This window comes from Petromyzon marinus, unplaced genomic scaffold (genome assembly GCF_048934315.1).
Source record: "Petromyzon marinus isolate PM22_M1 ecotype Great Lakes invasive population unplaced genomic scaffold, UKy_Petmar_22M1.pri1.0 PM_G_Scaffold_79, whole genome shotgun sequence".
Lineage (NCBI taxonomy): Eukaryota > Metazoa > Chordata > Hyperoartia > Petromyzontiformes > Petromyzontidae > Petromyzon > Petromyzon marinus.
Window position 1 is genome coordinate 104,137 of NW_027423034.1, and position 72,089 is coordinate 176,225.

A 72,089-nucleotide genomic window follows, 5' to 3' on the forward strand; every position below is an offset into this window, starting at 1 on the left:
GCATCAAGAGGCTGCAAGCATCCGGCAGACGCATTTTGCCATATCTGCGGCCAATTTATCAAGACAAGAGCGAAAAAGTACTCTGTGGAAGCATTACATATACATACACAGATACTCAGCTATTGTGAAAGCCTGGTGGGCCGTTTGCCCATTTCTCCACTAACAAAATTATAAGAGGCTTGCAGAAGTCTAAAGAGTTAAGAAATTGGGGAGTAAATATTTGATATAAAAGGTTCCCGAAAATTGTCGACCCCCCCCCTCAAAAGCAAAGTATGTGCTTTGGTAACAAAGTTTGTGTGGAATAATATCCATTTTCTCTACTTTATAGGCATAAGCAATTACGAAATAACACTATCCATTTCCAAAATAACATCACATTGTGATAATCTATACTGATTATGGTTTTTAAAATGTTATTTCCTGATTAATTTGTGAGATAAACTTTGTCATAAAAGTTGTCAATTTGTAGCCGTTACCCACAACATTGGTGCTTTGCAAAATGTCATGCAGAGTAATTGAACAGTGCTGGTTTTCATGATAATGTTAATAGTTCATTTATTTAATAGTTTTTGTTTTCATTTTACCGAAAGCATATACATGGTGAATGTTATATGTTGAAAAGTTTTAATGTTTGCAAGACTCATAGGCTAATGCTGGATGAACTGCAGTGGAAAGAGTTTACCGGTCTTTATTGGCACTGGAAGCCATCAAGGGTATAAAGACTGTCAAGGCAGCAGGCATTCGGACATCTGCACTGAACAGTTAAAGAATGTTGCACTAAAAACAAGGGATTGGCTCTTGAGAATGTTAAATTTCTGTGCTCATACCCAAGACACGGAAGACTTGTCACGTTTCCAAAGCCAGGAAAAGACCCATCTGACCCTAAGAGCGTCTGACCAATGGCCTTGTTCTGCTACCTCTTCAAACTTTTTGAGAGACTTATCTTGAAGCAGCAATCACCTATACTGGAGGAACAACTCTTTCCAGAACAATCTGATTTCCAGCCGCGCAAGTCCTGCACTGGCCAAGTGCTAAACCTCACCCAGTACATAAGAGACGGTTTCAAGAACAACCAAATTACTGGTGTCGCCTTGGTCAACCTATCAGCAGCATATGCCACTTGTTAACCAGATAATTCTCCTTTCAAAGATCTACAGCCTGACAAAGTACCACCACCGAGTCGGAATAATTCTGTCACTGATTGAATTATTGGAGCAAAATGCAGTGGAATGGACTACCACAAGGAAGTGTTCTGATACCCCTCAAGATCTACACAAAGATCAAACTTTCTACCCACATACAGCTTCATCTATGCCGATAACCTGATAATTGCAACGCAAGCAGGAGACTTCGCCAAAATTGAGCACACCCTGACACCAACCAGCTCCGGCAAAACCCAAGCAAGACAGGTCGGTCATAACGGTGATGTAAAAAAAACGTAAAAGGTCACCGAGAATGACATTCCCCTGACTCGCAGCACCAACTTCATCTACCTTGGAGTGACCCTGGACCGCACACACTCCTTCAAGACCCACGTGTTGTACATGATAGTATACCGTGTGAGGCTATGCAAGGGATAGGTGCCAAATTTGTGGAAGGTGAATAAATGTTTTGACACTGAATCATCTAGAATCCCCCTACAAATCAAACGCATTGTTGAGGAAATGCTGTTAGCAAGCACCTATTACGGGGTTCGCGGCGAAACCAGGGGGTGGTGGAGCCAGCACCATGCTCGGCCACCTTTGTCTCCCCAGTGCTGATGTGTTCGCATCGTGCGGGGTGCTCATTAACTTTTGCAGTGAATGAGTATTTTACTGAATACTTTCAAGTAAGCTCTTATACAGTACGAATTGGAAACGGCAATAACGAATCTCGACGTTTCAGCTACTTTGCCTGCAAGAAATTACGAGAGAACATAAAACATGCAAAATCAACGTATGTTAAATCCACAGACCATGCTCAATCCCTGGTGTGTGTTAAATCCACAGACCATGCCCAACCCATAGCGTGTGTTAAATCCACAGACCATGCCCAACCCATAGCGTGTGTTAAATCCACAGACCATACTCAATCCCTGGTGTGTGTTAAATCCACAGACCTGTGTTAAATCCACAGACCATGCCCAACCCATAGCATGTGTTAAACTCACAGACCATGCCCAACCCATAGCGTGTGTTAAATCCACAGACCATGCCCAACCCATAGCGTGTGTTAAATCCACAGACCATACTCAATCCCTGGTGTGTGTTAAATTTTAGTATTTGGGTGCTACAAATTTCCACATACACTGCTTCGTTGAGCTATCAGTTATGTCCAGATGGCTTTTGAAAAAGAGCTATATAACTCAGCAGGCCTTACCTGGTAGAATAAAACATAGTTTTAAATCGTGTTTTTACAGTCGCTGCTAAACCCAAACATATTACATCTACAGACCATACCCACCCTACAGCCTGTGTTCAAACCACAGACCATGCTCAACCGATGAAGTGTGTTCAATCCACAGACCATGGTTAACCCATGCAGTGTGATCAATCCACAGACCATGCACAACCCTTAGCGTGTGTTAAATCCACAGACCATGCCCAACCCATAGCGTGTGTTAAATCCACAGACCATGTCCAATCCATTGCGTGTGTTAAATCCACAGACCTGTGTTCAATCCACCGACCATGATCAACCCATAGCGTGTGTTAAATCCACAGACCATGCCCAACCCATAGCGTGTGTTAAATCCATAGACCATGTCCAATCCATAGCGTGTGTTAAATCTACAGACCTGTGTTCAATCCACAGACCATGCCCAACCCATAGCGTGTGTTAAATCCACAGACCATGTCCAATCCATTGCGTGTGTTAAATCCACAGACCTGTGTTCAATCCACCGACCATGATCAACCCATATCGTGTGTTAAATCCATAGACCATGTCCAATCCATAGCGTGTGTTAAATCTACAGACCTGTGTTCAATCCACAGACCATGCCCAACCCATAGCGTGTGTTAAATCCACAGACCATGTCCAATCCATAGCGTGTGTTAAATCTACAGACCTGTGTTAAATCCACAGACCATACCCAAACCATAGCGTGTGTTAAATTTATAGACCATGTCCAATCCATAGCGTGTTAAATCTACAGACCTGTGTTCAATCCACAGACCATGCCCAACCCATAGCATGTGTTAAATCCACAGACCATACCCAAACCATAGCGTTTGTTAAATCCACAGACAATGCCCAACCCATAGCGTGTGTTAAATCAACAGACCATACCCAAACCATAGCGTTTGTTAAATCCACAGACCATGCCCAACCCATAGCGTTTGTTAAATCCACAGACCATGCCCAACCCACAGCGTGTGTTAAATCCACAGACCATACCCAAACCATAGCGTGTGTTAAATCCACAGACCATGTCCAATCCATAGCGTGTGTTAAATCCACCGACCTGTGTTCAATCCGCCGACCATGCCCAACCCATAGCGTGTGTTAAATCCACAGACCATACCCAACCCATAGCGTGTGTTAAATCCACAGACCATACCCAACCCACAGCGTGTGTTAAATCCACAGACCATACCCAACCCATAGTGTGTGTAAAAATCCACAGACCATACCCAACCCATAGCGTGTGTTAAATCCACAGACCATGCCCAACCCATAACGTGTGTTAAATTCACAGACCATGCCCAACCCATACCGTGTGTTAAATCCACCGACCATGCCCAACCCATAGCGTGTGTTAAATCTACAGACCATACTCAATCCCTGGTGTGTGTTAAATTTTAGTATTTGGGTGCTATAAATTTCCACATACACCGCTTCGTTGAGCTATCAGTTATGTCCAGATGGCTTTTGAAAAAGCTATATAACTCAGCAGGCCTTACCTGGTAGAATAAAACATAGTTTTAAATCGTGTTTTTACAGTCGCTGCTAAACCCAAAGCATATTACATCTACAGACCATACCCACCCTACAGCCTGTGTTCAAACCACAGACCATGCTCAACCCATGAAGTGTGTTCAATCCACAGACCATGGTTAACCCATGCAGTGTGTTCAATCCACAGACCATGCACAACCCTTAGCGTGTGTTAAATCCACAGACCATGCCTAACCCATAGCGTGTGTTAAATCCACAGACCATGTCCAATCCATTGCGTGTGTTAAATCCACAGACCTGTGTTCAATCCACCGACCATGATCAACCCATAGCGTGCTTTAAATCCACAGACCATGTCCAATCCATAGCGTGTGTTAAATCTACAGAACTGTGTTCAATCCACAGACCATGCCCAACCCATAGCGTGTGTTAAAACCACAGACCATGTCCAATCCATAGCGTGTGTTAAATCTACAGACCTGTGTTAAATCCACAGACCATACCCAAACCATAGCGTGTGTTAAATTTATAGACCATGTCCAATCCATAGCGTGTTAAATCTACAGACCTGTGTTCAATCCACAGACCATGCCCAACCCATAGCATGTGTTAAATCCACAGACCATACCCAAACCATAGCGTTTGTTAAATCCACAGACCATGCCCAACCCATAGCGTGTGTTAAATCCACAGACCATACCCAAACCATAGCGTTTGTTAAATCCACAGACCATGCCCAACCCATAGCGTGTGTTAAATCAACAGACCATACCCAAACCATAGCGTTTGTTAAATCCACAGACCATGCCCAACCCATAGCGTTTGTTAAATCCACAGACCATGCCCAACCCACAGCGTGTGTTAAATCCACAGACCATACCCAAACCATAGCGTGTGTTAAATCCACAGACCATGTCCAATCCATAGCGTGTGTTAAATCCACCGACCTGTGTTCAATCCGCCGACCATGCCCAACCCATAGCGTGTGTTAAATCCACAGACCATACCCAACCCATAGCGTGTGTTAAATCCACAGACCATACCCAACCCACAGCGTGTGTTAAATCCACAGACCATACCCAACCCATAGCGTGTGTAAAAATCCACAGACCATACCCAACCCATAGCGTGTGTTAAATCCACAGACCATGCCCAACCCATAACGTGTGTTAAATTCACAGACCATGCCCAACCCATAGCCTGTGTTAAATCCACAGACCATGCCCAACCCATAGCATGTGTTAAATCCACAGACCATACTCAATCCCTGGTGTGAGTTAAATTTTAGTATTTGGGTGCAATAAATTTCCACATACACCGCTTCGTTGAGCTATCAGTTATGTCCAGATGGCTTTTGAAAAAGCGCTATATAACTCAGCAGGCCTTACCTGGTAGAATAAAACATAGTTTTAAATCGTGTTTTTACAGTCGCTGCTAAACCCAAAGCATATTACATCTACAGACCATACCCACTCTACAGCCTGTGTTCAAACCACAGACCATGCTCAACCCATGAAGTGTGTTCAATCCACAGACCATGGTTAACCCATGCAGTGTGTTCAATCCACAGACCATGCACAACCCTTAGCGTGTGTTAAATCCACAGACCATGCCCAACCCATAGCGTGTGTTAAATCCACAGACCATGTCCAATCCATTGCGTGTGTTAAATCCACAGACCTGTGTTCAATCCACCGACCATGATCAACCCATAGCGTGTGTTAAATCCACAGACCATGTCCAATCCATAGCGTGTGTTAAATCTACAGACCTGTGTTCAATCCACAGACCATGCCCAACCCATAGCGTGTGTTAAATCCACAGACCATGTCCAATCCATAGCGTGTGTTAAATCTACAGACCTGTGTTAAATCCACAGACCATACCCAAACCATAGCGTGTGTTAAATTTATAGACCATGTCCAATCCATAGCGTGTCAAATCTACAGACCTGTGTTCAATCCACAGACCATGCCCAACCCATAGCATGTGTTAAATCCACAGACCATACCCAAACCATAGCGTTTGTTAAATCCACAGACCATGCCCAACCCATAGCGTGTGTTAAATCCACAGACCATACCCAAACCATAGCGTTTGTTAAATCCACAGACCATGCCCAACCCATAGCGTGTGTTAAATCAACAGACCATACCCAAACCATAGCGTTTGTTAAATCCACAGACCATGTCCAATCCATAGCGTGTGTTAAATCCACCGACCTGTGTTCAATCCGCCGACCATGCCCAACCCATAGCGTGTGTTAAATCCACAGACCATATCCAACCCATAGCGTGTGTTTAATCCACAGACCATACCCAACCCACAGCGTGTGTTAAATCCACAGACCATACCCAACCCATAGCGTGTCTAAAAATCCACAGACCATACCCAACCCATAGCGTGTGTTAAATCCACAGACCATGCCCAACCCATAACGTGTGTTAAATTCACAGACCATGCCCAACCCATAGCGTGTGTTAAATCCACAGACCATGCCCAACCCATAGCGTGTGTTAAATCCACAGACCATACTCAATCCCTGGTGTGTGTTAAATTTTAGTATTTGGGTGCTATAAATTTCCACATACACCGCTTCGTTGAGCTATCAGTTATGTCCAGATGGCTTTTGAAAAAGAGCTATATAACTCAGCAGGCCTTACCTGGTAGAATAAAACAGTTTTAAATCGTGTTTTTACAGTCGCTGCTAAACCCAAAGCATATTACATCTACAGACCATACCCACCCTACAGCCTGTGTTCAAACCACAGACCATGCTCAACCCATGAAGTGTGTTCAATCGACAGACCATGGTTAACCCATGCAGTGTGTTCAATCCACAGACCATGCACAACCCTTAGCGTGTGTTAAATCCACAGACCATGCCCAACCCATAGCGTGTGTTAAATCCACAGACCATGTCCAATCCATTGCGTGTGTTAAATCCACAGACCTGTGTTCAATCCACCGACCATGATCAACCCATAGCGTGTGTTAAATCCACAGACCATGTCCAATCCATAGCGTGTGTTAAATCTACAGACCTGTGTTCAATCCACAGACCATGCCCAACCCATAGCGTGTGTTAAATCCACAGACCATGTCCAATCCATAGCGTGTGTTAAATCTACAGACCTGTGTTAAATCCACAGACCATACCCAAACCATAGCGTGTGTTAAATTTATAGACCATGTCCAATCCATAACGTGTTAAATCTACAGACCTGTGTTCAATCCACAGACCATGCCCAACCCATAGCATGTGTTAAATCCACAGACCATACCCAAACCATAGCGTTTGTTAAATCCACAGACCATGCCCAACCCATAACGTGTGTTAAATCCACAGACCATACCCAAACCATAGCGTTTGTTAAATCCACAGACCATGCCCAACCCATAGCGTGTGTTAAATCAACAGATCATACCCAAACCATAGCGTTTGTTAAATCCACAGACCATGCCCAACCCATAGCGTTTGTTAAATCCACAGACCATGCCCAACCCACAGCGTGTGTTAAATCCACAGACCATACCCAAACCATAGCGTGTGTTAAATCCACAGACCATGCCCAACCCATAGCGTGTGTTAAATCCACAGACCATACCCAACCCATAGCGTGTGTTAAATCCACAGACCATACCCAACCCACAGCGTGTGTTAAATCCACAGGCCATACCCAACCCATAGCGTGTGTAAAAATCCACAGACCATACCCAACCCATAGCGTGTGTTAAATCCACAGACCATGCCCAACCCATAGCGTGTGTTAAATCTACAGACCATACTCAATCCCTGGTGTGTGTTAAATTTTAGTATTTGGGTGCTATAAATTTCCACATACACCGCTTCGTTGAGCTATCAGTTATGTCCAGATGGCTTTTGAAAAAGAGCTATATAACTCAGCAGGCCTTACCTGGTAGAATAAAACATAGTTTTAAATCGTGTTTTTACAGTCGCTGCTAAACCCATAGCATATTACATCTACAGACCATACCCACCCTACAGCCTGTGTTCAAACCACAGACCATGCTCAACCCATAAAGTGTGTTCAATCCACAGACCATGGTTAACCCATGCAGTGTGTTCAATCCACAGACCATGCACAACCCTTAGCGTGTGTTAAATCCACAGACCATGCCCAACCCATAGCGTGTGTTAAATCCACAGACCATGTCCAATCCATAGCGTGTGTTAAATCTACAGACCTGTGTTCAATCCACAGACCATGCCCAACCCATAGCGTGTGTTAAATCCACAGACCATGTCCAATCCATAGCGTGTGTTAAATCTACAGACCTGTGTTAAATCCACAGACCATACCCAAACCATAGCGTGTGTTAAATTTATAGACCATGTCCAATCCATAGCGTGTTAAATCTACAGACCTGTGTTCAATCCACAGACCATGCCCAACCCATAGCATGTGTTAAATCCACAGACCATACCCAAACCATAGCGTTTGTTAAATCCACAGACCATGCCCAACCCATAGCGTGTGTTAAATCCACAGACCATACCCAAACCATAGCGTTTGTTAAATCCACAGACCATGCCCAACCCATAGCGTGTGTTAAATCAACAGACCATACCCAAACCATAGCGTTTGTTAAATCCACAGACCATGTCCAATCCATAGCGTGTGTTAAATCCACCGACCTGTGTTCAATCCGCCGACCATGCCCAACCCATAGCGTGTGTTAAATCCACAGACCATATCCAACCCATAGCGTGTGTTTAATCCACAGACCATACCCAACCCACAGCGTGTGTTAAATCCACAGACCATACCCAACCCATAGCGTGTGTAAAAATCCACAGACCATACCCAACCCATAGCGTGTGTTAAATCCACAGACCATGCCCAACCCATAACGTGTGTTAAATTCACAGACCATGCCCAACCCATAGCGTGTGTTAAATCCACAGACCATGCCCAACCCACAGCGTGTGTTAAATCCACAGACCATACCCAAACCATAGCGTGTGTTAAATCCACAGACCATGCCCAACCCATAGCGTGTGTTAAATCCACAGACCATACCCAACCCATAGCGTGTGTTAAATCCACAGACCATAACCAACCCACAGCGTGTGTTAAATCCACAGGCCATACCCAACCCATAGCGTGTGTAAAAATCCACAGACCATACCCAACCCATAGCGTGTGTTAAACCCACAGACCATGCCCAACCCATAGCGTGTGTTAAATCCACAGACCATGTCCAATCCATTGCGTGTGTTAAATCCACAGACCTGTGTTCAATCCACCGACCATGATCAACCCATAGCGTGTGTTAAATCCACAGACCATGTCCAATCCATAGCGTGTGTTAAATCTACAGACCTGTGTTCAATCCACAGACCATGCCCAACCCATAGCGTGTGTTAAATCCACAGACCATGTCCAATCCATAGCGTGTGTTAAATCTACAGACCTGTGTTAAATCCACAGACCATACCCAAACCATAGTGTGTGTTAAATTTATAGACCATGTCCAATCCATAGCGTGTCAAATCTACAGACCTGTGTTCAATCCACAGACCATGCCCAACCCATAGCATGTGTTAAATCCACAGACCATACCCAAACCATAGCGTTTGTTAAATCCACAGACCATGCCCAACCCATAGCGTGTGTTAAATCCACAGACCATACCCAAACCATAGCGTTTGTTAAATCCACAGACCATGCCCAACCCATAGCGTGTGTTAAATCAACAGACCATACCCAAACCATAGCGTTTGTTAAATCCACAGACCATGTCCAATCCATAGCGTGTGTTAAATCCACCGACCTGTGTTCAATCCGCCGACCATGCCCAACCCATAGCGTGTGTTAAATCCACAGACCATATCCAACCCATAGCGTGTGTTTAATCCACAGACCATACCCAACCCACAGCGTGTGTTGAATCCACAGACCATACCCAACCCATAGCGTGTGTAAAAATCCACAGACCATACCCAACCCATAGCGTGTGTTAAATCCACAGACCATGCCCAACCCATAACGTGTGTTAAATTCACAGACCATGCCCAACCCATAGCGTGTGTTAAATCCACAGACCATGCCCAACCCATAGCGTGTGTTAAATCCACAGACCATACTCAATCCCTGGTGTGTGTTAAATTTTAGTATTTGGGTGCTATAAATTTCCACATACACCGCTTCGTTGAGCTATCAGTTATGTCCAGATGGCTTTTGAAAAAGAGCTATATAACTCAGCAGGCCTTACCTGGTAGAATAAAACAGTTTTAAATCGTGTTTTTACAGTCGCTGCTAAACCCAAAGCATATTACATCTACAGACCATACCCACCCTACAGCCTGTGTTCAAACCACAGACCATGCTCAACCCATGAAGTGTGTTCAATCCACAGACCATGGTTAACCCATGCAGTGTGTTCAATCCACAGACCATGCACAACCCTTAGCGTGTGTTAAATCCACAGACCATGCCCAACCCATAGCGTGTGTTAAATCCACAGACCATGTCCAATCCATTGCGTGTGTTAAATCCACAGACCTGTGTTCAATCCACCGACCATGATCAACCCATAGCGTGTGGTAAATCCACAGACCATACCCAAACCATAGCGTTTGTTAAATCCACAGACCATGCCCAACCCATAGCGTGTGTTAAATCAACAGACCATACCCAAACCATAGCGTTTGTTAAATCCACAGACCATGCCCAACCCATAGCGTTTGTTAAATCCACAGACCATGCCCAACCCACAGCGTGTGTTAAATCCACAGACCATACCCAAACCATAGCGTGTGTTAAATCCACAGACCATGCCCAACCCATAGCGTGTGTTAAATCCACAGACCATGCCCAACCCATAGCGTGTGTTAAATCCACAGACCATACCCAACCCATAGCGTGTGTTAAATCCACAGACCATACCCAACCCACAGCGTGTGTTAAATCCACAGGCCATACCCAACCCATAGCGTGTGTAAAAATCCACAGACCATACCCAACCCATAGCGTGTGTTAAATCCACAGACCATGCCCAACCCATAACGTGTGTTAAATTCACAGACCATGCCCAACCCATAGCGTGTGTTAAATCCACCGACCATGCCCAACCCATAGCGTGTGTTAAATCAACAGACCATACTCAATCCCTGGTGTGTGTTAAATTTTAGTATTTGGGTGCTATAAATTTCCACATACACCGCTTCGTTGAGCTATCAGTTATGTCCAGATGGCTTTTGAAAAAGAGCTATATAACTCAGCAGGCCTTACCTGGTAGAATAAAACATAGTTTTAAATCGTGTTTTTACAGTCGCTGCTAAACCCATAGCATATTACATCTACAGACCATACCCACCCTACAGCCTGTGTTCAAACCACAGTCCATGCTCAACCCATAAAGTGTGTTCAATCCACAGACCATGGTTAACCCATGCAGTGTGTTCAATCCACAGACCATGCACAACCCTTAGCGTGTGTTAAATCCACAGACCATGCCCAACCCATAGCGTGTGTTAAATCAACAGACCATACCCAAACCATAGCGTTTGTTAAATCCACAGACCATGTCCAATCCATAGCGTGTGTTAAATCCACCGACCTGTGTTCAATCCGCCGACCATGCCCAACCCATAGCGTGTGTTAAATCCACAGACCATATCCAACCCATAGCGTGTGTTTAATCCACAGACCATACCCAACCCATAGCGTGTGTAAAAATCCACAGACCATACCCAACCCATAGCGTGTGTTAAATCCACAGACCATGCCCAACCCATAACGTGTGTTAAATTCACAGACCATGCCCAACCCATAGCGTGTGTTAAATCCACAGACCATGCCCAACCCATAGCGTGTGTTAAATCCACAGACCATACTCAATCCCTGGTGTGTGTTAAATTTTAGTATTTGGGTGCTATAAATTTCCACATACACCGCTTCGTTGAGCTATCAGTTATGTCCAGATGGCTTTTGAAAAAGAGCTATATAACTCAGCAGGCCTTACCTGGTAGAATAAAACATAGTTTTAAATCGTGTTTTTACAGTCGCTGCTAAACCCAAAGCATATTACATCTACAGACCATACCCACCCTACAGCCTGTGTTCAAACCACAGACCATGCTCAACCCATGAAGTGTGTTCAATCCACAGACCATGGTTAACCCATGCAGTGTGTTCAATCCACAGACCATGCACAACCCTTAGCGTGTGTTAAATCCACAGACCATGCCCAACCCATAGCGTGTGTTAAATCCACAGACCATGTCCAATCCATTGCGTGTGTTAAATCCACAGACCTGTGTTCAATCCACCGACCATGATCAACCCATAGCGTGTGTTAAATCCACAGACCATGTCCAATCCATAGCGTGTGTTAAATCTACAGACCTGTGTTCAATCCACAGACCATGCCCAACCCATAGCGTGTGTTAAATCCACAGACCATGTCCAATCCATAGCGTGTGTTAAATCTACAGACCTGTGTTAAATCCACAGACCATACCCAAACCATAGCGTGTGTTAAATTTATAGACCATGTCCAATCCATAACGTGTTAAATCTACAGACCTGTGTTCAATCCACAGACCATGCCCAACCCATAGCATGTGTTAAATCCACAGACCATACCCAAACCATAGCGTTTGTTAAATCCACAGACCATGCCCAACCCATAGCGTGTGTTAAATCCACAGACCATACCCAAACCATAGCGTTTGTTAAATCCACAGACCATGCCCAACCCATAGCGTTTGTTAAATCCACAGACCATGCCCAACCCACAGCGTGTGTTAAATCCACAGACCATACCCAAACCATAGCGTGTGTTAAATCCACAGACCATGCCCAACCCATAGCGTGTGTTAAATCCACAGACCATACCCAACCCATAGCGTGTGTTAAATCCACAGACCATAACCAACCCACAGCGTGTGTTAAATCCACAGGCCATACCCAACCCATAGCGTGTGTAAAAATCCACAGACCATACCCCACCCATAGCGTGTGTTAAATCCACAGACCATACCCAAACCATAGCGTGTGTTAAATTTATAGACCATGTCCAATCCATAACGTGTTAAATCTACAGACCTGTGTTCAATCCACAGACCAGGCCCAACCCATAGCATGTGTTAAATCCACAGACCATACCCAAACCATAGCGTTTGTTAAATCCACAGACCATGCCCAACCCATAGCGTGTGTTAAATCCACAGACCATTCCCAAACCATAGCGTTTGTTAAATCCACAGACCATGCCCAACCCATAGCGTGTGTTAAACCAACAGACCATACCCAAACCATAGCGTTTGTTAAATCCACAGACCATGCCCAACCCATAGCGTTTGTTAAATCCACAGACCATGCCCAACCCACAGCGTGTGTTAAATCCACAGACCATACCCAAACCATAGCGTGTGTTAAATCCACAGACCATGCCCAACCCATAGCGTGTGTTAAATCCACAGACCATACCCAACCCATAGCGTGTGTTAAATCCACAGACCATAACCAACCCACAGCGTGTGTTAAATCCACAGGCCATACCCAACCCATAGCGTGTGTAAAAATCCACAGACCATACCCAACCCATAGCGTGTGTTAAATCCACAGACCATGCCCAACCCATAACGTGTGTTAAATTCACAGACCATGCCCAACCCATAGCGTGTGTTAAATCCACCGACCATGCCCAACCCATAGCGTGTGTTAAATCTACAGACCATACTCAATCCCTGGTGTGTGTTAAATTTTAGTATTTGGGTGCTATAAATTTCCACATACACCACTTCGTTGAGCTATCAGTTATGTCCAGATGGCTTTTGAAAAAGAGCTATATAACTCAGCAGGCCTTACCTGGTAGAATAAAACATAGTTTTAAATCGTGTTTTTACAGTCGCTGCTAAACCCATAGCATATTACATCTACAGACCATACCCACCCTACAGCCTGTGTTCAAACCACAGACCATGCTCAACCCATAAAGTGTGTTCAATCCACAGACCATGGTTAACCCATGCAGTGTGTTCAATCCACAGACCATGCACAACCCTTAGCGTGTGTTAAATCCACAGACCATGCCCAACCCAAAGCGTGTGTTAAATCTACAGACCATGTCCAATCCATTGCTTGTGTTAAATCCACAGACCTGTGTTCAATCCACTGACCATGATCAACCCATAGCGTGTGTTAAATCCACAGACCATGTCCAATCCATAGCGTGTGTTAAATCTACAGACCTGTGTTCAATCCACAGACCATGCCCAACCCATAGCGTGTGTTAAATCCACAGACCATGTCCAATCCATAGCGTGTGTTAAATCTACAGACCTGTGTTAAATCCACAGACCACACCCAAACCATAGCGTGTGTTAAATTTATAGACCATGTCCAATCCATAGCGTGTTAAATCTACAGACCTGTGTTCAATCCACAGACCATGCCCAACCCATAGCATGTGTTAAATCCACAGACCATACTCAATCCCTGGTGTGTGTTAAATTTTAGTATTTGGGTGCTATAAATTTCCACATACACCGCTTCGTTGAGCTATCAGTTATGTCCAGATAGCTTTTGAAAAAGAGCTATATAACTCAGCAGGCCTTACCTGGTAGAATAAAACATAGTTTTAAATCGTGTTTTTACAGTCGCTGCTAAACCCAAACATATTACATCTACAGACCATACCCACCCTACAGCCTGTGTTCAAACCACAGACCATGGTTAACCCATGCAGTGTGTTCAATCCACAGACCATGCACAACCCTTAGCGTGTGTTAAATCCACCGACCATGATCAACCCATATCGTGTGTTAAATCCATAGACCATGTCCAATCCATAGCGTGTGTTAAATCTACAGACCTGTGTTCAATCCACAGACCATGCCCAACCCATAGCGTGTGTTAAATCCACAGACCATGTCCAATCCATTGCGTGTGTTAAATCCACAGACCTGTGTTCAATCCACCGACCATGATCAACCCATATCGTGTGTTAAATCCATAGACCATGTCCAATCCATAGCGTGTGTTAAATCTACAGACCTGTGTTCAATCCACAGACCATGCCCAACCCATAGCGTGTGTTAAATCCACAGACCATGTCCAATCCATAGCGTGTGTTAAATCTACAGACCTGTGTTAAATCCACAGACCATACCCAAACCATAGCGTGTGTTAAATTTATAGACCATGTCCAATCCATAGCGTGTTAAATCTACAGACCTGTGTTCAATCCACAGACCATGCCCAACCCATAGCATGTGTTAAATCCACAGACCATACCCAAACCATAGCGTTTGTTAAATCCACAGACCATGCCCAACCCATAGCGTGTGTTAAATCAACAGACCATACCCAAACCATAGCGTTTGTTAAATCCACAGACCATGCCCAATCCATAGCGTTTGTTAAATCCACAGACCATGCCCAACCCACAGCGTGAGTTAAATCCACAGACCATACCCAAACCATAGCGTGTGTTAAATCCACAGACCATGTCCAATCCATAGCGTGTGTTAAATCCACCGACCTGTGTTCAATCCGCCGACCATGCCCAACCCATAGCGTGTGTTAAATCCACAGACCATACCCAACCCATAGCGTGTGTTAAATCCACAGACCATACCCAACCCACAGCGTGTGTTAAATCCACAGACCATACCCAACCCATAGCGTGTGTAAAAATCCACAGACCATGGTTAACCCATGCAGTGTGTTCAATCCACAGACCATGGTTAACCCATGCAGTGTGTTCAATCCACAGACCATGCACAACCCTTAGCGTGTGTTAAATCCACAGACCATGCCCAACCCATAGCGTGTGTTAAATCCACAGTCCATGTCCAATCCATTGCGTGTGTTAAATCCACAGACCTGTGTTCAATCCACCGACCATGATCAACCCATAGCGTGTGTTAAATCCACAGACCATGTCCAATCCATAGCGTGTTAAATCTACAGACCTGTGTTCAATCCACAGACCATGCCCAACCCATAGCATGTGTTAAATCCACAGACCATACCCAAACCATAGCGTTTGTTAAATCCACAGACCATGCCCAACCCATAGCGTGTGTTAAATCAACAGACCATACCCAAACCATAGCGTTTGTTAAATCCACAGACCATGCCCAATCCATAGCGTTTGTTAAATCCACAGACCATGCCCAACCCACAGCGTGAGTTAAATCCACAGACCATACCCAAACCATAGCGTGTGTTAAATCCACAGACCATGTCCAATCCATAGCGTGTGTTAAATCCACCGACCTGTGTTCAATCCGCCGACCATGCCCAACCCATAGCGTGTGTTAAATCCACAGACCATACCCAACCCATAGCGTGTGTTAAATCCACAGACCATACCCAACCCACAGCGTGTGTTAAATCCACAGACCATACCCAACCCATAGCGTGTGTAAAAATCCACAGACCATGGTTAACCCATGCAGTGTGTTCAATCCACAGACCATGGTTAACCCATGCAGTGTGTTCAATCCACAGACCATGCACAACCCTTAGCGTGTGTTAAATCCACAGACCATGCCCAACCCATAGCGTGTGTTAAATCCACAGTCCATGTCCAATCCATTGCGTGTGTTAAATCCACAGACCTGTGTTCAATCCACCGACCATGATCAACCCATAGCGTGTGTTAAATCCACAGACCATGTCCAATCCATAGCGTGTGTTAAATCTACAGACCTGTGTTCAATCCACAGACAATGCCCAACCCATAGCGTGTGTTAAATCCACAGACCATGTCCAATCCATAGCGTGTGTTAAATCTACAGACCTGTGTTAAATCCACAGACCATACCCAAACCATAGCGTGTGTTAAATTTATAGACCATGTCCAATCCATAGCGTGTTAAATCTACAGACCTGTGTTCAATCCACAGACCATGCCCAACCCATAGCATGTGTTAAATCCACAGACCATGCCCAAACCATAGCGTTTGTTAAATCCACAGACCATGCCCAACCCATAGCGTTTGTTAAATCTACAGACCATGCCCAACCCACAGCGTGTGTTAAATCCACAGACCATACCCAAACCATAGCGTGTGTTAAATCCACAGACCATGTCCAATCCATAGCGTGTGTTAAATCCACCGACCTGTGTTCAATCCGCCGACCATGCCCAACCCATAGCGTGTGTGAAATCCACAGACCATACCCAACCCATAGCGTGTGTTAAATCCACAGACCATACCCAACCCACAGCGTGTGTTAAATCCACAGACCATACCCAACCCATAGCGTGTGTAAAAATCCACAGACCATACCCAACCCATAGCGTGTGTTAAATCCACAGACAATACCCAACCCATAGCGTGTGTTAAATCCAGTAAGCGGGGATGCATGCAGGCTTGAGAGCAACTCGTAAACAATGTCATTTTTTTCCTCCCTTAAAGCACTTCTATTCAATGGTTTCTCTAGAGTTTTTACAGTGATAAATACTAAAGCCGTGAATGTTCACCGTTTGCAGACTTCATGAAGGGAGTGGTGGACTCCGAGGACCTTCCCCTCAACATCTCGCGTGAGATGCTGCAGCAGGGCAAAATCCTCAAGGTGATCCGCAAGAACATCGTCAAGAAGTCCATGGAGCTGTTCGCGGAGCTCGCCGAGGACAAAGATAACTACAAGAAGTTCTATGAGCAGTTCTCCAAAAACATCAAGGTGGATGCTCTCACCATTTGCCGAATTTCTGCAGCGGTGTGGATTTGAATATTTTGCGATTCGTGCTTTTCCCGTCGTTCAGTTCGTCAGGGGGAAATCTGACCCTGTCGCTCTGCCTTTTATCGTTATTCCCCACAGCTGGGAATCCACGAGGACTCTCAGAACCGGAAGAAGCTGGCGGAGCTGCTCCGCTACCATACGTCCATGTCGGGCGAGGACATGTGCTCGCTGAAGGACTACGTGTCTCGAATGAAAGAAAACCAGAAGCACATCTACTACATCACCGGTGCGGGCAGACACGCACGTGCCAACAGCACCACACGCGCCACGACACCACACTCCATGGCACCACACACGCACTGCTGCACGACACACGCTGCTCTTCACACAGCCTGCTAGCACTTCCTGGCTAAGAACGTTGCCCAAGTATTGAATTTAAGTGTAGACTGTACAAGTAATCTAATTGTGAAGCTTTGCAGACTGTTAATCGTCCCTCGGTCTATAAATAGCATTCCACTTTGTGGTTGTTAACAGTGGTTCTCCTTTAGATTAGTCTTCGCCAAAGGAATTTGGAATGGGACTGTAAACGGGAGATGAGCATCGTCGCGATGCTCATTTGAGCGGGAATTTGCCAAACCGTTAGACGAGGCCGTGGTGCCGGAAGGCTAATTTGTGAACCGCGATTTAGCTCGCAGGCGAGTCAAAAGCGCAAGTGGCCAACTCTGCGTTTGTGGAGCGCGTGCGCAAGCGTGGCCTGGAGGTGGTGTACATGGTGGAGCCCATCGATGAGTACTGCGTGCAGCAGCTGAAGGAGTTTGACGGGAAGACCCTCGTCTCCGTCACCAAGGAGGGCATGGAGCTTCCGGAAGATGAGGAAGAGAAAAAGAGACAGGAGGAGGCCAAGGCCAAGTTTGAGAATCTCTGCAAGGTGGTCAAGGAGATCCTGGAGAAGAAGGTGGAGAAGGTGAGCACTCGGCAGGACTTGTGATGTGAACCTGTCTGGGGTGGGGAGCCACCCCCAAACTGAAACTAAATTATTTTTAGCTTACCAGGCAAGGCCCACTGAGCTATACAGCTCTTAGAAGCGATCTGGCCACAAATGATAGCCCAATGAAGTGGCTTATCATGTGGAAATTTCTAGGAGCTATATACTCTCGATGCATGTTTCTAAATGTGGAGAGAACAACCGGAGGTACTGGAGAAAAATCCATGTGACCACGGGGAGAACATGCAAACTCCAAATATCCAGGTGTCAGGACTGGGATCGAACCCACGACCTGTATACCAGGCGAGGTAGTTAACATCTCAACACTGCGGCACCCAGTTCCTACCTCGCTGTGCTTGTTATAATTCAATGTAGAGTAGGTTTATGGTTGATGCAGCACTCCATCCAGTCACTTATTCAACGATGGTCAGTCCCCTCATCAATCTTCATGTTTACATTGACGACCCCCCTCAACCCCCCCCAACCAACCCCTCCCCTCAACTCCCGCTAACCTATTCTCAGCTCTTTCAGACAGCAAACATTAATTTTTCGTCTTCCCCCTCCTCTTTTCAGAACATAGATGGACTTGTCCTTCTAAATAAACTGCCAAATCACTGCCCGTGATGCTAACGGTTTTTTGGTTTTTTTTAAAAGAAATAAAACACCCGTTTAGAAATAAATAAATACCGACACTTCTTTCAAATGTTTCTTGCCATTGCTTTTCACACCTGATGATGACCGTTTGTGTTATGGTCGAAACGTCGTGAGAATTTTTATTGTTTTGTATATATTTTATTATTTTATTGTTTCCCTTCAACGTGACTTTACCGAAAGAGCTAAGAATATGAATTACTGCAGTCACGAAAGCTTTAAATAAAAATTCCCCCTTACCTCTCCACGCAACGCCTCTCACCACCCCCCTCAAACCCCCCCAACCAACCCCTCCCCTCACCACCCCCCTAAAACCCCCCAACCAACCCCTCCCCTCACCAAACCCCTCACCAAACCCCTCCCCTCACCAAACCCCTCAAACCCCCCTAACCAACCCCTCCCCTCACCAAACCCCTCCCCTCACCAAACCCCTCCCCTCACCAAACCCCTCCCCTCACCAAACCCCTCCCTCACCAAACCCCTCCCCTCACCAAACCCCTCAAACCCCCATAACCAACCCCTCCCCTCACCAAACCCCTCCCCTCACCAAACCCCTCCCTCACCAAACCCCTCCCCTCACCAAACCCCCCTAACCAACCCCTCCCCTCACCAAACCCCTCCCTCACCAAAACCCTCCCCTCACCAAACCCCTCACCAAACCCCTCACCAAACCCCTCACCAAACCCCTCCCCTCACCTAAGCCGCGCCCCTTCTTCCCGTCGTGCCCTTTTCCGGTGGGTAGGCCACGTGACGCCGTTTTGAACTGTTCAGTTTATTAACTGGGAGACGACTAACGGGCCAGCGGAGCCGGGCGAGCGAGGGGAGTGAGAAGAAGAGGAAGAAGAGGAGAGAGGAGGAGGAAGGAGAGGAGGAGGAAGGAGAGAAGAGTGGCGGCGATGTCGGCGCGGCGCTGCGAGGTGACGGTGCGCGGCGCCGTGAGCCAGCGGAGCCTTGGCGCCCTGGTCTGGGAGATCTTCGCTCACGCCCTGTACCAGCGCGGCCAGCTGCCGCTTCCCTACCCGCAGCTGCTGCACTTCCACAGCCACCTGGTGAGGGGAGTGGTGAGGTGGGGGTGGAGTGTTCAGGGGTGGAGTGTTCAGGGGTGGAGTGTGCAGGGTGGAGTGTTCAGGGGTGGAGTGTTCAGGGGTGGAGTGTTCAGGGTGGAGTGTTCAGGGGTGGAGTGTGCAGGGTGGAGTGTTCAGGGGTGGAGTCTGCAGGGGTGGAGTGTTCAGGGGTGGAGTGTTCAGGGGTGGAGTGTTCAGGGGTGGAGTCTGCAGGGGTGGAGTCTGCAGAGGTGGAGTGTGCAGGGTGGAGTGTTCAGGGGTGGAGTGTGCAGGGGTGGGGTGTTCAGGGGTGGAGTGTTCAGGGGTGGAGTGTGCAGGATGGAGTGTTCAGGGGTGGAGTTTTCAGGAGTGGAGTGTTCAGGGGTGGAGTGTTCAGGGGTGGAATGTGCAGGGTGGAGTGTTCAGGGGTGGAGTGTTCAGGGGTGGAGTGTGCAGGGGTGGAGTGTTCAGGGGTGGAGTGTGCAGGGGTGGAGTGTTCAGGGGTGGAGTGTGCAGGGGTGGAGTGTTCAGGGGTGGAGCGTGCAGGGGTGGAGTATGCAGGGTGGAGTGTTCAGGGGTGGAGTGTGCAGGGTGGAGTGTTCAGGGGTGGAGTCTGCAGGGTGGAGTGTTCAGGGGTGGAGTCTGCAGGGGTGGCGTGTTCAGGGGTGGAGTGTTCAGGGGTGGAGTGTGCAGGGTGGAGTGTTCAGGGGTGGAGTCTGCAGGGTGGAGTGTTCAGGGGTGGAGTCTGCAGGGGTGGCGTGTTCAGAGGTGGAGTATTCAGGGGTGGAGTGTGCAGGGGTGGAGTGTTCAGGGGTGGAGTCTGCAGGGGTGGAGTGTGCTGGGTGGAGTGTTCAGGGGTGGAGAGTGCAGGGGTGGAGTGTTCAGGGGTGGAGTGTGCAGGGGTGGCGTGTTCAGGGGTGGAGTGTGCAGGGGTGGAGTGTTCAGGGGTGGAGTGTGCAGGGGTGGAGTGTTCAGGGGTGGAGTGTGCAGGGGTGGCGTGTTCAGGGGTGGAGTGTGCAGGGGTGGAGTGTTCAGGGGTGGAGTGTGCAGGGGTGGCGTGTTCAGGGGTGGAGTGTGCAGGGGTGGAGTGTGCAGGGGTGGAGTGTGCAGGGGTGTAGGCTTTGAGGGTTCAGCAATTTGGGTTTCGGTGTGTGGGCGCAAGGTCACCGATTGGTTTAGACCTGACCCCGGGTCGTGTGTGGAGGCGGAGCGGCTGTGGACGCGAAGGGTGGACACGAGCGGGCTACATTCGACATGAAATTAAGGTTTTAATAATTTCGGTGATGTTTATACAGTAATAGAAATCTCCATATATATAAAAGGCAAAGTTGTGATTGTGTGTCTGTTCGAAATGTTTAGCGTACTTCCCGACATGCAACAAACTGGAAATTTGCCATGTGGGTACTTTCCAGACTGTACACCATGCAAAAATTATAAAAATACACTTTCTTATTTTTCGGAGGGGGGTTGGGGAGCTCAATAATGCATTTATTTTTTGCACGGCAAGTGAGCTGTGATTTCAGTTCTGTCACGTGACCCACGCATGTGGAAGCGTAACGCATTGTAGTGTAGTGGTTAGCGTTGTCTGTGTTTGTGTGTCTGTGTGTGTCTGTGTGTGTGTGGAAGAGTAACGCATTGTAGTGTAGCAGTTAGCGCGCCGCACTACAAACCCGGCGACCCGAGTTCGATTCCCGCTCACGGCCACCACGATTATTTGAACCGGTCCTGGGCCTCCCCTAGGTCGACTCAAACGAGTAACTGGTGTGGTGTGTGAACATCGCCACTGGGGAGACAAAGACGGCCGGGCGTCCCGGGCGCAGCCAGGTAGTCAAGCTAGTGAGATTATAAAAAGTAAAGATACATTTTATCATTATGGCTGGTGTCCTTCACGTGTTAGATGATGCTGTACCCATGGAGTACAGTCGCTGAACTACAGCATCTCTTAAGGACTCGTACATGTGGCGATGGTGGCGAGGTGGCAGTTTAATGTTGGATGGGGTGATAGTCGATGTTGCTGCTGATGTTAAATGTGATGGTGGAGGTGAATGTGATGATGGATAATATGTGCCGGATATAGTGGTGGTGATAGTATGGTGTGACAGGTGACTGTTGCGATGTTTGTGGTAGAGGCCGACCGAAAACGAAACCAGACCGAAAGTTAAAAATTTACTTTCGGCCGAAACCAAAACTATGCCGAAAGAGGCCATTTGCCAACTTTCGGCGCCCAAACCGAATTTCGGTCGGCCTCTAGTTTGTGGTGACGGTGATGGTAGAGGTGGATATATTGATGTGGGACACAACGTAATAATGCTGGACGTGATGTTTATAATATCCGCAATTGCATCTCAGGGCAGCAGTTCTGTTGGTGGCTGAAGACCGTGGCTTTCGTCCTGGTGTGAACGCCTCCCTCCCCTCTTCCCTGCAGGCAGAGGTGCCCCCCAGGTTAAGGCAAGAAGCACGCATGCTGACGGCCCTGCACGAGCTGAGCGGCCACCTGGAGACGCTCTTCTCCCTGTCGCACGTGCCCCGGGTCCTCATCCTGCTAGGGCCGAGCCCCATGTCGCCGCTTGAGCTCTACGAGCTGGACTTCCACGAGCTGGCGCTGGGAGGCAGCGGCGATTCACTGTGCCACGCTCGCTACAGCCGCCACGTGTTTCACTCACTCTTCGTGCAGAATGTGTTTGGCGAGCCGCGCGCTCTGCCTGTCACCTCGGCCACACTGCTGCTGTGGGCGCACAGGGACTGCGGCGTCGACTGGTTCAATCCCAAGCTCAACTACAAGCTGCCCAACCGCGGGAGGAGGGTCGTCGTCGCGTTTAGCAACAGCCTGGAGGAGCCGCTGGGCACGGCCCTCGGCCAGCCATGCGAGAACGACTGCGTGTGGTTCCAGGCCCCTGTGGCCATCAAGGGCGTCCTGGACAGTGGGTCAGGCCAGGGTTAGAGGGGCTGATGGATGGGACCAGCTAGGCCAAAATTCTAGGGATACTGCAAATTTTAATATTACTTATTTCAATATTATATCTGAATCTCCTTCCTTATGGTCAATCAAGGCCAACTATTAAAGATTCTGCCGTAAACGTATTCATCCATTAAATTGCCTAGTCTCACGTTTATATTTGGGGCAGTGCGAATTCACGCGCTACGTGGTTTTAATTTCGGAGCCGCAGTTGCACACAGGAGAGTCTCTGATTCGCAACTTGTGCATCGGGCGTTTGCAACTCGCGTGCTTCGTGTGGGTCCGGGTATGTGCTGCCCCGTTGTTCCCATGGCAGTTGGAAGCCAGGGAAGTCGAGCTGGAATATAGTGCTTGCAAGGGTGTCCAGGGTATGGGGACACTTTAGTACATCGTACGATTCAAGGTCTGCAATAACACAATTTTTTTTGTTCCTGGGTAGTGAGTGTTATTTCCTAATTGCTTATGCCTCAAAAGTACAGAAAATGGCTATTATTCCCCACAAACTTTGCTTTTGTGACCAGGAGAGTGATATTTAGAAATTATCCTATTTTCCAGAACATTCCAGATAGATTCAGTGCTGAGTAAACTTGTAGTAACTTCTAGAACATTCTGGAACTTTCCAGTAATATAAATAGTATAAATACAGGGGCCTTAAGCCCACCAGTTCAGTTTAGTTCCAGCTGCCTAAGTGGATACATATCTGCATTTTTCTGAGATGGCATCAAGAGGCTGCAAGCATCCGGCAGACGCATTTTGCCATGTCTGCGGCCAATTTATCAAGACAAGAGCGAAAAAGTACTCTGTGGAAGCATTACATATACATACACAGATACTCAGCTATTGTGAAAGCCTGGTGGGCCGTTTGCCCATTTCTCCACTAACAAAATTATAAGAGGCTTGCAGAAGTCTAAAGAGTTAAGAAATTGGGGAGTAAATATTTGATATAAAAGGTTCCCGAAAATTGTCGACCCCCCCCCCCTCAAAAGCAAAGTATGTGCTTTGGTAACAAAGTTTGTGGGGAATAATAGCCATTTTCTCTACTTTATAGGCATAAGCAATTACGAAATAACACTATCCATTTCCAAAATAACATCACATTGTGATAATCTATACTGATTATGGTTTTTAAAATGTTATTTCCTGATTATTTTGTGAGATAAACTTTGTCATAAAAGTTGTCAATTTGTAGCCGTTACCCACAACATTGGTGCTTTGCAAAATGTCATGCAGAGTAATTGAACAGTGCTGGTTTTCATGATAATGTTAATAGTTCATTTATTTAATAGTTTTTGTTTTCATTTTACCGAAAGCATATACATGGTGAATGTTATATGTTGAAAAGTTTTAATGTTTGCAAGACTCATAGGCTCATGCTGGATGAACTGCAGTGGAAAGAGTTTACCGGTCTTTATTGGCACTGGAAGCCATCAAGGGTATAAAGACTGTCAAGGCAGCAGGCATTCGGACATCTGCACTGAACAGTTAAAGAATGTTGCACTAAAAACAAGGGATTGGCTCTTGAGAATGTTAAATTTCTTTGCTCATACCCAAGACACGGAAGACTTGTCACGTTTCCAAAGCCAGGAAAAGACCCATCTGACCCTAAGAGCGTCTGACCAATGTCCTTGTTCTGCTACCTCTTCAAACTTTTTGAGAGACTTATCTTGAAGCAGCAATCACCTATACTGGAGGAACAACTCTTTCCAGAACAATCTGATTTCCAGCCGCGCAAGTCCTGCACTGGCCAAGTGCTAAACCTCACCCAGTACATAGGAGACGGTTTCAAGAACAACCAAATTACTGGTGTCGCCTTGGTCAACCTATCAGCAGCATATGCCACTTGTTAACCAGATGTGTGTTAAATTTTAGTATTTGGGTGCTATAAATTTCCACATACACCGCTTCGTTGAGCTATCAGTTATGTCCAGATGGCTTTTGAAAAAGAGCTATATAACTCAGCAGGCCTTACCTGGTAGAATAAAACATAGTTTTAAATCGTGTTTTTACAGTCGCTGCTAAACCCAAAGCATATTACATCTACAGACCATACCCACCCTACAGCCTGTGTTCAAACCACAGACCATGCTCAACCCATGAAGTGTGTTCAATCCACAGACCATGGTTAACCCATGCAGTGTGTTCAATCCACAGACCATGCACAACCCTTAGCGTGTGTTAAATCCACAGACCATGCCCAACCCATAGCGTGTGTTAAATCCACAGACCATGTCCAATCCATTGCGTGTGTTAAATCCACAGACCTGTGTTCAATCCACCGACCATGATCAACCCATAGCGTGTGTTAAATCCACAGACCATGTCCAATCCATAGCGTGTGTTAAATCTACAGACCTGTGTTCAATACACAGACCATGCCCAACCCATAGCGTGTGTTAAATCCACAGACCATGTCCAATCCATAGCGTGTGTTAAATCTACAGACCTGTGTTAAATCCACAGACCATACCCAAACCATAGCGTGTGTTAAATGTATAGACCATGTCCAATCCATAGCGTGTTAAATCTACAGACCTGTGTTCAATCCACAGACCATGCCCAACCCATAGCATGTGTTAAATCCACAGACCATACCCAAACCATAGCGTTTGTTAAATCCACAGACCATGCCCAACCCATAGCGTGTGTTAAATCAACAGACCATACCCAAACCATAGCGTTTGTTAAATCCACAGACCATACCCAAACCATAGCGTGTGTTAAATCCACAGACCATGTCCAATCCATAGCGTGTGTTAAATCCACCGACCTGTGTTCAATCCGCCGACCATGCCCAACCCATAGCGTGTGTTAAATCCACAGACCATACCCAACCCATAGCGTGTGTTAAATCCACAGACCATACCCAACCCACAGCGTGTGTTAAATCCACAGACCATACCCAACCCATAGCGTGTGTAAAAATCTACAGACCATACCCAACCCATAGCGTGTGTTAAATCCACAGACCATACCCAACTCATAGTGTGTGTTAATCCACAGACCATACCCAACCCATAGCGTGTGTAAAAATCCACAGACCATACCCAACCCATAGCGTGTGTTCAATCCACAGATCATACCCAACCCATAGCGTGTGTTAAATCCACAGACCATGTCCAACCCATAGCGTGTGTTAAATCCACAGACCATACCCAACCCATAGCTTGTGTTAAATCCACAGACCATACCCAACCCATAGCGTGTGTAAAAATCCACAGACCATACCCAACCCATAGCGTGTGTTAAATCCACAGACCATACCCAACCCATAGCGTGTGTTAAATCCACAGACCATACCCAACCCATAGCGTGTGTAAAAATCCACAGACCATACCCAACCCATAGCGTGTGTTCAATCCACAGATCATACCCAACCCATAGCGTGTGTTAAATCCACAGACCATGTCCAACCCATAGCGTGTGTTAAATCCACAGACCATGCCCAACCAATAAGCGTGTGTTAAATCCACCGACCATGCCCAACCCATAGCGTGTGTTAAATCCACAGACCATGCCCAACCCATAGCGTGTGTTAAATCCACCGACCATGCCCAACCCATAGCGTGTGTTAAATCCACAGACCATACTCAATCCCTGGTGTGTGTTAAATCCACAGACCATGCCCAACCCATAGCGTGTGTTAAATCCACAGACCATGCCCAACCCATCGCGTGTGTTAAATCCACAGACCATGCCCAACCCATAGCGTGTGTTAAATCCACAGACCATGCCCAACCCATAGCGTGTGTTAAATCCACAGACCATACCCAACCCATAGCGTGTGTAAAAATCCACAGACCATACCCAACCCATAGCGTGTGTTAAATCCACAGACCATGTCCAATCCATAGCGTGTGTTAAATCCACAGACCATACTCAATCCCTGGTGTGTGTCAAATCCACATACCATGTCCAATCAATAGCGTGTGTTAAATCCACAGACCATGCCCAACCCATAGCGTGTGTTAAATCCACAGACCATACCCAACCCATAGCGTGTGTAAAAATCCACAGACCATACCAAACCCACAGCGTGTGTTAAATCCACAGACCATGCCCAACCCATAGCGTGTGTTAAATCCACAGACCATGCCCAACCCATAGCGTGTGTTAAATCCACCGACCATGCCCAACCCATAGCGTGTGTTAAATCCACAGACCATACTCAATCCCTGGTGTTTGTTAAATCCACAGACCATACCCAACCCATAGCGTGTGTAAAAATCCACAGACCATACCCAACCCATAGCGTGTGTTAAATCCACAGACCATACCCAACCCATAGCGTGTGTTAAATCCACAGACCATACCCAACCCATAGCGTGTGTAAAAATCCACAGACCATACCCAACCCATAGCGTGTGTTCAATCCACAGATCATACCCAACCCATAGCGTGTGTTAAATCCACAGACCATGTCCAACCCATAGCGTGTGTTAAATCCACAGACCATGCCCAACCAATAAGCGTGTGTTAAATCCACCGACCATGCCCAACCCATAGCGTGTGTTAAATCCACAGACCATGCCCAACCCATAGCGTGTGTTAAATCCACCGACCATGCCCAACCCATAGCGTGTGTTAAATCCACAGACCATACTCAATCCCTGGTGTGTGTTAAATCCACAGACCATGCCCAACCCATAGCGTGTGTTAAATCCACAGACCATGCCCAACCCATCGCGTGTGTTAAATCCACAGACCATGCCCAACCCATAGCGTGTGTTAAATCCACAGACCATGCCCAACCCATAGCGTGTGTTAAATCCACAGACCATACCCAACCCATAGCGTGTGTAAAAATCCACAGACCATACCCAACCCATAGCGTGTGTTAAATCCACAGACCATGTCCAATCCATAGCGTGTGTTAAATCCACAGACCATACTCAATCCCTGGTGTGTGTCAAATCCACATACCATGTCCAATCAATAGCGTGTGTTAAATCCACAGACCATGCCCAACCCATAGCGTGTGTTAAATCCACAGACCATACCCAACCCATAGCGTGTGTAAAAATCCACAGACCATACCAAACCCACAGCGTGTGTTAAATCCACAGACCATGCCCAACCCATAGCGTGTGTTAAATCCACAGACCATGCCCAACCCATAGCGTGTGTTAAATCCACCGACCATGCCCAACCCATAGCGTGTGTTAAATCCACAGACCATACTCAATCCCTGGTGTGTGTTAAATCCACAGACCATGCCCAACCCATAGCGTGTGTTAAATCCACAGACCATGCCCAACCCATCGCGTGTGTTAAATCCACAGACCATGCCCAACCCATAGCGTGTGTTAAATCCACAGACCATGCCCAACCCATAGCGTGTGTTAAATCCACAGACCATACCCAACCCATAGCGTGTGTAAAAATCCACAGACCATACCCAACCCATAGCGTGTGTTAAATCCACAGACCATGTCCAATCCATAGCGTGTGTTAAATCCACAGACCATACTCAATCCCTGGTGTGTGTCAAATCCACATACCATGTCCAATCAATAGCGTGTGTTAAATCCACAGACCATGCCCAACCCATAGCGTGTGTTAAATCCACAGACCATACCCAACCCATAGCGTGTGTAAAAATCCACAGACCATACCAAACCCACAGCGTGTGTTAAATCCACAGACCATGCCCAACCCATAGCGTGTGTTAAATCCACAGACCATGTCCAACCCATAGCGTGTGTTAAATCCACAGAGCATACCAACCCATAGCGTGTGTTAAATCCACAGACCATACTCAATCCCTGGTGTGTGTTAAAATACACAGAGCATACTGGCCTTAGAGAACACCGCTCGAGCACGTGTGTGCCACTGTTGTCGAGTTCCCGCCACAACAATCCATCTCCCCAGCCCGCCGCGGGCTGCCTGCCACACGGCACAATGGAGCCGAACTGCGGCGAACAGAGCGCCCAGTGAGGCCCGGCGAGCCCGTGTCCCCGTACTGCTCGCGGCCCGGTGAACAGCACAAAGACCCCGCTAGCTGGAGCCACGGGCCACGATGACCGCCGGGCGTGTGGCTCCGCTTCACGTGAGCCCGTGTTGCGGCTACTTCTAGAAGCGTCCTCGGTCGGGGTTCTTAGGGTTCGCCGTAGTGGAGTGATTCACGCCGACACGCAAAGGGCTCCGCAATGTGGAGTGGGATGCCGACGCGTTCCGACTCAACGCGTGCCAAGACCGAACTCAGCAGTGGATTCAAACGAAGGTCACAAAGAAGAATGCCCGTAAAATAAAATAGTTATGTTTTCTGTTACACGTTTAGTAGTCTATGGGTAATGTTTTTACCATTACATTCCATCGGCATTGCTGGTACCACGATAGTCTATGGGCATTACTGACACACCACGGTAGTCTATGGGCATTACTGTGATACACCACGATAGTCTATGGGCATTACTGTGATACACCACGATAGTCTATGGGCATTACTGTGATACACCACGATAGTCTATGGGCATTACTGTGATACACCACGATAGTCTATGGGCATTACTGTGATACACCACGGTAGTCTATGGGCATTACTGTGATACACCACGGTAGTCTATGGGCATTACTGTGATACACCACGATAGTCTATGGGCATTACTGTGACACACCACGGTAGTCTATGGGCATTACTGTGATACACCACGATAGTCTATGGGCATTGCTGTGATACACCACGATAGTCTATGGGCACGTGGAAGCGAAAGCGCTTTGAGAATTCTCGAGAGCGAGGGGGCGGGGCTTTGAGAATTCTCGAGAGCGAGGGGGCGGGGCTTTTAGAATTCTCGAGAGCGAGGGGGCGGGGCTTTGAGAATTCTCGCGAGCGAGGGGGCGGGGCTTTGAGAATTATTGAGAGCGAGGGGGCGAGGCTTTGATAATTATCGAGAGCGAGGGGGCGGGGTTTCGCGAAACTTCCACCAATCACCGGAGCACGCCGGGGCGAGACCCCCGCCCGCGTCTTCTCGAAATTTCGCGTTCGCTATAAGCAGCGGCGCCGGCAGCCGCCGCGCTCACAGAAATCTGCCGCAGCCACCGCGAAAGCGCGAACCACTGCGCCTTGACGACTTCTCACTGCTACGGCAGAACGATACGAGGTAACGACGGCGTTATTGAGAGCAGTGTACGGTGTATGCGTCGTGCTCGGCGATGCTTGTAATGTTGAAGTAGCGACTGTCGGCTGGCTACTCGGAGGTGCAGTGGCTGCTCGGTGTCACGTCGAGTTGCACCACCACTCGGTCGGCCGTAAACCGGAGACCATCGGGCGGCGCCCGCCACTGACGGGGGACGCGAGAGAGCGAGCGAGGCGGTGGTGGGTGCCGTGGGGGTGCCGTGGGGGTGCCGTGGTGGGGTGCCGTGGTGGGGTGCCGTGGGTGGATGCCGTGTAGGGTGCCGTGGTGGGGTGCCGTGTGGGTGCCGTGGGGGTGCCGTGGTGGGTGTCGTGGGTGGGTGCCGTGGGGGGGTTCCGTGGGTGGATGCCGTGGGGGGGTGCCGTGGTGGGGGCCGTGGATGGATGCCGTGGTGGGGGCCGTGTGGGGGTGCCGTGGGTGGGTGCCGTGGGGGGTGCCGTGTGGGTGCCGTGGTGGGTGGGCGATGGTGCAGGCGGAGCGGTCAGCGGGTGGTGCCCGTGAGAGGGAACATTCTGGAAGGTCCATAGGGACTCTGTGCCTGCATAGGGGCTCCGTGTCTGCATAGGGGCTCCGTGTCCGCACAGGGGGCTCCGTGTCCGCACAGGGGGCTCCGTGTCCGCACAGGGGGCTCCGTGTCCGCACAGGGACTCCGTGTCCGTACAGGGGGCTCCGTGTCCGCACAGGGACTCCGTGTCCGCACAGGGGGCTCCGTGTCCGCACAGGGGGCTCCGTGTCCGCACAGGGACTCCGTGTCCGCACAGGGGGCTCCGTGTCCGCACAGGGGGCTCCGTGTCCGCGTGTCCGCACAGGGGGCTCCGTGTCCGCACAGGGACTCCGTGTTCGCGTGTCTCCACAGGGGCTCTCTAGAGGCTCAGTGGGTGCCCCCACGCGTCTCCTCTCCTGCGCTGCTATCTCCACAGATGCCCGAGGTGTCGGAGACGACGCAGCCCATGGCGGGCAGTGGCGAGGAGGCGGAGACCTTCGCCTTCCAGGCGGAGATCGCCCAGCTCATGTCCCTCATCATCAACACCTTCTACTCCAACAAGGAGATCTTCCTGCGCGAGCTCATCTCCAACAGCTCCGACGTACGGAACCACTCACACCCCGCTCCTCGCACACACGGACACACCATGCTCCACACACACGGACACACCCCGCTCCACACACACGGACACACACCGCTCCTCACACACCCTGACACACGGACACACCAGGCTCCACACACACGGACACACCCCGCTCCACACACACGGACACACACCGCTCCTCACACACGGACACACACCGCTACACACACACCCTGACACACGGACACACCAGGCTCCACACACACGGACACACCAGGCTCCACACACCCTCACACACGGACACACCCCGCTCCACACACCCTCACACACGGACACACCCCGCTCCACACACCCTGACACACGGACACACCCCGCTCCACACACCCTCACACACGGACACACCCCGCTCCACACACCCTGACACACGGACACACCCCGCTCCACACACCCTCACACACGGACACACCCCGCTCCTCACACCCTCACACACGGACACACCCCGCTCCACACACACGGACACACGGACACACCCCGCTCCACACACCCTCACACACGGACACACCCCGCTCCACACACCCTCACACACGGACACACCCCACTCCACACACCGTCACACACGGACACACCCCGCCACACCCCTGACGCCACCGGCCCCCCACGCTATTAAGGGGGAGGGGATGCTAGGACCCCCCCCACCCGCCCCTTCACACATCCAAAGTATCGTATGGGCCGCTTGCGGTCTAATTGTGATTTTAGATTAACGTTGCTGCTGTCATTGTGAGTGGCCCCATGTCCACTGCTACTGTGTAGACTGCTTGCCAATACACTTCCATGACTGACAGTGTGGAAATGAGGCCTTCATCCAACAGTAGATTGGCAGACATCTTTGCAATGTATTATTTTATTTACTCCGCTTGTTTACCTCAGAGTCCTAAGACTCGTTTTCAGGAGGGTCCTGCAAAGTTTTTGTGGTTGGGGACGATGTTACTTGGTGTGTGTGATCCAAATTGAGTAATTTGCCGGTATTCTTTCAGCCAGCATTGGGATGTTTTTGGCCAATATCTCGATATAGGAAGTTGATGCGTTCCTGGAGCTTCATTTGTATATCAAAAGTTGTTACATTGAATAGCATGTACGTTAGTACTCTGAGGGTGCGTTCCAATTTCATACAATAAACATTCAATAACTTCCCATTCGTATCAAGATCATTTATATTGAAAATATTTTATTCTGTACAGTATTAAAATACAAAAACCGTCATAATTAAAAGAAACCGTGTAATGTACTGAAAAAATATTCACACTAGCCAGTGTAGTCTTCGGTGCAGTCATGAGGGGCTACATTGCCCACCAAACACCATATCACCGTAACAGTGTATTGTTGCATGCTGATTGGCCGAGACGAATGTAGACACAATTTCTATAGCCGATCTCAATGCTCATAAAACTGTATCTTGTAATTTTATTCTTATTTATATTGAACTGTAGATGGGCTATTTTATTTATCAAATTTCAGTGAATTTATTTTTTGCCATTAATATAATAGTAATAAATCCAAAGTTTGTATATCGAAAATTTGCTTATCGAGGTATTATTTACCAAGTTACATAACCAAAGTATTGTTCGCTATGGGAGGAAACCTGAGCAAACCTGATGAAGCCCATGAAAAATAGGGGGAGAGTGTATAAACTCCAGGCACCCTCATAGTCAGTAATAAAACCCAGGCCCTTCTTGCCGTGAGGCACATGAGTTGCCACTGTGCCGCCACCCTGCCGCTTAGTCGTAGATTCCGGAATTTGGTCGAGCCGTGAATGTGATGGTCGTGGATGTGGTAGCATGCGTCGATCTGCTGTTGCCATGGCATTGTAAACATCACTGTGCGGTCCCCCGTCTGCCCAGGCGCTGGACAAGATCCGCTATGAGAGCCTCACTGACCCCAGCAAGCTGGACACTGGCAAGGAGCTCAAGATCGACATCGTCCCCAATAAGATCGACCGCACACTCACACTCGTCGACACGGGCATCGGCATGACCAAGGCCGACCTCGTCAACAACCTAGGCACCATCGCCAAGTCGGGCACCAAAGCCTTCATGGAGGCCCTGCAGGCGGGCGCCGACATCTCGATGATCGGCCAGTTCGGCGTGGGCTTCTATTCTGCCTACCTGGTGGCCGAGCGCGTCACCGTCGTCACCAAGCACAACGACGACGAGCAATATGTGTGGGAGTCTTCGACCGGCGGCTCGTTTACCGTGAGGCCCGACAACGATGGTGAGTATGAGCTCCCGGTGGAGCACGCGTGGCTCTCGCCATGCCGCACGCCCAGCACACCCCGCTGCCGGGTGATGAGTTTGCTAATCTCGAGTGGCTGCGATGATGCGGTGCAGGGGAGCCTCTCGGTCGTGGCACCAAGATCGTGCTCCACATTAAGGAGGACCAGACTGAGTACCTGGAGGAGAGGTCAATTAAGGACATTGTCAAGAAGCACTCCCAGTTCATCGGCTACCCCATCACGCTTTACGTGAGTAACGTGCTGCGTTTCGTACATTCGACCAACTCGGACCGCAGTCCGTTTGTTTCATCGCTGTTTTGGTGAGCAACCTCCATCGTATGTCGTCTGAAGTTTGGGTAATCCGTCTGTTGCAGGTGGAGAAAGAACGCAACAAGGAGGTGAGCGATGACGAGGAGGATAAGGAGGAGGCGGCTCCTGATAAATCTAAGAGAGGTCTGACGACGACACTCCCAACATCGAAGACGTAGGCTCCGATGAGGAGGAGGACAAGGCCAAGGACTCGGACAAGAAGATAAAGAAGAAGATCAAGGAGAAGTACACGGACAAGGAGGAGCTGAACAAGACAAAGCCGCTGTGGACACGCAACCCGGACGACATCACGGCGGAGGAGTATGGCGAGTTCTACATGAGCCTCACCAACGACTGGGAGGACCACCTTGCCGTGAAGGTGAGCGTGGTGGTGCCGTTGTCTCTGGACATAGTGGAGGTGACGAGCCAGGGCCTCGTGGCTGCCGTATGTGGCCTGGCGTGTGTTGCCCGTCTGTTGACTTGTGCGATGATGCGGCCCAGAGGGTAGCATGTTCGCTGCTTGTTACAGAGGTTTGTTCAATTGTTAAGAGGCCTGCCTGGTTATAACTGCGGGGTGTATGAACCGTAAAAATACGCTATATCTGCCTCGGTGTACGGTTCAGAGATTGTGTGACGTAATTTGTGTTGTGGCATCATAGTCCAAATTCACTACATTTGTAACGTTAAACCACAGCGTTGCTTAATTGGAACAACAAGTGGCAACATTGCCTCCCCCCTCCTCCACCCAACTGTGAAGCAACTGCAGACTTCAAAAGGTGCCTTCGTGATGAGGGCCATGCGCCACAGGAAATGCGCAAGTACAAAATGTACTGAATGCCTATTGCACATGGCGTGTTTGTGCTACAGCACTTCTCGGTGGAGGGGCAGCTGGAATTCCGGGCGCTGCTCTTCGTCCCCCGGCGGGCGGCTTTCGACCTCTTTGAAAACAAGAAGAAGAAAAACAACATCAAGCTGTACGTTCGACGTGTCTTCATCATGGACAACTGTGAAGACCTCATCCCGGAGTATCTCAGTAAGCGGGGATGCATGCAGGCTTGAGAGCAACTCGTAAACAATGTCATTTTTTTCCTCCCTTAAAGCACTTCTATTCAATGGTTTCTCTAGAGTTTTTACAGTGATAAATACTAAAGCCGTGAATGTTCACCGTGTGCAGACTTCATGAAGGGAGTGGTGGACTCCGAGGACCTTCCCCTTAACATCTCGCGTGAGATGCTGCAGCAGAGCAAAATCCTCAAGGTGATCCGCAAGAACATCGTCAAGAAGTCCATGGAGCTGTTCGCGGAGCTCGCCGAGGACAAAGATAACTACAAGAAGTTCTATGAGCAGTTCTCCAAAAACATCAAGGTGGATGCTCTCACCATTTGCCGAATTTCTGCAGCGGTGTGGATTTGAATATTTTGCGATTCGTGCTTTTCCCGTCGTTCAGTTCGTCAGGGGGAAATCTGACCCTGTCGCTCTGCCTTTTATCGTTATTCCCCACAGCTGGGAATCCACGAGGACTCTCAGAACCGGAAGAAGCTGGCGGAGCTGCTCCGCTACCATACGTCCATGTCGGGCGAGGACATGTGCTCGCTGAAGGACTACGTGTCTCGAATGAAAGAAAACCAGAAGCACATCTACTACATCACCGGTGCGGGCAGACACGCACGTGCCAACAGCACCACACGCGCCACGACACCACACTCCATGGCACCACACACGCACTGCTGCACGACACACGATGCTCTTCACACAGCCTGCTAGCACTTCCTGGCTAAGAACGTTGCCCAAGTATTGAACTTAAGTGTAGACTGTACAAGTAATCTAATTGTGAAGCTTTGCAGACTGTTAATCGTCCCTCGGTCTATAAATAGCATTCCACTTTGTGGTTGTTAACAGTGGTTCTCCTTTAGATTAGTCTTCGTCAAAGGAATCTGGAATGGGACTGTAAACGGGAGATGAGCATCGTCGCGATGCTCATTTGAGCGGGAATTTGCCAAACCGTTAGACGAGGCCGTGGTGCCGGAAGGCTAATTTGTGAACCGCGATTTCGCTCGCAGGCGAGTCAAAAGCGCAAGTGGCCAACTCTGCGTTTGTGGAGCGCGTGCGCAAGCGTGGCCTGGAGGTGGTGTACATGGTGGAGCCCATCGATGAGTACTGCGTGCAGCAGCTGAAGGAGTTTGACGGGAAGACCCTCGTCTCCGTCACCAAGCAGGGCATGGAGCTTCCGGAAGATGAGGAAGAGAAAAAGAGACAGGAGGAGGCCAAGGCCAAGTTTGAGAATCTCTGCAAGGTGGTCAAGGAGATCCTGGAGAAGGTGGAGAAGGTGAGCACTCGGCAGGACTTGTGATGTGAACCTGTCTGGGGTGGGGAGCCACCCCCAAACTGAAACTAAATTATTTTTAGCTTACCAGGCAAGGCCCACTGAGCTATACAGCTCTTAGAAGCGATCTGGCCACAAATGATAGCCCAATGAAGTGGCTTATCATGTGGAAATTTCTAGGAGCTATATACTCTCGATCCATGTTTCTAAATGTGGAGAGAACAACCGGAGGTATTGGAGAAAAATCCATGTGACCACGGGGAGAACATGCAAACTCCAAATATCCAGGTGTCAGGACTGGGATCGAACCCACGACCTGTATACCAGGCGAGGTAGTTAACATCTCAACACTGCGGCACCCAGTTCCTACCTCGCTGTGCTTGTTATAATTCAATGTAGAGTAGGTTTATGGTTGATGCAGCACTCCATCCAGTCACTTATTCAACGATGGTCAGTCCCCTCATCAATCTTCTATCGCTACGACCATGGTTTACTGTCCCCATCAACTTGCCCCTGATCCCTGCACCCAATGTTTGGCCTCATCGACACTTCGACCAATCCCAGTTCCTGTAAAAACACTTTCTGCGTCTTCACCTCACACTGCGCCTCTTTGAAATACCCTCCCCATTGTTTCCTTTTCCAAGCCTTGCATAACCTTCATCACTTCAAGACACATGTCACACTCTTACCTATTACAATTTTGATAGTACTGATAGTACTGTTTGTTGCTGGCCGCTTGACGTATTTGGGCCTGTGCTCGGCTGCTGTCAAGAAAAATCCACTTGACGCTTGGATGATTTCCACGAGGGCTCTGCTCACTTTTTTTCTGCGTAAATACAACGGCACTTGTCCACCGTGCTCATTGTTAATGCGCGTTCCCTTCTGTGCCGTGCAGGTGACCGTGTCAAATAGGCTGGTCTCCTCTCCGTGCTGCATCGTGACCAGCACCTACGGCTGGACGGCCAACATGGAGCGCATCATGAAGGCGCAGGCCTTGCGAGACTCCTCCACCATGGGCTACATGGCCGTCAAGAAGCACCTGGAGATCAACCACGACTACCCCATCGTGGAGACCCTGCGTCAGAAGGTGGAGGTGGACAAGAACGACAAGTCGGTGAAGGACCTGGTCATCCTGCTGTTTGAGACGGCGCTGCTGTCGTCTGGATTCACGCTCGAGGACCCACAGACGCATGCGAGCCGCATCTACCGCATGATCAAGCTGGGACTTGGTAGGCCTCGCATCGATTCCCTCTCGCAACAACTTGCAATTCCCCACCGTTAAATAGGCAACAAAATACAAAGAGAATTGGCCTCATTCCCGTTTCTCTCCATATACACACAGGCTTCTCGGAGTGTAATTTCAGCAGCATTTGGTACTACACGAGCCAATTCTGGACCAGTTTTGATGATCATTGTCCCATCAGCAGAGCCAGGTTTGCTTGAACCAATGCTGCTGAGATGTTTATGTTTTTAACATGGGTACTATCCATAATACATAGTCAAAGCTTTTTTGGGTACTAGTTTTTGTATATTGTACATAACACAATAATTACACTTAGCTATGCGAAGGAGGCATGCTGTCTGCTTATTTTATTTTTTATATCCCCCTTGCCACCACTTCTATTTTGTGTCAAAATGAGGTGGCTTGGGTGAGGGCAATTATTTTAATGGTCATCTTGTGTAGGTGATGTAATGGTGTAGACTGCCCATCCTGACCATCCTGCGAGGGTGACTACGGTCCCCAGAGCTGATAACAGCCGCTGCGTAGGCCACACTAGTTGACACATTACACCTGCTACACAAGGTGTGACCGCTCTCCCCAGTGAGGTGGGGTTGTTGGATGTGGAGCGTTAAGTGGAGCCTGTGTGTGTGGCAGGCATCGATGACGATGAGTCGACAATTGAAGACATCCCTGCCGGTCCCGCAGACGACCTTCCACCCCTGGAGGGCGACGACGAGAACGTGTCGCGCATGGAGGAAGTCGACTAGAGGAGGAAGAAGCCCCCCCCCCCGCCCTGTTCTCCCTCACACGATGTTATTCGTTGTGACCCTAGGGCTCTGCACATTCATAACAATTTTAAAGCGTTCACAAATATGAAGACTGGACCATGTAAAGGCTCCCAGTGTCTTTTCTTTTTAACCCACATGCCGAGTGAGCATGGCTCCACAAGCCCAAAACGTGAAGTGGTCACAGCAACAAACAGCACTTTCTTTCAAAGTTGTCATGGATCCGAGTGAACAGATTTTCCCGAAATTGAGCAAGATTCTTACAAGAGTGGGCAAAGCGATGAAGTATGATGGGAGGAGGGTATTTACAAGTGGAGCAGTGCGGTGAAGGAAGTGCCGCGTCCTGATTAATTATCCTACAGAGGTGTGTTGATTTCTGTATACTGTTAATGCTTCTATATAGTTCTGTGCTTATTCCATAGGCTGTTATTCCACTGTAAATGGTCGGTGTGCAGACAGCTGCTGGGAGAGTGGGTATGTCGACAAAACTCCCCTCCCTTTGCAGAACAAGCTACGATATACTGCATGCAGTGAATTTAAGTTATGTTTTTTTAAACGTTGGCTGCACCGTTGTCAATGCCATTCTGGTGCTTCTTTTAATTTCCTTGGATATTTTTTAATAAAAATTACACGCACATTACTGGGTTTATTCCTAAATGCGTCATGGCTGTTCATTGGTTTCTCGGCGGTGGAGCGAGTGGCTCGGAATCTGAAGGTTGTGAGTTCAAATCCTGATTTTGGGGTTGACTCGGCCCAACGTCCCTCTGGGATACAATAAGCAACACTGGGGAGAAAGCCAACGGTGTTTATACAATGGAGATACTTTTCTCACATGGGAATGAGGAATTTAAAATTGAGCTGCAAATGGGAGGTGACCGTTACCTCATTGCTCATTTGAGCAGAACAATGTAGCGCCACGTAGCGGCTGCGAGGGCTGTGGTTATGTGCACAGGGGTTACCCTGCGTGTCCCCTCGCGTTACAGTACTTTGTAGACCTGGCAATCTTGAGATGCTGCTGGCTGTGTTTCCAGCCCAAGGGTCTGCAGCCTGGTAGGTGACAAGGGGGTGCTGGTGGGGCGAGTTGCCTACAGATGGGGAACTAGTGCCGATGGGTGATGATGGTGGGTGACTTTATTTTTGGCACAGGTAAACCTCGGCAATGCATGGCCATTTTCGTTGGGGACATGGTTATACAGAAACCTGGTTACAGCAAAATATAAAAAACTACTGTATTGCAAGATGCCGAATGGCAAGGTCGTGTGCATTATCCTGGTAATACAACCAGCACAAAGAACGCGGTGAGTAGAATGCACCACATACAACAAATGGTGCAAAACAGCACCGGTAAGATTGTCAAAAACTTAGTCTTTAAAGCAAATCAATTGGTAAGTTGCTACCAGAACGATAGTGGGTGGCAATGACCACTGTCTGCTGTTGGAGGCGGAGCGAGGTGGGTGGACTCGGGAAGGCTGCTGTTGAGTCGTGGTTCTACTGATTGTGGTGGTGACCTTTCCAGTGTCACAGCAGCGGTATACGACACGAGAAATGCACTGCGACCAGAAATGAAGCCACGTGACGCAACGAGTGGGGGTGGAGCACAATATTTTTCAGGTGGCAGTTTTAATACAAAAACAACAATAATGCATTCGCTTTTCAACGGTGGCGAGTTGTACCCCACTCAGGTCGCCACCTGTGCACGGTTTGGCCCGGCCCAGTCCAGGAATTGACGTCTGTGTTCAGGTGGCAGCAGGAATTGATTTGTACCCAGATCTGATACCGGTACGATATTGTGTTGAACCATACCACATGAAAGTGCAGTTTCCATAGACGCCGTGTCTCTTTGGTCACGTAGGTACGTGACTTTACCGAAAGAACCAAAGTATGGATCCTTGCAGTCACGAAAACTTCAAATCTAGAACGCCGTGTCTGAATGATGACATGCGTTGTGCGGATTTGGCCTACAGTGGGGGAGGTGTGGATTTCCTGGTGACACCGAGGAGGTGAGGGACCCCCCAGTGATCCCATCGAGCTTATTGGAGGCTTACACCCTCGAAAATAGAATCTCAAATCCCTGGTGGGCGCTTGCCCCCCTAATCCACCCCGACATCCCGTCCACCAGGGCACCGTGGTGGCGAGATGTTAACTACCTTGTCTGGTATGCAGGAGGTCGTGGGTTCAATCCCGAGCCTAACGCCTGCTGCATCTTTGAAGTTTGCGTGTCTCTCTCCCCGTGGTCGCGTGGATTTTTCTCCGGGTCCTCCGGTTTTCCCCTCCACATTTAGAATCAACGTGCGTTTAGAGTATTTGGCTGCTATAATTTTACACGTGATAAGCCACTTCGCTGAGCTATCATTTTTTGATAGCCAAGTCACTTATAAAAAAGAGCGATGTAGCTCGGTGTGCCTTACCTAGTGAAAGGTACATATCTTAAATAGAGTTTGTTTGGGTTAGATCGCATAAATATTCATGCGTCGTTAAGCCCGCCACTGCCCGACACAGCCAGAAGTAAGGTTTGTCACGTAAACAAAACGTGCCAATTAGTTACTAGTTCAGCACACTGGTGTGTGGGAGAGTAAACCCACGACATTTACAATTCAAGTACGACGTTTCGCCGGTGATTACAAAACCAGCCTCAGGCGACAGCCAGGATTGTGGATAAATCCTTCTGTTTCGGCGTTAAATAGAGGAATAAAATGTTATATCGTCAATGTGAGCAAATCAAGTCCAGGGGGTAGGGGGGTAAGGAGCAGATTAGTGGATCTCTATTATTGATCTATTCACAGTCAACATACAGAATGCATATAACGTATGCACATTAACGACCTGAGGACACGAAAATCGTCTCAAAAACGCCAGAGGCCCACCTCGCTTGCGGGTTTACTCTCCAACGCACCGGTGCTGCTGAACGAGTAACTAACTATTCTTGGGTCTTTCGGTAAACTCACGTCGATAGGTTAAAAGAAAACCTATCTACGTTACTTTACCCGTAAGACCCAAGAATATGAATTCCTAGCAGTCACGAAAGCTTTCGGTCAATGAGTAACTAATTGACGCGTTTTGTTTACGTGACAAATCTCACTAATTGGCCGGGTGGTGACGGGCTTAATTACACAACCACCCCATCCTCTATTAGGAACAGGTAACAAGCTGAGATTAGGAGCACTCCCTTTAAGAGTGTGCTCCTAATCTCAGCTCATTACACCTGGGAGCCAGAAATCTTTCTGATTGAGAGGGGGTCAAATACTTATTTCCCTCATTAAAATGCGAATCAATTTATAACATTTTTGACATGCGTTTCTCTGGATTTTCTTGTTGTTATTCTGTCTCTCACTGTTCAAATAAACCTACCATTAAAATTATAGACTGATCATTTCCTTGTCAGTGGGCAAACGTACAAAATCAGCAGGGGATCAAGTACTTTTTTCCGTCACTGTAGGCACACAGAGAAACAACGCCTCTGTGTTGAGGCCTTAAACAGAGAGAGAGAGGGGGGCAGAGAGAGAGGGGAGGGGGTGTAGAGAAATCCGCGAGTCAACGCAAGGCCGTAGCCATGGAGTCAACATTGGGGGGGACCAAATCTACCAGGGGCTCTGGGGTCCTCCCCCAGGAAAAAAAAAATATCTCAATTTGAAAACTAATTTCCTGACATTTACTAAAATATTGAAAAATTTCACTAACACATGGGATGGAATTTTTGTATTATTTGATACAATAATGTATAATATTGTATTGTATTTACATTGTTCTGTTGTTTATTTTTTTTACTTTTCTTGTTTCATAGTATGTAATGGCAGAGATTAGGGGTTCATAAAGTACAAGGCAATCATACAAACACAAATCTACGTATTGTTATATGAAGACAAGTCCACATTTTGTGGCCAAGGTTTAGCGAAATTGTTGTTTTTATTAACATAGCATAGCAATTATTATTTAAAAATATATATTTTTATAGCAATATATTGGGGGGGACATTTTGAGCATGTTTGATTATTGGGGGGGGGATATGTCCCCCCCTAATATATATTATAATTATTATTACATATTATAATTATTATAACATTATAATTACGGCCTTGTGTCAAAGAGAGATTTGGAACTTTGGTGACTGCAGGAAATAATAATAACACGAGCACACGCAGAGAGAGAGAGAGAAAGCACACTTATATTCTTGGTTCTGTCGGTAAAGTCACCACGTAGAAGGGAAACAATAAAATAATAAAAATATAAAACAATAAAATTCTCACGACGTTTCGACTGCAACACAAGAAGCAATCATCATCAGGTGTGAAAACCACAGCGCGAAAACCACAGCAAGAAAATGTGAATACCTTGGTGACAAGAAAATGTTCTTGCTGATGGTTTTCACACCTGACGATGATTGCTTGTGTTGCAGTCGAAACGTCGTGAGAATTTTATTGTTTTATATTTTTATTATTTTATTGTTTCCCTTCTACGTGGTGGTGACTTTACCGAAAGAACCAAGAATATGAATCCCTGCAGTCAAGAAAGCTTTAAATCAAAAGCACACTTAATCAAACAAACTGAGTAAAACTCGGAAATGTAATGCAATGCAACACAGAGAGTCGGTCAACACACAATAAACGCATAGCCTGGTAGATTACTTTCTTACAAAGATTGTTCAACTAAGCGAGATAATTAAAGTAAACGCGATCAGGCGAGGGCAGGAGGCAAGGCCCCGCGTGGCTAGGCCCCGCGTTGTAAAGTTCCAACCTGGACATCGATTCCCATGCTCGCTGCTACTCAACTGACATCCCTACGAGAGAGAGCGAGGCTCTACCTGGGTAAACAACAACAACAACCACCACCACCACAACCGCGATGAGAATTTCTCACCTCGGATTTCAGTTCACGCGCGGAGCGGCAGATTTGTTACCTCATGACGCCACGCGGCAGCAGGAGATGACGTCACTTGCGTGGTACGAGACACTCCCCTCCCGCGACGAGCGGGTCTTAATTTAAATAAATTATGTTAATGAGCCCGGCCCATACGTGGAGGGATGGTGGCGTGGGTGCTGAAACCCGTCGCAATAAACTCGCAACGGCCTTCACGAATATATTATGTTAATGAGCCACCAGTCACCGGGCGTAGCTTTGCCCAAATAAGGATTGTACTTGAACAGATAACGCAAGTTGACCCAGGCAGAGGTGACGTCACGCTCAAGGGTGCGGTAGACGGGGTGGGGTGAATACCTTGGTGACATGACGTCACTGGCGAGGTACACCTCCCCCTGGCGTTTCACGCCGATGAGGTGATGCTGAGTAGTGACGTCACAGAGCGGGATTGGAGTTTAAGTTGATTTAGATTCATTTTCCATTGCTCCCTCCCTTGAACTCAGCAACAACAACGTGGACATTGCATCCCACTGGAATTTTTAGCACACAGCGTTGGTGTACGGTGCTTTTTTCAGGAACATTTTGCTGTTTTTTTCATGGATTTTCTGTTTGCAGAGTCACACAAAGTAGTAACTTTAAGATGTGTTTCTTGTTCTTGTTTGTGTTTGTTGCACTTGATTCAAGAGCCGAATGGCTCACAGGGGTATACCAAATATATATCAACTGAAACTATTGTGTACACACTGTGTGTGTATGTAAACTGTGTGTGTACACTGTGTGTGCGTACACTGTGTGTGTGTACGCTGTGTGTACACGTACACAGTGTGCACTGTGTGTGTGTACAGTGTGTGTACACACAGTGTGTGTGTACACACACTGTGTGTACACTGTGTGTGTGTACACTGTGTGTGTGTACACTGTGTGTCACTGTGCCTGGCACAAGCGTCGTGGTGACGTCACCGCCACTTAGTGGCGAATGGCGGTTGTTGTTGTGTCACTGTGTGTGTGTGTACACTCTGTGTGTACACTATGTGTCACTGTGTGTGTCACTGTGTGTGTATATACACTGTGTGTGTACCCTGTGTGTGTACACTGTGTATACACTGTATGTGTGTAAACTGTGTGCGTGTACAGTGTGCGTGTACACTGTGTGTGTGTACACTGTGTATACACTGTGTGTGTGTACGCTATGTGTGTATACACTGTGTGTGTGTACACTGTGTGCATGTGTACACTGTGTGTACACTGTGTGTACATTGTGTGTGTACACTGTGTGTGTGTACACTGTGTGTACACTGTTTGTGTCCGAACCCCCGGCAAGGCCATCTACTTAATGAGGAGAGAAAATTCACACGAAATGTCCTTTTCAATGAAGTCTTCCAGATGTAAATTGATACAAGCTTTTAATGAAGAAATAAAATAATCTAATTCAAAACACAACACAATTCAAAGATGTTTCATTTTAAAACTTCAAAACGGAGCATGGGGTACTTGCGTGAATGCGTCCTTCGTGTGCCGTAAATGTTGTGACTTTCCTGGCCTGAAGGCCGTCAATGTGTTGGACCATTATATTCAACCGCATTAATTGATCAATCTAAACAGTTTTCGTTGAAACCTTCTGCTGCCAGGCCACCAAGATTATACGGCTTACCAAAAATACATAAAGTAGATACACCCCTTCGTCCCATCGTCTCTACTATCAACTCCCCCACCTACAAACTGGCTCGTTTTTTGTCTGAAACCCTGCGTCCTTTCACTGGAAAAACCACCTCTGCGGTACAAAATTCTACTCACCTGGCATCGACAATCAAGGGTATTTCCCTGTCCCCAGACGACCTGCTTGTCAGTTTTGATGTAGTTTCCTTATTCACCAAGGTTCCTGTAGCTGACACCATTGCAATCATTGAAGACTTGGTTCATCAAGGACTAAACACTGAGGTACCCCCCCTGGTGAGACACTGTTTAACCAATACATACTTCACTTGGAATGGAACTTTCTACAAACAAACTGAGGGCACCCCAATGGGCTCCCCCCTCCGGTTATAGCTAACATTTTCATGGAGAAATTTGAGACTTACGCCATCCAGACTGCCACTCTGCGCCCAACCTTATGGAAGAGGTACGTGGATGACACTTTTGTCATCTGGCCACATGGCCGGCCTGCTCTACACCAATTCTTCGTCCACATCAATTCCATACACCCAGCCATCAGATTTACCATGGAAGTAGAAATAGATGGCAAGCTACCTTTTTTGGATGTCCTGATTAAAAAGAGACCTGATGGTTCAATGAGCCACTCTGTCTACAGGAATGCTACCCATACGGATGCTTATCTGAAACCGGATTCCCACCACCATCCATCACAGAAGAATTCTCTCATCAAGACTCTGTATCATAGAGCCCAATGCATATCCGACCAGGAACACATAGGCAGTGAACTCAAGCACGTACACCAAGCTCTTAAGGCTAATGGTTACTCCGACTATACAATCCGCAAAGCTATCACTCAAACCATGAAGAAGGACCCTCTTGAGGAGCCTTTCAAAACCATCACTTTACCCTACATTGCGGGGATCACAAAAAAGATCTCCAAAATCTTGAATAAACACAAGATCCAGGTCCGTTTCAACACATTACATAAAATCCGTGTTCTGGTTCCGTCTGTAAAAGATGTGATTCCGGACATACAATACCCTGGTGTCTACAAACTAAGTTGCCTCTGTGGTAGTAGTTACATTGGAGAAACCAAACGCCATGTCTCAGACCGCATTCGTGAACACAAAGCAGACCTTAAACACGGTAGGACCAACACCTCGGCCGTGGCAGATCATTGTTATAATTCAGTAGGCTCACATGACATTGACTTTTCCAAGACAGAGGTTCTTTGTAAGCCATCTGGCTACCATGAGAGATTCGTTCATGAGGCTATCCACATATACAAGCACAGAGACAATTTCAACCGAGAAGATGGATTCTGGCCTAGCAATCATTGGAAAGATTTGATAAACCATTTCAGGTCTTAATTGATTGTTCACGCTTACAGTGGCTTTCAGACAGCATACATTATAAAAAAAAAATCGTCTACCCCCTCCTCTTTTCAGAACATAGATGGACTAGTCCTAAATAAACTGCCAAATCACTGCGCGTGGCGCTAACGTGTTTTTAATAAATAAATAAACACACCGTTTAAAAATAAATAAATTTATGCAAACCGACACACCTGCAGACGACCGTTTGTGTTATGGTCGAAACGTCGTGAGAATTTGTATTGTTTTATATATTTTATTATTTTATTGTTTCCCTTCAACGTGACTTTACTGAAAGAACTAAGATTATGAATTACTGCAGTCACGAAAGCTTCAAATAAAAATTTAACCGCCTCTACGGGGCGGGTTTTCACATAACTTTAAGATCCTTCAACAAACTCCGGGATAAGAAGGCTCAGCTGATCGAGTCTCTCACCTTCCTGAAGAGATGCCGCGACTCTGGGGTAATACCAATCGCATTTACACTGACCTCTGCTGCTGTAACTTCTTCTAATGCGAAACGAATTCTTTTCAAAACTAGCTTAGCTCTTATCTCAGAAAAAATCAGACTTATACGCACCGAACTAGATCAGTTAGACAAGACACTCTACAAATCACACTTATCATTGACGGCAACAATGTCCACATCGGATTGGGAACATGTAGACAATATGACTGCCTCTTCAGCTGCTACTATGTCGAACAAATGTAAGGACAACCTAATTTCCAAATTTAACCTCCTCTTCAACAAAAGACCGGACCCACACACCAAAAAGTTAGACGTTAACAAAGTCGTAATTAATCGCAGTAACAGTTCTATTTCCGATGGTCTGAAATCCGTTTTAGCTAAAGGTCTAAACTTTGCAGTCACACCTAAACAAATACCAGTTAATGATATAATTGCCCAAGTAGACGTTGCTCTCAGGGGCCTGAGTCACATCGCTGCAGACGTAGCAAGATCTGAAATCGCTGCAACCCTCAAAAACGCTAAGTTGCCAGCTAGCAACCTCAGCAAAGATGAGCGTTTTGAATTATATAAATTAAAAAAGAGGGATGATATTGTAGTCCTCTCAGCTGACAAAGGCAATGCTACTGTCATCATGGATAAAATAGAATACAACAACAAAATTAAAGAATTACTCGACGATGGTAGTTATACAAAAATAAAAAGAGATCCCACCAACAGCCTCGTCACACAAACCAACAAAATAATTTCTGATTCAACCGCATTAATTGATCAATCTAAACAGTTTTCGTTGAAACCTTCTGCTGCCAGGCCACCAAGATTATACGGCTTACCAAAAATACATAAAGTAGATACACCCCTTCGTCCCATTGTCTCTACTATCAACTCCCCCACCTACAAACTGGCTCGTTTTTTGTTTGAAATCCTGCGTCCTTTCACTGGAAAAACCACCTCTGCGGTACAAAATTCTACTCACCTGGTATCGACAATCAAGGGTATTTCCCTGTCCCCAGACGACCTGCTTGTCAGTTTTGATGTAGTTTCCTTATTCACCAAGGTTCCTGTACCTGACACCATTGCAATCATTGAAGACTTGGTTCATCAAGGACTAAACACTGAGGTACCCCCCTGGTGAGACACTGTTTAACCAATACATACTTCACTTGGAATGGAACTTTCTACAAACAAACTGAGGGCACCCCAATGGGCTCCCCCCTATCTCCGGTTATAGCTAACATTTTCATGGAGAAATTTGAGACTGACGCCATCCAGACTGCCACTCTGCGCCCAACCTTATGGAAGAGGTACGTGGATGACACTTTTGTCATCTGGCCACATGGCCGGCCTGCTCTAGACTAATTCTTCGACCACATCAATTCCATACACCCAGCCATCAGATTTACCATGGAAGTAGAAATAGATGGCAAGCTACCTTTTTGGATGTCCTAATTAAAAAGAGACCTGATGGTTCAATGAGCCACTCTGTCTACAGGAAAGCTACCCATACGGATGCTTATCTGAAACCGGATTCCCACCACCATCCATCACAGAAGAATTCTCTCATCAAGACTCTGTATCATAGAGCCCAATGCATATCCGACCAGGAACACATAGGCAGTGAACTCAAGCACGTACACCAAGCTCTTAAGGCTAATGGTTACTCCGACTATACAATCCGCAAAGCTATCACTCAAACCATGAAGGACCCTCTTGAGGAGCCTTTCAAAACCATCACTTTACCCTACATTGTGGGGATCACAAAAAAGATCTCCAAAATCTTGAATAAACACAAGATCCAGGTCCGTTTCAACACATTACATAAAATCCGTGATCTGGCTCCGTCTGTAAAAGATGTGATTCCGGACATACAATACCCTGGTGTCTACAAACTAAGTTGCCTCTGTGGTAGTAGTTACAATGGAGAAACCAAACGCCATGTCTCGGACTGCATTCGTGAACACAAAGCAGACCTTAAACACGGTAGGACCAACACCTCGGCCGTGGCAGATCATTGTTATTATTCAGTAGGCTCACATGACATTGACTTTTCCAAGACAGAGGTTCTTTGTAAGCCATCTGGCTACCATGAGAGATTCGTTCATGAGGCTATCCACATAGAGACACAGAGACAATTTCAACCGAGAAGATGGATTCTGGCTTAGCAATCATTGGAAAGATTTGATAAACCATTTCAGGTCTTAATTGATTGTTCACGCTTACAGTGGCTTTCAGACAGCATACATTATAAAAATAAAAAAATTCGTCTCCCCCCTCCTCTTTTCAGAACATAGATGGACTAGTCCTAAATAAACTGCCAAATCGCTGCGCGTGGCGCTAACGTTTTTAATAAATAAATAAATGCGCCGTTTAAAAATAAATTTATGCGAACCAACACACCTGAAGATGACCGTTTGAGTTATGGTCGAAACGTCGTGAGAATTTTTTATTGTTTTATATATATTTTATTATTTTGTTGTTTCTCTTCAACGTGACTTTACCGAAAAAACTAAGAATATGAATTACTGCAGTCACGAAAGCTTTAAATCAAAACGTGGACATTATTGTGTATACACTGTGTGTGTGTACACTGTGTGTGTGTACACTGTGTGTATACACTGTGTGTGTGTACACTGTGTGTATACACTGTGTGTGTGTACACTATGTGTGTACACTATGTGTGTGCACACTGTGTGTGTGTGCACTGTGTGTATACTGTGTGTGTATACACTGTGTGTGTGTACACTGTTTGTGTCCGCATTGAACCGAACCCCCGGCAAAGGCCATCTACTTAATGACGAGAGAAAATTCACACGAAATGTCCTTTTCAATGAAGTCTTCCAGATGTAAATTGATACAAGCTTTTAATGAGGAAATAAAATAATCTAATTCAAAACACAACACAATTCAAAGATGTTTCATTTTAAAACATCAAAAACGGAGCATGGGGTACTTGCGTGAATGCGTCCTTCGTGTGCAAATGTTGTGACTTTCCTGGCCTGAAGGCCGTCAATGTGTTGGACCCTTATTGGTGCACAGCGTCTCAACAACAGCAGTGGGGTTTGCTTCAACCGATAGGTAACGAACATCCAGACGTGAATCAGCAAGGAGCATTTCTAGTCCTAGCTAGACAAAATCTACGTCAACACGTAAGACAAAAGTACAATTCGTGTTGTAGAGAATGTACCTCCTCCTATACGTGTAACTTCAAGTGGTATGCCTTGTAACTGATGAATAATCCGAGCGTGCTCCCTATTTCAAAGACAATGAGTTGCTCCAGAGGCAGACGCTTCGTGAAACACAAAACACCCTTTGACCTGTATCACAAGAACAACGGGTCTCACCCGAGTTCCCTGTACAGGTTACTTCCAAACACACACACACACTTTGTCCTAACATCACTTATTCAATATTTGACCCTCAGACAAAATGTTACATGTACGCGCACAATCAGACAAGTATTAATTCTAAATTATTGACGGGCATATTGACGGGCATATTAACATTGAATTACTGCAGCGAAATTGACTGCATCACGTTACATCGTATTAACAAGAAGTTATTTTACAAATACGCACCGTCTGCTTAACCGTGTATGTACACCATACTATTGTTGCGTCATTCAAAACGAGTAGGCCGTTGCATGCTGGCGTCTGGGTCAAAATGTATCAAATTCTAAACATTACGCTACAAATAATAGATGAGGGCGCTTCGATGGCAACACAAGCAATCGTCATCAGGTGGGACAAGCACAGCAGCAGGAAGAAACTGCTGGAGTAGGCGCCTACTACTTCAGCAGTTTCTTTTGCTGTGGGTGTCCCACCTGATAATGATTGCTTGTGTTGTGATCTAAACGCCGTGATCTGTTATGTTTCTACCCACGTGGTGACTTTACCGAAAGAACTCAAGAGTGTGGATTCCTGCAGTCACGAAAGCTTCGAATCAAGATTGCCTACAAACTACACAACCGAGATGACGCATCAATCATCGCCCCCTACTGACAGGCTCTTGTCCACATGCAGGCCGGTGCAGGGCCACTACCTTGTGCCACACAGGGGCAGCTGCTACTTGGGGATGCTCTTCGAGTGTTCAGACGAGGTACGACACGAAACTTTGAGTTGCTGAGGCGATAAAGCAAGCACCGTGTAAATACCATTGTTATAACATAGTGAATGCTTGGGAGCTTATTGTCTCTCGCTCCTGGTTACAGATCTACCCAACCAATGGGCCCACAAAGTGTTCAACTTCACGTTCTTGTCATTAAAGGCCTGTGACAAAGGTGCATCTATTGGAGCGACATCGTCTCTGGCTTACACATCTACCGGGTCTCCACTTGACTTTGTATTGTCTCGGAGGAAGTCCACCCACACCTCCACTTCCACAAACTGCTGGGAGTTGCTTCGCTCTGCCTCACAGTCAGAATTCTCCTCCTGCTTCACGTTGCCTCCATCGATGTGAAGGTCCCATTTTGGATGTGAATCTTCATCTTCACATTTTACCTTCACTTCTTCGCTCTTCACCATCACTTCTTCACATTTTACCTTCACTTCTTCACTCTTCACCATCACTTCTTCACATTTCACCATCACTTCTTCGCTCTTCACCATCACTTCTTCGCTCTTCACCATCACTTCTTCGCTCTTCACCATCACTTCTTCCCTCTTCACCATCACTTCTTCCCTCTTCACCTTCACCTCTTCACATTTCACCTCGATAACTTTAAAAGTGTCCAAGCTGGGATTTTCTTCCGGTTCGTGTTTCATGAGGGATGGGCTCATTGCGGCACTTTGACTTTCACAAGCTGATTTCAGACTGCACTCCTTGCGGATCTTCTGATGCTTCTGTGTTCTCTGGTGTACTTGAAGATTTGATGATTGTGAAAATGCCTTCCCACACACACTGCACTTGAAGGGTTTCTCTCCTGTGTGTGTTCTCTGGTGTTTTTTAAGAGTAGATGAATCTGAAAATGTCTTCCCACACACACTGCACCTGAAGGGTTTCTCTCCCGTGTGTGTTCTCTGGTGTGTTTTAAGAGCAAATGACTGTACAAATGCCTTCCCACATACAGTGCACTTGAAGGGTTTCTCTCCCGTGTGTGTTCTCTGGTGTGTTTTAAGAGCAGATGAATCTGAAAATGTCTTCTCACACACACTGCACTTGAAGGGTTTCTCTCCCGTGTGTGTTCTCTGGTGTTTTTTAAGAGCAGATGACTGTGCAAATGCCTTCCCACACACAGTGCACTTGAAGGGGTTCTCTCCCGTGTGTGTTCTCTGGTGTGTTTTAAGAGCAGATGAATCTGAAAATGTCTTCCCACACACAGTGCACTTGAAGGGTTTCTCTCCCGTGTGTGTTCTCTGGTGTTTTTTAAGAGTAGATGAATCTGAAAATGCCTTTCCACACAGACTGCACTTGAAGGGTTTCTCTCCCGTGTGTGTTCTCTGGTGTGTTTTAAGAGCAAATGAATCTGAAAATGTCTTCCCACACACACTGCACTTGAAGGGTTTCTCTCCCGTGTGTGTTCTCTGGTGTCTTTGAAGATGAGATGAATCTGAAAATGCCTTTCCACACACACTGCACTTGAAGGGTTTCTCTCCTGTGTGTGTTCTCTGGTGTATTTTAAGAGCAGATGAATCTGAAAATGGCTTCCCACACACACTGCACCTGAAGGGTTTCTCTCCCGTGTGTGTTCTCTGGTGTGTTTTAAGAGCAGATGACCGTGAAAATGTCTTCACACACACACTGCACTTGAAGGGTTTCTTTCCCGTGTGTGTTCTCTGGTGTATTTTAAGAGCGGATGACCGTGAAAATGCCTTCCCACACACACTGCACCTGAAGGGTTTCACTCCTGTGTGAGTTCTCTGGTGGGTCTGAAGAACTGATGGCCATGCAAATGCCTTGTCACACACACTGCACTTGAAGGGTTTCTCTCCTGTGTGTGTTCTCTGGTGTGTTTTAAGAGCAGATGAATCTGAAAATGGCTTCACACACACACTGCACCCGAAGGGTTTCTCTCCCGTGTGTGTTCTCTGGTGTGTTTTAAGAGCAGATGACCGTAAAAATGTCTTCACACACACACTGCACTTGAAGGGTTTCTCTCCCGTGTGTGTTCTCTGGTGTTTTTTAAGAGTAGATGAATCTGAAAATGCCTTCACACACACACTGCACTTGAAGGGTTTCTCTCCCGTATGTGTTCTCTGGTGTGTTTTAAGAGTAGATGAATCTGGAAATGTCTTCCCACACACAGTGCACTTGAAGGGTTTCTCTCCCGTGTGTGTTCTCTGGTGTATTTTAAGAGCAGATGACCGTGAAAATGCCTTCCCACACACACTGCACCTGAAGGGTTTCACTCCTGTGTGAGTTCTCTGGTGGGTCTGAAGAACTGATGGCCATGCAAATGCCTTGTCACACACACTGCACTTGAAGGGTTTCTCTCCTGTGTGTGTTCTCTGGTGTGTTTTAAGAGCAGATGAATCTGAAAATGGCTTCCCACACACACTGCACCTGAAGGGTTTCTCTCCCGTGTGTGTTCTCTGGTGTGTTTTAAGAGCAGATGACCGTGAAAATGTCTTCACACACACACTGCACTTGAAGGGTTTCTCTCCCGTATGTGTTCTCTGGTGTGTTTTAAGAGTAGATGAATCTGGAAATGTCTTCCCACACACAGTGCACTTGAAGGGTTTCTCTCCCGTGTGTGTTCTCTGGTGTATTTTAAGAGCAGATGACCGTGAAAATGCCTTCCCACACACACTGCACCTGAAGGGTTTCACTCCTGTGTGAGTTCTCTGGTGGGTCTGAAGAACTGATGGCCATGCAAATGCCTTGTCACACACTGTGCACTTGAAGGGTTTCTCTCCTGTGCGAGTTCTCTGGTGCTGTGTCAAATTTCCAGTCCGATCCGTGCTGTATGCACGCTGGTCGCATTGTTGACTTGTCGTACCGAGCTGCTGTGCTGACTGCCTTTGCTCCATCAGACCAGCGTCAGCTTCAGACATAAAATAAGAATATCCACACCATCTACACGTCAGTATCGAGCCATGGAGGAATTAATATAGAGTCACACGTGACTTACACGTCTATATTCATTCATGTATTCACGACTAGCTGTACTACCCGGCTTCTCCCAAGACTTGGATCCACCACGTCCGGCCGCCTTTGTCTCCCCAGTGGCAATGTTCACACCACAGCAGTTACTCGTTTGAGGCTGAGTCTACCTAGGGGAGGCCCAGAAGCGGCTCAAATAATCGTCACCGGTGGTGGCCGTGAGCGGGAATCGAACTCGGGTCACCGGGTTTCGGAGCACGGCGTAGCGCTAACCGATACACTACAATGCGTTACGTTTCCACACACAGACACACACACAGACAACAACAACAACCGCCATTCGCCACTAAGTGGCGGTGACGTCACCACGACGCTTGTGCCAGGCTATGTGCACCCTGAGGCCACGTGAAGTGTTGAACGCCCGCTGGCAGGAGGTCACGGGGCAGACTCAGGTGCCACGGGTCGACTGACTGAGATGACTGGCTGATGCACCACCTGTGCCTCCTACTGTGCCAACCTGCTGTGCTTTAGCCACCCGGCGCTCCGCTCGTTGTTCTGAGCGTCGCTCCTCCGCCCTCCGTTGTTGTTGGAGGGCGACTACCTCCAACTGCCCAGTAGCATCCTTCACGAGCCTCCTCCACAGAGGCCGATCTTGACACCGCTGGTACCAGTCATCGGCAAGTCCACTCAGCTCCACGTCCTCCTGTACCACATCACTCCATCTCTTCTCTAGCCCGTGCCGCGCCCGCTTAGCCCCCTCAATCCGGCCGAACAAAAGCTGTTTCGGCATGCGGTGTCTGGGCATGCGGGCTACATGACCCAGCCATCGCAGCCTTGCCCGCCGGAGCTCACCGATGGGACCTTGCCCAGATCTTTCAAGGATTTGTGAGCTCCTCACACAATCCAATCTGGTTAAACCCAGGATGGATCGTAGGCAGGCCAGCCTAAATGTTTCTAACCGGCGAAGATGTTCCATTAGGGGGGTCCACGTTTCTCAAGTGTAGAGAAGGGAGGGAATGACCATGGCCGAGAAGACCTGAAGCTTAGTGCGGAGCGACAGACCAGGTAGCTTCCACACAGCGTTACGCAACCGATGAAAAGATATTGCCGCTCGACTGATTGGGAGTGAGACCTCTGCTGTTAAACTGGAGCCGGTCATAAGCACACTGCCCAGGTATGGGAAACTCTCCACTCTCTCCACAACTGCCCCATCACCGATTGGGAGTTGTGGGGGTGGAGTGTCCGATGGTACAAAATACCCAGGCAGGTGCTTAGTTTTGGTGGGGCTGATGGTAAGGCCCCACCTCTTAGTGGCACGCTCCAGTCTCAGCAGCAGCGTCTCCAACTCCTCCGAATGTGCAGCTATTACCAAATCATCAGCATACATAACGTGGTTGAGCCATAGAGAGCCATCCCTTGACCGCATACACACACAGACACACACAGACAACGCTAACTGCTACACTACAATGCGTTACTCTTCCACATGCGAGGGTCACGTGACAGATTTGACGTCACAGCTCACTTGCCGTGCAAAAAATAAATGCATTGAGCTCCCCTCCCCCCCCCCAACAAAAAACACAAAAGTGTATTTGTATAATGTTTGCACGGTGTACAGTCTGGAAAGTACCCACATGGAAAATTTCCAGTTTGTTGCATGTCGGGAAGTACGCTAAACATTTTGAACAGACGCACACAATCACAACTTTGCCTTTTATATAAATTTGGAGATGCAGTGAAAAACTTTCCCAAATTCATCAAGCGGTTTCAGTTTTGGGATTTTCAGTTTGATTTATTTTGGTTATAGTCCCGTGAGCCATTCGGCTCTTGAATCGGGTGCAACCACAACAAGCAACAAAACAAAAACACTACCAAGAGAAACATCTTACAGTGACTATGTGTGACTCTGCAAACAGCACTGTCATGGCACGCAATGAGAGGGCAAATGTCATAAATATTCCTGTAAGTCCTTGCATCTTCAACATTAATGTTGCCATAGAAACGTTGTGGGGTTTTTTGCTTCATTTAAAAAAAGAAAAATTATTATCTGTTATTTTATTTTCTATCTACGTGACTTTACCGAAAGAACCAAAAATATTAATTCCTGCAGTCACCAAAGTTTTAAGTCAAAACATTCACACACGTTAACAAAGCCTCACCTTGTGTTGTTGCGGGCAGGTCGCTTCTGATAACAAGAGCGGTATAGCAGCTCAAGCGGGCTTGGCCTGCTAGCAAAAGAAAATAAAAACTGCGTGAATATTTACAATAAAACAAAGTTACAAAGTGGCGAGCCGGGTGAAGACAAATTAAACTTAAGCGAGATAATTAAAGTGAATGCAATCAGGCGAGGGCAGGAGGCAAGGCCTCGCGTGGCTAGGCCCCGCGTTGTAAAGTTCCAACCTGGATGTCGATTCCAATGCTCGCTGCTACTCAACTGACATCCCTACGAGAGAGAGGCTCTACCTTGGTAAACAACAACAACAACCACCACCACCACAACCACCACCACAACGATGAGAATTTCTCACCTCGGATTTCAGTGCGAGCGCGCCACGGCAGCTTCCTGTTGCCTCGCGACAGCAGGAAGTAGTATGACGTCACTTCCCTCCCACGAGCGGCTTTCTAACTGAATAAATTATGTTAATGAGGCCTGCCCATACGTCGAGGGATGGGGGCGTGGGCGCTGAACCTGTCGCAATAAACTCGCGACGGCTTTAACGGATACATTATGTTAATGAGCCACCAGTCACTGGGCGTAGCTTTGCCCATATAAGGATTGCCACTGGAACGATATCGGCAGTGACCCAAGCGGAGGTGACGTCACGCTCAAGAGCGCGGTGGACGGGGGAAGGGTGAATACCTTGGTGACAGAGATGTCACTGGCGAGGTACACCTACCCCTGGCGTTTCACGCCGATGCTGAGTGGTGACGTCACAGAGTTGGAGTTTAAGTTTATTTAGATTAATTTTCCATTGCTCCCTCCCTTGCGTATGTGAGCTCAGCAACAATGTGGACATACACTGTGTATACACTGTGTGCGTGTGTACACTGTGTGTGTACACTGTGTCACTGTGTGTCGCTGTGTCACTGAGTACCTGGTGCGGTGTGTAAATATCGCCACTAGGGAGACAAAGGCGGTCGGGCGTGGTGCTGGCCACCCACCCCCTCGTGTACCGTTCCGGCCTTCATAGGTGCTCGCTAACAGCACTTGCCCCTACAGTCTGTTAAGGCTACACGGGGGATCTTTGTCTTTGTGTGTCACTGTGCCTGGCACAAGCGTCGTGGTGACGTCACCGTCACTTAGTGGCGAATGGCGGTTGTTGTTGTGTCACTGTGTCACTGTGTGTGTGTCACTGTGTGTGTATATACACTGTGTGTGTACAATGTGTGTGTACACTGTGTGTGTACTCTGTGTGTGTGTGCACTGTGTGTGTGCACTGTGTGTGTACCCTGTGTGTGTGTACACTGTGCGTGTGTACACTGTGTGTCACTGTGTGTGTGTACATTGTGTATACACTGTGTGTACAGTGTGTCTACACTCTGTGCACACAGAGGGTACACTGTGTGTGCACTGTGTGTACATTGTGTACACTGTGTGTGCACACTGTGTGTACACTGTGTGTACACTGTGTGTGTGTACACTGTGTGTGTCCGAACCCCCGGCAAGGCCATCTACTTAATGACGAGAGAAAATTCACACGAAATGTCCTTTTCAATGAAGTCTTCCAGATGTAAATTGATACAAGCTTTTAATGAGGAAATAAAATCATCTCATTCAAAACACAACACAATTCAAAGATGTTTCCTTTTAAAACTTCAAAACGGAGCATGGGGTACTTGCGTGAATGCGTCCGTGTGCAAATGTTGTGACTTTCCTGGCCTGAAGGCCGTCAATGTGTTGGACCATTATTGGTGCACAGCGTCTCAACAACAGCAGTGGGGTTTGCTTCAACCGATGGTTACGAACATCCAGACGTGAATCAGCAAGGAGCATTTCTAGTCCCAGTTAGACAAAATCTACGTCAACACGTAAGACAAAACTACAATTCGTGTTGTAGAGAATGTACCTCCTCCTATACGTGTAACTTTCAAGTGGTATGCCTTGTAACTGATGAATGATCCGAGTGTGCTCCCTATTTCAAAGACAATGAGTTGCTGCAGAGGCCGACGCTTCGTGAAACACAAAAGTACCCTTTGACCTGTATCACAAGAACAACGTGTCTCACTTGAGATATCTGTACAGGTTACTTTCAAACACACACACTTTGTCCTAACATCACTTAATCTAGATTTGAACACTTAATCAATGTTTGACACTCATAGAAAAAATGTTACATGTACACGCACAATCAGACAAGTATTCATTCTTAATTATTGACAGGCATATTAACAAAATTGAATTACTGCAGTGAAATATGCATCAGGTTACATCGTATTAACAAGAAGCTATTTTTAAAAATACGCACCGTCTGCTTAACAGTGTATGTACATAATCTTGGTTCTTTCGGTAGTCATGTAGAATATAATTCTATTGTTTTATATTTTTATTATTTTATTGTTTCCCTTCTACGTGACTTTACCAAAAAAAACAAGAATATGAATCCCTGCAGTCACGAAAGCTTTAAATCAAAAGTGTATGTACAACGTACTATTGTGGCATTCAAAACGAGTAGGCCGTTGCATGCTGGCGTCTGGGTCAAAATGTAGCAAATTCTAAACATTACCTACAAATAATAGATCACCGCGTTTTGATGGCAACACAAGCAATCGTCATCAGGTGGGACAAGCACAGCAGCAAGAAGAAACTACTGGAGTAGGCGCCTACTACTTCAGCAGTTTCTCTTGCTGTGGCTGTCCCACCTGATGACGATTGCTTGTGTTGTGATCTAAACGCCGTGATCTGTTATGTTTCTACCCACGTGGTGACTTTACCGAAATAACTCAAGAGTGTGGATTCCTGCAGTCACGAAAGCTTCGAATCAAGATTGCCTACAAACTACACAACTGAGATTACGCATCAATCATCGCCCCCTACTGACAGGCTCTTGTCCACGTGCAAGCTGGTGCAGGGCCACCACCTTGTGCCACACAGGGGCAGCTGCTACTTGGGGATGCTCTTCGAGTGCTTCAGACGAGATACAAAACTCCGAGTTGCTGAGGCGGTTAAGCAAGCACCGTGTAAATGCAATTATTATAATATAGTGAATGCTTGGGGGCTTGTCTCTCGCTCCTGGTTAGAGATCTACCCAACCCACAGGTCCACAAAGACTGGCCGCTCTTACTCTGCAGGTTGAACCTAGGAAATGAGTGTTCAACTTCACATTCTTGTCATTAAAGGCCTGTGACAAAGGTGCATCTATTGTAGTGACATCGTCTCTGGCTTACACATCTACCGGGTCTCCACTTGTCTTTGTGTTGTTTAGGATCACGTCCACCCACACCTCCACTTCCACAAACTGCTGGGAGTTGCCTCGCTCTGCCTCAGTCAGAATTCTCCTCCTGCTTCACGTTGCCTCCATCGATGTGCAGGTCCCATTTTGGAGTTGAATCTTCATCTTCACATTTTACCTTCACTTCTTCGCTCTTCACCATCACTTCTTCACATTTCACCATCACCTCTTCATATTTCACCTCGATACCTTTAAAAGTGTCCAAGCTGGGATTTTCTTCCGGTTCCTGTTTCATGAGGGATGGGCTATTTGCGGCACTTTGACTTTCACAAGCTGATTTCAGACTCCACTGCTTGTGGATCTTCTGATGCTTCTGTGTTCTCTGGTGTACTTGAAGATTTGATGAATTTGCAAATGCCTTCCCACACACACTGCACTTGAAGGGTTTCTCTCCCATGTGTGTTCTCTGGTGTGTTTTAAGAGCAGATGACCGTGAAAATGCCTTCCCACACACACTGCACTTGAAGGGTTTCTCTCCCGTGTGTGTTCTCTGGTGTGTTTTAAGAGCAGATGACCGTGAAAATGCCTTCCCACACACACTGCACTTGAAGGGTTTCTCTCCCGTGTGTATTCTCTGGTGTGTTTTAAGAGCAGATGAAACTGAAAAAGTCTTCACACACACAGTGCATTTGAAGGGTTTCTCTCCCGTGTGTGTTCTCTGGTGTCTTTGAAGAGCAAATGACTGTGAAAATGCCTTTCCACACACACTGCACTTGAAGGGTTTCTCTCCCGTGTGTGTTCTCTGGTGTGTTTTAAGAGCAAATGAATCTGAAAATGTCTTCCCACACACACTGCACTTGAAGGGTTTCTCTCCCGTGTGCGTTCTCTGGTGTCTTTGAAGATGAGATGAATCTGAAAATGCCTTCCCACACACACTGCACTTGAAGGGTTTCTCTCCCGTGTGTGTTCTCTGGTGTGTTTTAAGAGCAAATGAACCTGAAAATGTCTTCCGACACACACTGCACCTGAAGGGTTTCTCTCCCGTGTGTGTTCTCTGGTGTGTTTTAAGAGCAGATGACCATGAAAATGTCTTCCCACACACACTGCACCTGAAGGGTTTCTCTCCCGTGTGTGTTCTCTGGTGTTTTTTAAGAGTAGATGAATCTGAAAATGCCTTTCCACACACACTGCACTTGAAGGGTTTCTCTCCCGTGTGTGTTCTCTGGTGTCTTTGAAGATGAGACGAATCTGAAAATGCCTTCCCACACACACTGCACTTGAAGGGTTTCTCTCCCGTGTGCGTTCTCTGGTGTCTTTGAAGATGAGATGAATCTGAAAATGCCTTCCCACACACACTGCACTTGAAGGGTTTCTCTCCCGTGTGTGTTCTCTGGTGTGTTTTAAGAGCAAATGAACCTGAAAATGTCTTCCGACACACACTGCACCTGAAGGGTTTCTCTCCCGTGTGTGTTCTCTGGTGTGTTTTAAGAGCAGATGACCATGAAAATGTCTTCCCACACACACTGCACCTGAAGGGTTTCTCTCCCGTGTGTGTTCTCTGGTGTGTTTTAAGAGCAAATGAACCTGAAAATGTCTTCTGACACACACTGCACCTGAAGGGTTTCTCTCCCGTGTGTGTTCTCTGGTGTTTTTTAAGAGTAGATGAATCTGAAAATGCCTTCCCACACACAGTGCACTTGAAGAGTTTCTCTCCCGTGTGTGTTCTCTGGTGTGTTTTAAGAGTAGATGAATCTGAAAAAGTCTTCCCACACACAGTGTATTTGAAGGGTTTCTCTCCCGTGTGTGTTCTCTGGTGTTTTTTAAGAGCAAATGACTGTGAAAATGTCTTCACACACACACTGCACTTGAAGGGTTTCTCTCTCGTGTGTGTTCTCTGGTGTCTTTGAAGATGAGATGAATCTGAAAATGCCTTCCCACACACATTGCACTTTAAGGGTTTCTCTCCGGTGTGTGTTCTCTGGTGTGTTTTAAGAGCAAATGAATCTGAAAATGCCTTCCTACACACACTGCACTTGAAGAATTTCTCTCCCGTGTGTGTTCTCTGGTGTTTTTTAAGAGTAGATGAATCTGAAAATGTCTTCCCACACACACTGCACCTGAAGGGTTTCTCTCCCGTGTGTGTTCTCTGGTGTATTTTAAAAGCAGATGACTGTGAAAATGCCTTCCCACACACAGTGCACTTGAAGGGTTTCTCTCCTGTGTGTGTTCTCTGGTGTGTCTCAAGAACTGATGGCCATGCAAATGCCTTGTCACACACAGTGCACTTGAAGGGTTTCTCTCCTGTGTGAGTTCTCTGGTGCTGTGTCAAATTTCCAGTCCGATCCGTGCTGTATGCACGCTGGTCGCATTGTTGACTTGTCGTACCGAGCTGCTGCGCTGACTGCCTTTGCTCCATCAGACCAGCGTCAGCTGCAGACAGAAAATAAGAATATCCACACCATCTACACGTCAGTATCGAGCCATGGAGGAATGAATATATACAGTCACACGTGACTTACACGTCTATATTCATTCATGCATTCACGACTAGCTGTACTACCCGGCTTCACCCGGGACTTGGATCCACCACGTCCGGCCGCCTTTGTCTCCCCAGTGGCGATGTTCACACCACAACAGTTACTCGTTTGAGGCTGAGTCGACCTAGGGGAGGCCCAGAAGCGGTTCAAATAATCGTCACCGGTGGTGGCCGTGAGCGGGAATCGAACTCGGATCGCCGGGTTCATAGCGCGGCGTAGCGCTAACCGATACACTACAATGCGTTACGCTTCCACACACACACACACAGACACACACACAGACACACACAGACACACACAGACACATACACACACAGACACACACACAGACACAGATACACACACAGACACACGCACACAGACACACACACACAGACAACGCTAACCGCTACACTACAATGCGTGACGCTTCCACATGCGCGGGTCACGTGACAGATTTGACGTCACAGCTCACTAGCCGTGCAAAAAATCTATACATTATTGAGCTCCCCCCCCCCAAAAAAAAACCACAAAAGTGTATTTGTATAATGTTTGTATGGTGTACAGTCTGGAAAGTACCCACATGGTAAATTTCCAGTTTGTTGCATGTCGGGAAGTACACTAAACATTTTGAACAGACACACACAATCACAACTTTGCCTTATATATATTTGGAGATGCAGTGAAAAACTTTCCCAAAATTCATCACGCGGTTTCAGTTTTTTGATTTTCAGTTTGATTTATTTTGGTTATAGTCCCGTGAGCCATTCGGCTCTTGAATCGGGTGCAACCACAACAAGCAACAAAACAAAAACACGACCAAGAAAATCATCTTACAGTGACTATGTGTGACTGTGCAAACAGCACTGTCATGGCACGCAATGAGAGGGCAAATGTCATAAATATTCCTGTAAGCCCTCGCATCTTCAACATTAATGTTGCCATAGAAACGTTGTGGGGTGTTTTGCTTCATTTAAAGAAAGAAAAATTATTATCTGTTATTTTAATTTTATTTTCCATCTACGTGACTTTACCGAAAGAACCAAGAATATTAATTCCTGCAGTCACCAAAGTTTTAAGTCAAAACATTCACACACGTTGACAAAGCCTCACCTTGTGTTGTTGTGGGCAGGTCGCTTCTGATAACAAGAGCGGTATAGCAGCTCAAGCGGGCTTGGCCTGCTAACAAAAGAAAATAAAAACTGCGTGAATATTTACAATAAAACAAAGTTACAAAGTGGCGAGCCGGGTGAAGACAAATTAAACTTAAGCGAGATAATTAAAGTGAACGCAATCAGGCGAGGGCAGGAGGCAAGGCCCCGCGTGGCTAGGCCCCGCGTTGTAAAGTTCCAACCTGGACATCGATTCCCATGCTCGCTGCTACTCAACTGACATCCCTACGAGAGAGAGGCTCTACCTTGGTAAACAACAACAACCACCACCACAACAACCACAATCGCAATGAGAATTTCTCACCTCGGATTTCAGTGCAGGAAGCGATAGCTTCCTGTTATCTCGTGACGTCACGCGGCAGCAGGTGACATGACGTCACTTTCGGGGTGCGAGACACGCTCCTCCCACAATGAGCGTCTCCGTAAATAAATAAATTAGAGTATGAATAAATTATGTTAATGTACTTTCGATATTAGTTCATTTTAGTTCATTAGTTCATTTATTTGGTATAGCCCTGTGAGCCATTCGGCTCTTGAATCGGGTGCAACCGCAACAAACAAAAAACATGAACAAGAAAACATCTTAAAGTGATTATTTGACTGTGCAAACAGAAAATACAGGAAAAAAATATCAAAATATTCCTGAAATAGCACCGTACACCAACTCTGTGTGCAAAAATCCCAGTGGGATGCAAGTCAAATAACAACAACAACCACAATACAACTAAGATTAAGGCCATCAGTCTAACTCCGTACTACAATAAACATTAACATGGCCAAAACCAAAAAAACTTTTCGAAATCACCAAAATAAAAGCCATAAATGCAATGTAACAGTGATCATAGGGAGTGTGACCGAATTTTTTACAATAAACTACATAAATAAATTATAACACCAAAATCTAGAGCCATATTTTAGGCCACTGAATAGCAGTGGCAGCTAGGGGTGTACAACTCCTCTAGAGCAGTTTTGAGTGAAGATCTCATAGGTAGTGATTCAAGTTGCAGTTTATTGGCAATAGCATTCCAGACCCTGGGGTCATGAATAGCAAAGGCCCTTCCTCCAGTTTTTGTACGGCAATATGGAATGTAAAGCTGGTAAATGAGCGAAGACCTGAGGTCAAATTTGTTCTTTGAAACAGAGAGGAGATCCAGTAGGTAGTCTGCGGAATTTTTCGTAAGTACATCGTGAATAAATAAGATCTGGTGCACAAGCAGTCGAACATTAAGAGATGTTAAGTTTGACCCAATGTAGAGATCACAGTGGTGAGTCTATGGGGCAGTGTTGAGTCTATGGGCAGTGTTGAGTCTATGGGCAGTGTTGAGTCTATGGGCAGTGTTGAGTCTACGGGCAGTGTTGAGTCTATGGTGCAGTGTTGAGTATATGGGCAGTGTTGAGTCTACGGGCAGTGTTGAGTCTACGGGCAGTGTTGAGTCTATGGGCAGTGCTGAGTCTATTATGGTGTAGTGTTGAGTCTATGGTGCAGTGTTGAGTCTATGGGCAGTGTTGAGTCTATGGGCAGTGTTGAGTCTATGGGCAGTGTTGAGTCTACGGGCAGTGTTGAGTCTATGGTGCAGTGTTGAGTATATGGGCAGTGTTGAGTCTACGGGCAGTGTTGAGTCTACGGGCAGTGTTGAGTCTATGGGCAGTGCTGAGTCTATTATGGTGTAGTGTTGAGTCTGTGGTGCAGTGTTGAGTCTATGGGCAGTGTTGAGTCTATGGGCAGTGTTGAGTCTATGGGCAGTGCTGAGTCTATGGGCAGTGCTGAGTCTATGGGCAGTGTTGAGTCTATGGGCAGTGCTGAGTCTATGGGCAGTGTTGAGTCTATGGGCAGTGTTTATCAATTCTACAGAATCTGAGCCTCGCTCGCACTGCGTGTTCGCCTATCCGCACTACGATTTATAAAAGTGCCCTGCTAAGGCCTCACGTGATAACAGCCCCGCCGAGTCGCCTGCCCGTGATTCGAGGCACGGAACGTCGAATCTCCTCCTCCACCACGACCACACGAGGACATTGTTTTGTTTATAACCTCACCACGAAGGAGGATATAGCTCAAGACCCCCCCCCCCGACACCTACGCAGCGTTGCGCTGGTGAGTGCCGCGTTGAGGCCTATTCCGGGAGTGTCACCGGTCTCGGCTAGATTGCCCAGCCGGCCGAGGCGGCACTTTGGCCGGCTACAGATGCCGCTGTCATGCGATGGTCTCCATAGAGACCTGAAAGATGGTCTCTAGGTTATGTTGTGGGTTAGCAAGCTTCCAAAGGATGCGTGAAGGCTGCCGCTAGGCTTTTGTAACGAATCTTTGCTGCGTGTTTTAAACTTGAATTATTTGCAATGCACGCGTGTCAATGTGCTCTAGAGGAGTTGTACAACCCTAGCTGCCACTGCTATTCAGTGGCCTAAATTATGGCTCTAGATTTTGGTGTTATAATTTATGTAGTTTATTGTAAAAAATTCGGTCACAGTCCCTATGATCACTGTTACATTGGATTTATGGCTTTTATTTTGGTGATTTCGAAAAGTTTTTTTTGTTTTGGCCATGTTTTTGTTTATTGTAGTACGGAGTTAGACTGATGGCTTTAATCTTAGTTGTCTTGTGGTTGTTGTTGTTATTTGACTTGCATCCCACTGGGATTTTTGCACACAGCGTTGGTGTACGGTGCTATTTCAGGAATATTTTGATATTTTTTTCCTGTATTTTCTGTTTGCACAGTCACATAATCACTTTAAGATGTTTTCTTGTTCATGTTTTTTGTTTGTTGCGGTTGCACCCGATTCAAGAGCCGAATGGCTCACAGGGCTATACCAAATAAATGAACTATGAACTATGCGTCGCTCAAAGACTTCACTCGAGCGCGTCGTGTTCAAGCTCGCTTTGTCTACCTTAGGAGCTTACAAAGTGCCGCCCAATAATTTACCGTGCATCTGCCTCTTAGACCCGAGTGAATCGCTTGAACAAGTGCACATTCAGAAGCGTAAACTCTGCGAGTATCTCGTTTTGAATCTTGATGTGAAGCTTTCGTGACTGCAGTAATTCATATTCTTAGCTCTTTCGGTAAAGTCACGTTGAAGGGAAACAATTAAATAATAAAATGTATATAAAACAATAAAAATTATCGCGACGTTTCAACCTGATGACAACCGTTTGTGTTATGGTCGAAACGTCGTGAGAATTTTTATTGTTTTATATATATTTTATATATTTTATTGTTTCCCTTCAACGTGACTTTACCGAAAGAGCTAAGAATATCTCGTTTTATTCATTCTCCGTGTTTCCAAGGATTAAAAAAATTGCACATTCTCATTACCAATACATCGACCTGGCTGGTGGTCACAGTTGCCAGGAGCCCCTTTCCCTGTCGGCTTGACATTTTTTTCAACTCAATTGTTTTTTTACACAGCTCTTGGACAGACGTGCGGCAGTGTTGGTTTCTATCCTGGAAGGTGCTCTCACTCCAGGGGCTGTTTCATTGATGGGAAAAAAAACCTGAGCTGGGGCTGTAATCAATGTTGTTTTATTGATCTAGTTTAAAACATCAGCACGAACATCGGTGCCAAACTAACACGATGTGAGGCGCTAGATTTGAAGCTCTCGCGATGTGCAAGGATTCATACTCTTTGGATTTTTTTCGGTAAAGCCGCGGAGGTTAAAAAAAATCAAGTTAAACCCAAGTTAAACTTTAGCAGCCTTATAGTTTACAGCAGTATACTCTGCAAGGCAACCAGTTTGTCAGCTTAACTACTGCCTCCTGCCTCTGGTTCACGTGTGTAACGCTCTTCAACCTGCACACGGCCATCTCTCCGTCCCCAACCCCCTGCAGCATAACAGAAGGCGGCTTAACATTAGCCCCCCCCCACGGCCCTTCTTATCTCCCCCCCCCTTAACCTGTATACAATCTCGGGTGTCTTAGAGTTCTCTTCACCTGATTCAGCAATTTTGCCGTGACGGTTTCCACCTCAAGACGGAAGCTTGTGCTGCTGCCTCCGAAACGTCGTGATTTTAATTGAGTTTTTTTCCACTTATTTATTTTATAGATTTTTTTACCTACGTGACTTTAGCAAAAAAAAAACAAAGAGTCCAATGCGAGGAGGCGTTTCCCCCAACGTTCGTTTTCTGCGGTGGCAAAAAATGCAGCCTCTGCGAAACGATGAGAACCTAAACATTTTGCTCAACGCAGGAGGAACGTGTCCATCAGTGAGGGAGCCTTAGGCATGCATCCAATTGTCCCGTTGTGAAGGAGGAGGTCTTTAACCCGGCATGGTTGTCACCTGGTGTACAGGAGGTCGTGGGGTTTGATACCGACTCTGACACTCCCTGCTCTAACTTTGGAGTTGACGTTTCTCGCGCCCCGCAGCCGCGTGGATTTCTCTCCCAGAGTCCTCCGTTTTTTTCTCCTGCACATTCAGAAACGCCACACGTTTAGAGTATTTTGCCCTGAATGTCCACTTGATATCAGCCCACCGTTTATGGGCCAATGTCTCTTCTTAAAAAGAGCTATGTAGCACGGTGGTGTGCTTCGCGTGGCAAGATTAAACATTGGTTAGTTTTATTAGTATATATATTTTTTGAGTGATTTGTTTTACTCTTCCTGTAACTCTGCACTCACGCCGTGTTTTTGTTTTGTGTTTGTTGTCATGTTCTGACTCAGCGCCACAACTGGACATCTGTGAAAAAAAGAGCTTCGTAGCGCTTTGGATTCCTCCTCTTGCAGTCTAAATAAATATCATTCCCACTGCTCCTCCTACTCCCTCCCCTTCACCCCTCCTAGCCAAGTGAAGGAAGCCGCCAGGCCGACCATCTGCCACCCCCCCCCCCCAATGGAGACTTTCCACACCACCACCCGTTTAGTGGCCTTGCTGGTCGTTGTGCTGGGCGACCGTCACAACCCCTTCGCCCTGCCCCTTGACCGTGAGTAGCAAACAGCGCCGCTACCCCACTTGAGACGATGCCCCCTCTCAACGCTACTCCCACTAAAGGCCATCGACTAAACTCGACTCTTTTGACTTCACTAGGCAATGCCCACTGAGCTTCGACGTTCAAGCGGGGCCGAGTACTCGAAACACTTGTGGGTATCTGTGTGAGTAGTGTGTGGGTATCTGTGTGAGTAGTGTGTGGGTCTCTGTGTGAGTAGTGTGTGGGTCTCTGTGTGAGTAGTGTGTGGGTCTCTCTGTGTGAGTAGTCTGTGGGTCTCTGTGTGAGTAGTGTATGGGTCTCTGTGTGAGTAGTGTGTGGGTCTCTGTGTGAGTAGTGTGTGGGTCTCTGTGTGAGTAGTGTGTGGGTCTCTGTGTGAGTAGTGTGTGGGTCTCTCTGTTAGTAGTGTATGGGTCTCTCTGTGAGTAGTCTGTGGGTCTCTGTGTGAGTAGTGTGTGGGTCTCTCTGTGAGTAGTCTGTGGGTCTCTGTGTGAGTAGTGTGTGGGTCTCTCTGTTAGTAGTGTATGGGTCTCTCTGTGAGTAGTGTGTAGGTCTCTCTGTGAGCAGTGTGTGGGTCTCTGTGTGAGTAGTCTGTGGGTCTCTCTGTGAGTAGTCGATTCTGAGCGCGGCGCGGGGGGAGAGACGCCCGGAAGGACCCGGAGGGAGAAATCCACACGACCGCCACGGTGACGAGAGGCCAACGCGAGAAACAACCACTCCGAGCCGCAGAACCTCGCAGGCGAGAGGGAGAGAGAGAGAGAGGGTTCTGAAAATCGATTTTTTAAATATTTTTTAAAAACCCACTTTGTGCGAATCGCCTTCTACGACCCCCCCCCCTCCACGACTCGTAGGGGGGGACGCGGCAGCCCCCCGACGACCGCCTCACACAGCCAGCGCCCCGCAGATGCTGTCGGAGCCAGACAGGATATACAGGGCGAGAGAGGGAGAGGCGGTGTACATGGAGTGCTCGGTGTTGGCGTGGCCGCCCGCCACCATCCTGTGGTGAGACCGAACGCCGCGCCAGAGCGTCCGTCCCTCTCCGCCTCTCCTCTCGCTCTCCGCTCGCTGGAGACTCTTTTTGTTTATTTCACTGCCTGATGCCCACCGAGCCGTGCAGCTGTTTTTCAGAAGCTACCCGGCCATGTCGCAAACGACGGCCCTGACGACGAAGAGGCTCCTCGTTCATTCGGCACGCCGTCATCGCGCCTCGACGCTCCCTGTCGTGAGGGCTGTACGTGCCCTGAACTTCTTTCGCACCCTACGTGGCCAACCGTGCTAATCTGTGCCTCCGTGGACCTGGGTGTCCGTGGGTCTCTCTGTATGTGTACGTGCCCTTAACTTCTTTCGCACCCTACGTGGCCAACCGTGCTAATCAGAGGCACGGGAGCTGAGTCTGTTTTGTGAATGCCGCCAGCGGGTTTGCATGGCTGGCCACGTGCGGAGCGAAAGAAGTTCAACATAGAACACTCCCATAGACTTCAATGTTAAAGGCTCCCATAGACTTCAATGTTAAAGGCTCCCATAGACTTCAATATTAAAGGCTCCCATAGGCTTCAATGTTAAAGGCTCCCATAGACTTCAATGTTAAAGGCTCCCATAGACTTCAATGTTACAGGCTCCCATAGACTTCAATGTTACAGGCTCCCATAGACGTCAATGTTAAAGGCTCCCATAGACTTCAATGTTAAATGCTCCCACAGACTTCAATGTTAAAGGCTCCCATAGACTTCAATGTTAAAGGCTCCCATAGACTTCAATGTTAAAGGCTCCCAGTCTTCAATGTTAAAGGCTCCCATAGACTTCAATGCTACAGGCTCCCATAGACTTAAATGTTACAGGCTCCCATAGACTTCAATGTCAAAGGCTCCCATAGACTTCAATGTTAAAGGCTCCCATAGACTTCAATGTTAAAGGCTCCCATAGACTTCAATGTTAAAGGCTCCCATAGATTTCGATTTAAAGCTTTCGTGACTGCAAGGATTCATCTTCTTTGGTTCTTTCGGTAAAGTCACTCCAGCGCTGTCCTCCAGTCTCGTCCCCTTCACCTGATGAAGGCCGATTGTGTTGTGGCCGAAACGTCGTGAGAATATTATTGTGTTATTTTATTTTTTCTATTTATTGTTTTATTCTCATTCTACGTGACTTTACCGAAAGAACCAAAGAAGATGGTTCCCATAGACTTCAATGTTAAAGGCTCCCATAGACTTCAATGTTAAAGGCTCCCATAGACTTCAATGTTAAAGTCTCCCATAGACTTCAATGTTAAAGTCTCCCATAGACTTCAATTTTAAAGGCTCCCATAGACTTCAATGTAAAAGGCTCCCATAGACTTCAATGTAAAAGGCTCCCATATACTTCAATGTTAAAGGCTCCCATAGACTTCAATGTTAAAGGCTCCCATAGACTTCAATGTTAAAGGCTCCTAGTCTTCAATGTTAAAGGCTCCCATAGACTTAAATGTTACAGGCTCCCATAGACTTCAATGTTGAAGGCTCCCGTAGACTTAAATGTTAAAGGCTCCCATAGACTTCAATGTTAAAGGCTCCCATAGACTTCAATGTTAAAGGCTCCCATAGACTTCAATGTTAAAGGCTGCCATAGACTTCAGTGTTAAAGGCTCCCATAGACTTCAATGTTAAAGACTCCCATAGACTTCAATGTTAAAGGCTCCCATAGGCTTCAATGTTAAAGGCTCCCATAGGCTAACATTTATAATTTCGCGCGCGCGGGGGCGGGGTACGGCGACTGTCGATGGCCGCCACGCGGACGTGGCTCAGAGCGAGAGAGCGAGAGAGGGGCACTCAACGCGGCGGAGGGCCGCGTGAACCTCGCCGCTCCAACGTCCCCCGGGACGTTCGCCTCCGCGTCTCCCGAAGCCGCCGACCCCGGATCTCAAATCCCCCGACGGCATCGCCGTCAAACCTCAACGGTTCACGCCCCCCGCCTGCCCCCCCCCCCACGCTTTCCCGCGCACCGCCAGGTTCAGGAACTACCGGAGCTTGAATGTTGAGGGCGAGCGCTTCCAGATCTTCGAGAACGGCACCCTTCACATCGTGGACTTGCGGCGCGAGGACTCGGACACTTACACCTGCTTCGCCACCAACAACCTGAACACCGGCCAGCTGCGGGCGCACCTCTCCGTCGAAGGTGAGCAAAGTCGCCGCCGGCAACAAACCCGTCAGCCGGAATCCCTCTCCGATCCGGCGCCGAGCCGTTAACCGCCGCCGTACCGCAACCGCCGCCATCGAAGACGAAGATCCCCCACCGTGTAGCCCAGGGGTGGGCAAATGTTTTACTCGCGGGCCACAGTGGATTCTAAAATTTGACAGAGGGGCCGGGCCAGGAACAGATGGATGGAGTGTTTGTGTGAACTAAATATAAATGACGTGTTAAAAATCATGACGTGAAAGGATTTGGCCTTTAACAGGTAGCAAAGCATTCATTTGCAAGGCAATTTAACAAATTGCACGAACATGAACAATACAAAAACATGTCGTAACGTGACTGATCAAACATCGTGAAAACAGCGCCATCTAATGGGGAAATGGGGGCAATTACAGGAGAAAGGTAAAATTTAATTTAATAATAATAATATTTGGACAAGTTCGGCGGGCCAGAATAAAAAGCCCAACGGGCCGTATACTGCCCGGGGGCCGTACTTTGCCCACGTCTGGTGTAGCCTCAACAGGCCGCGGGGGCAAGCGCTGTTAGCAAGTAGCACCTGTGAAGGCCGGCACGGCGCACGAGGGGGTGGGTGGCCAGCGCCACGCCCGACCGCCTTTGTCTCCCCGGTGCTGGCGATGTTCGCCACACACCGCGCCGGGTGCTCGTTTGAGGCCGAGTCGACCTAGGGGAGGCCCAAGACCGGTTCAGATAATCGTCACCGCGTGTTGGTGGCCGTGAGCGGGAATCGAACTTGGGTTCGGCCGGGTTCGTAGCGCGGCGTAGCGCGGCGTAGACCGCTACACCCGCCGCCGCCACCACCACCACCACCATTAACTACCACCACCATCACCCCCACAACCACCCCCACAGTGGCGCCGGGCGGTGAGGAGGAGGACGAGGAGGAGGACGAGGACGGGGAGGACGAGGAGGAGGACGAGGAGGAGGACGAGGACAAGGAGGACGAGGAGGAGGACGAGGAGGAGGAGGACGAGGAGGAGGGCCAGGACGATGGCAAGGAGGCCTCTACGTCCTCGCCATCGGCCCCCAACGCCGGTAGCGGCCGTGACGGCGGTGCTGACGAGGGCGAGGATGACGACGACGAGCTGTTAGCTACCTCTATAGGTACGCGGGAGGGCGGCGGCTTGGATCGTCTGACCACCCTGACGATGCAAATGGCCGTGGTCAGCCCAATGAGGTCGGCGGCGCGGAAAGTCCTGGGTTTAAAAAAACCTGGGTTTCGGCCACCCCGTGAATCTCCATT

The 72,089-nt window shown here is 47.5% G+C and overlaps 3 protein-coding genes, 1 long non-coding RNA gene and 1 pseudogene across 7 annotated transcripts in view; all 5 read left to right on the plus strand.

Annotated features, from left to right (window-relative positions):
- Positions 1-1,622, plus strand: part of LOC142921022 (MAD2L1-binding protein-like) — an 8,386-nt gene extending 6,764 nt beyond the window's left edge. For all 4 annotated transcript variants that reach the window (XM_076062908.1, XM_076062911.1, XM_076062909.1 and 1 more), the window contains one exon: positions 1-1,622. This exon is cut by the window's left edge and continues 1,237 nt beyond it. The gene's annotated coding sequence lies outside the window, so the exon portion shown is untranslated.
- Positions 1,623-17,348: 15,726 nt separating this feature from the next.
- Positions 17,349-18,891, plus strand: LOC142921023 (heat shock protein HSP 90-alpha-like). Its single transcript, XM_076062912.1, has 3 exons — positions 17,349-17,549; positions 17,688-17,835; positions 18,245-18,891. The coding sequence occupies exons 1-3, from the start codon at positions 17,364-17,366 to the stop codon at positions 18,535-18,537; spliced, it is 627 nt and encodes a 208-aa protein (XP_075919027.1). The 5' UTR covers positions 17,349-17,363; the 3' UTR covers positions 18,538-18,891.
- A 978-nt stretch (positions 18,892-19,869) lies between these two features.
- LOC142921024 (MAD2L1-binding protein-like) lies at positions 19,870-25,082 on the plus strand. Its single transcript, XM_076062915.1, has 2 exons — positions 19,870-20,234; positions 22,654-25,082. Exons 1-2 carry the CDS (start codon positions 20,082-20,084, stop codon positions 23,167-23,169), a joined length of 669 nt encoding a protein of 222 aa, XP_075919030.1. The 5' UTR covers positions 19,870-20,081; the 3' UTR covers positions 23,170-25,082.
- Positions 25,083-30,191: 5,109 nt separating this feature from the next.
- Positions 30,192-38,938, plus strand: LOC142921025 (heat shock protein HSP 90-alpha-like; annotated as a pseudogene).
- A 25,488-nt stretch (positions 38,939-64,426) lies between these two features.
- On the plus strand, positions 64,427-68,506 carry LOC142921026 (uncharacterized). The gene is made up of 3 exons (XR_012939183.1): positions 64,427-64,843; positions 67,521-67,660; positions 67,765-68,506. It is a non-coding gene; the product is annotated as an uncharacterized LOC142921026 (long non-coding RNA).
- Positions 68,507-72,089: the final 3,583 nt, after the last annotated feature.

Excerpts from the sequence above, each read along its gene's own strand:
- LOC142921023 (XM_076062912.1), top strand. The coding sequence starts at position 17,364 with ATGAAGGGAGTGGTGGACTCCGAGGACCTTCCCCTCAACATCTCGCGT. Across the intron at positions 17,550-17,687 it reads AGTTCTCCAAAAACATCAAG|CTGGGAATCCACGAGGACTC; the intron begins GTGGATGCTCTC and ends TATTCCCCACAG. Across the intron at positions 17,836-18,244 it reads GCACATCTACTACATCACCG|GCGAGTCAAAAGCGCAAGTG; the intron begins GTGCGGGCAGAC and ends TTTAGCTCGCAG.
- LOC142921024 (XM_076062915.1), top strand. The coding sequence starts at position 20,082 with ATGTCGGCGCGGCGCTGCGAGGTGACGGTGCGCGGCGCCGTGAGCCAG. Across the intron at positions 20,235-22,653 it reads TGCACTTCCACAGCCACCTG|GCAGAGGTGCCCCCCAGGTT; the intron begins GTGAGGGGAGTG and ends TCTTCCCTGCAG.